Source organism: Ovis canadensis, chromosome 17 (genome assembly GCF_042477335.2).
Source record: "Ovis canadensis isolate MfBH-ARS-UI-01 breed Bighorn chromosome 17, ARS-UI_OviCan_v2, whole genome shotgun sequence".
NCBI lineage: Eukaryota > Metazoa > Chordata > Mammalia > Artiodactyla > Bovidae > Ovis > Ovis canadensis.
In genome coordinates, this window is record NC_091261.1 from 4,635,110 (window position 1) to 4,705,875 (window position 70,766).

The following is a 70,766-nucleotide window of genomic DNA, read 5'->3' on the forward strand; positions in this document are numbered from 1 at the left end:
CCCAAGATCCATGTCAGCACTGGAGAGGAATCCTCAGGTTCCGGCCCCGACTCCACACAAGGTCTTAGGCCCCGGCATCGACGGGAGAGGAATCCCGAGACGCCCCCGTGGAACTCGCATGGGGACTGGCCTTTCCTGAGGCCACCAGAGAGGGTCCCTGAGGTCCCCGTCGTTAGTCGAGAGCACCTGCCGGAACTCGAGAAAATCCAGAAGGTTTTGCCCTCCAGGCGAGATGAGGCCAATTTCCGCTGAGGCTTCTCGAGGCCAATCACATCTAACCACTGGAACTTCCAAAGGGTCCTTCACACCGTTGCTGCAACTCAAGAAGTTCCCCGACATACCCGTCTCCACTCGAAGGAAGCACGTGGTGTCCCGCAGACATCCAGGGGAGCCTCGTTTCCGCCTCCTACCTCGAGATGAGGGATCCTTTCCCTGTTTCGTAGGGAAAGAATTCCCGGCGTTCCCGTCGCATCTCAAGAGGAGGCGCTCTCCACAGGAAAGGCGAGAGGACCTCCAGGGTCGTGCCACCAGTCCAAGAGTCCCCCAGATGTGTCAGTCCATTCCAGAGGAACCTGTTTTCCCTGCACTGCCTTGACGTTCAAGCCGAGGATCGACTCCCACCACGTGTGCACGTGGGACAGCCCTGTGGGAAAGCCTCGTGGGAAAGACTCGTGGGAAAGACTCGAGGGAAAACCATAGATCCTTTGATCCACGCGGCAGACTGGGTGACACTGCTGCTACCGCTCTGGAGGAAAGCGCAAGTGCATGCCCGCATTCGAGACGAGGACTGACTCCCCTGGGGAGACTCCAGAAGTACACCAAGATTAATGTCAGCACTGGAGAGTAATCCTCAGGTTCCGGCCCCGACTCCACACAAGGTCTTAGGCCCCGGCATCGACGGGAGAGGAATCGCGAGAGGCCCCCGAGGAACTCGCATGGGGACTGGCCTTTCCTGAGGCCACCAGAGCGGGTCCCTGAGGTCCCCGTCGTAAGTCGACAGCACCTGCCGCAACTCGAGAAAATCCAGGAGGTTTTGCCCTCCAGGCGAGATGAGGCCCATTTCCGCTGAGGCTTCTCGAAGCCAATCACATCTAACAACTGGACATTCCAAAGGGTCCTTCACACCCTTGCTGCAACTCAAGAAGTTCCCCGACATACCCGTCTCCACTAGAGAGGAAGCACGTGGGGTCCCGCACACATCCAGGGGAGCCCCGTTTCCGCCTCCAAGCTCAAGATGAGGGATCCTTTCCCTGTTTCGTAGGGAAAGAATTCCCGGCGTTCCCCGCGCATCTCAAGAGGAGGCGCTCTCCACAGGAAAGGCGAGAGGAACTCCAGGGTCGTGCCACCATTCCAAGAGTCCCCCAGATGTGTCAGTCCATTCCAGAGGAACCTGTTTTCCCTGCACTGCCTTGACGTTGAAGCCGAGGATCGACTCCCACCACGTGTGCACGTGGGACAGCCCTGTGGGAAAGCCTCGTGGGAAAGCCTCGTGGGAAAGACTCGAGGGAAAACCATAGATCCTTTGATTCACGCGGCGGACTGCGTGACACTGCTGCTACCGCTCTGGAGGAAAGCGCAAGTGCATGCCCGCATTCGAGACGAGGACTGACTCCCCTGGGGAGACTCCAGAAGTACCCCAAGATCCATGTCAGCACTGGAGAGGAATCCTCAGGTTCCGGCCCCGACTCCACACAAGGTCTTAGGCCCCGGCATCCACGGGAGAGGAATCCCGAGAGGCCCCCGAGGAACTCGCATGGGGACTGGCCTTTCCTGAGGCCACCAGAGCGGGTCCCTGAGGTCCCCGTCGTAAGTCGAGAGCACCTGCCGCAACTCGAGAAAATCCAGAAGGTTTTGCCCTCCAGGCGAGATGAGGCCCATTTCCGATGAGGCTTCTCGAGGCCAATCACATCTAACCACTGGAACTTCCAAAGGGTCCTTCACACCGTTGCTGCAACTCAAGAAGTTCCCCGACATACCCGTCTCCACTCGAGAGGAAGCACGTGGTGTCCCACAGACATCCAGGGGAGCCTCGTTTCCGCCTCCTACCTCGAGATGAGGGATCCTTTCCCTGTTTCGTAGGGAAAGAATTCCCGGCGTTCCCGTCGCATCTCAAGAGGAGGCGCTCTCCACAGGAAAGGCGAGAGGAACTCCCGGGTCGTGCCACCATTCCAAGAGTCCCCCAGATGTGTCAGTCCATTCCAGAGGAACCTGTTTTCCCTGCACTGCCTTGACGTTCAAGCCGAGGATCGACTCCCACCACGTGTGCACGTGGGACAGCCCTGTGGGAAAGCCTCGTGGGAAAGCCTCGTGGGAAAGACTCGAGGGAAAACCATAGATCCTTTGATCCACGCGGCGGACTGCGTGAGACTGCTGCTACCGCTCTGGAGGAAAGCGCAAGTGCATGCCCGCATTCGAGACGAGGACTGACTCCCCTGGGGAGACTCCAGAAGTACCCCAAGATCCATGTCAGCACTGGAGAGGAATCCTCAGGTTCCGGCCCCGACTCCACATAAGGTCTTAGGCCCCGGCATCGACCGGAGAGGAATCCCGAGAGGCCCCCGAGGAACTCGCATGGGGACTGGCCTTTCCTGAGGCCACCAGAGCGGGTCCCTGAGGTCCCCGTCGTAAGTCGAGAGCACCTGCCGCAACTCGAGAAAATCCAGGCGGTTTTGCCCTCCAGGCGAGATGAGGCCCATTTCCGCTGAGGCTTCTCGAGGCTAATCACATCTAACCACTGGAACTTCCAAAGGGTCCTTCACACCCTTGCTGCAACTCAAGAAGGTCCCCGACATACCCGTCTCCACTCGAGAGGAAGCACGTGGGGTCCCGCACACATCCAGGGGAGCCCCGTTTCCGCCTCCTGGCTCGAGATGAGGGATCCTTTCCCTGTTTCGTAGGGAAAGAATTCCCGGCGTTCCCGTCGCATCTCAAGAGGAGGCGCTCTCCACAGGAAAGGCGAGAGGAACTCCAGGGTTGAGACACCATTCCAAGAGTCCCCCAGATGTGTCAGTCCATTCCAGAGGAACCTGTTTTCCCTGCACTGCCTTGACGTTCAAGCCGAGGATCGACTCCCACCACGTGTGCACGTGGGACAGCCCTGTGGGAAAGCCTCGTGGGAAAGCCTCGTGGGAAAGACTCGGGGGAAAACCATAGATCCTTTGATCCACGCGGCGGACTGCGTGACACTGCTGCTACCGCTCTGGAGGAAAGCGCAAGTGCATGCCCGCATTCGAGACGAGGACTGACTCCCCTGGGGAGACTCCAGAAGTACCCCAAGATCCATGTCAGCACTGGAGAGGAATCCTCAGGTTCCGGCCCCGACTCCACACAAGGTCTTAGGCCCCGGCATCCACGGGAGAGGAATCCCGAGACGCCCCCGAGGAACTCGCATGGGGACTGGCCTTTCCTGAGGCCACCAGAGCGGGTCCCTGAGGTCCCCGTCGTAAGTCGAGAGCACCTGCCGCAACTCGAGAAAATCCAGGAGGTTTTGCCCTCCAGGCGAGATGAGGCCCATTTCCGCTGAGGCTTCTCGAAGCCAATCACATCTAACCACTTGAACTTCCAAAGGGTCCTTCACACCGTTGCTGCAACTCAAGAAGTTCCCCGACATACCCGTCTCCACTCGAGAGGAAGCACGTGGTGTCCCGCAGACATCCAGGGGAGCCCCGTTTCCGCCTCCTAGCTCGAGATGAGGGATCCTTTCCCTGTTTCGTAGGGAAAGAATTCCCGGCGTTCCCGTCGCATCTCAAGAGGAGGCGCTCTCCACAGGAAAGGCGAGAGGAACTCCAGGGTCGTGACACCATTCCAAGAGTCCCCCAGATGTGTCAGTCCATTCCAGAGGAACCTGTTTTCCCTGCACTGCCTTGACGTTCAAGCCGAGGATCGACTCCCACCACGTGTGCACGTGGGACAGCCCTGTGGGAAAGCCTCGTGGGAAAGCCTCGTGGGAAAGACTCGAGGGAAAACCATAGATCCTTTGATCCACGCGGCAGACTGCGTGACACTGCTGCTACCGCTCTGGAGGAAAGCGCAAGTGCATGCCCGCATTCGAGACGAGGACTGACTCCCCTGGGGAGACTCCAGAAGTACACCAAGATTAATGTCAGCACTGGAGAGGAATCCTCAGGTTCCGGCCCCGACTCCACACAAGGTCTTAGGCCCCGGCATCGACGGGAGAGGAATCCCGAGAGGCCCCCGAGGAACTCGCATGGGGACTGGCCTTTCCTGAGGCCACCAGAGCGGGTCCCTGAGGTCCCCGTCGTAAGTCGAGAGCACCTGCCGCAACTCGAGAAAATCCAGGAGGTTTTGCCCTCCAGGCGAGATGAGGCCCATTTCCGCTGAGGCTTCTCGTGGCCAATCACATCTAACCACTGGAACTTCCAAAGGGTCCTTCACACCGTTGCTGCAACTCAAGAAGTTCCCAGACATACCCGTCTCCACTCGAGAGGAAGCACGTGTGGTCCCGCACACATCCAGGGGAGCCCCGTTTCCGCCTCCTAGCTCGAGATGAGGGATCCTTTCCCTGTTTCGTAGGGAAAGAATTCCCGGCGTTCCCGTCGCATCTCAAGAGGAGGCGCTCTCCACAGGAAAGGCGAGAGGAACTCCAGGGTCGTGCCACCATTCCAAGAGTCCCCCAGATGTGTCAGTCCATTCCAGAGGAACCTGTTTTCCCTGCACTGCCTTGACGTTCAAGCCGAGGATCGACTCCCACCACGTGTGCACGTGGGACAGCCCTGTGGGAAAGCCTCGTGGGAAAGCCTCATGGGAAAGACTCGAGGGAAAACCATAGATCCTTTGATCCACGCGGCGGACTGCGTGACACTGCTGCTACCGCTCTGGAGGAAAGCGCAAGTGCATGCCCGCATTCGAGACGAGGACTGACTCCCCTGGGGAGACTCCAGAAGTACCCCAAGATCCATGTCAGCACTGGAGAGGAATCCTCAGGTTCCGGCCCCGACTCCACACAAGGTCTTAGGCCCCGGCATCGACGGGAGAGGAATCCCGAGAGGCCCCCGAGGAACTCGCATGGGGACTGGCCTTTCCTGAGGCCACCAGAGCGGGTCCCTGAGGTCCCCGTCGTAAGTCGAGAGCACCTGCCGCAACTCGAGAAAATCCAGAAGGTTTTGCCCTCCAGGCGAGATGAGGCCCATTTCCGCTGAGGCTTCTCGAGGCCAATCACATCTAACCACTGGAACTTCCAAAGGGTCCTTCACACCGTTGCTGCAACTCAAGAAGTTCCCCGACATACCCGTCTCCACTCGAGAGGAAGCACGTGGTGTCCCACAGACATCCAGGGGAGCCTCGTTTCCGCCTCCTACCTCGAGATGAGGGATCCTTTCCCTGTTTCGTAGGGAAAGAATTCCCGGCGTTCCCGTCGCATCTCAAGAGGAGGCGCTCTCCACAGGAAAGGCGAGAGGAACTCCCGGGTCGTGCCACCATTCCAAGAGTCCCCCAGATGTGTCAGTCCATTCCAGAGGAACCTGTTTTCCCTGCACTGCCTTGACGTTCAAGCCGAGGATCGACTCCCACCACGTGTGCACGTGGGACAGCCCTGTGGGAAAGCCTCGTGGGAAAGCCTCGTGGGAAAGACTCGAGGGAAAACCATAGATCCTTTGATCCACGCGGCGGACTGCGTGAGACTGCTGCTACCGCTCTGGAGGAAAGCGCAAGTGCATGCCCGCATTCGAGACGAGGACTGACTCCCCTGGGGAGACTCCAGAAGTACCCCAAGATCCATGTCAGCACTGGAGAGGAATCCTCAGGTTCCGGCCCCGACTCCACACAAGGTCTTAGGCCCCGGCATCGACCGGAGAGGAATCCCGAGAGGCCCCCGAGGAACTCGCATGGGGACTGGCCTTTCCTGAGGCCACCAGAGCGGGTCCCTGAGGTCCCCGTCGTAAGTCGAGAGCACCTGCCGCAACTCGAGAAAATCCAGGCGGTTTTGCCCTCCAGGCGAGATGAGGCCCATTTCCGCTGAGGCTTCTCGAGGCTAATCACATCTAACCACTGGAACTTCCAAAGGGTCCTTCACACCCTTGCTGCAACTCAAGAAGGTCCCCGACATACCCGTCTCCACTCGAGAGGAAGCACGTGGGGTCCCGCACACATCCAGGGGAGCCCCGTTTCCGCCTCCTGGCTCGAGATGAGGGATCCTTTCCCTGTTTCGTAGGGAAAGAATTCCCGGCGTTCCCGTCGCATCTCAAGAGGAGGCGCTCTCCACAGGAAAGGCGAGAGGAACTCCAGGGTTGAGACACCATTCCAAGAGTCCCCCAGATGTGTCAGTCCATTCCAGAGGAACCTGTTTTCCCTGCACTGCCTTGACGTTCAAGCCGAGGATCGACTCCCACCACGTGTGCACGTGGGACAGCCCTTTGGGAAAGCCTCGTGGGAAAGCCTCGTGGGAAAGACTCGGGGGAAAACCATAGATCCTTTGATCCACGCGGCGGACTGCGTGACACTGCTGCTACCGCTCTGGAGGAAAGCGCAAGTGCATGCCCGCATTCGAGACGAGGACTGACTCCCCTGGGGAGACTCCAGAAGTACCCCAAGATCCATGTCAGCACTGGAGAGGAATCCTCAGGTTCCGGCCCCGACTCCACACAAGGTCTTAGGCCCCGGCATCCACGGGAGAGGAATCCCGAGACGCCCCCGAGGAACTCGCATGGGGACTGGCCTTTCCTGAGGCCACCAGAGCGGGTCCCTGAGGTCCCCGTCGTAAGTCGAGAGCACCTGCCGCAACTCGAGAAAATCCAGGAGGTTTTGCCCTCCAGGCGAGATGAGGCCCATTTCCGCTGAGGCTTCTCGAAGCCAATCACATCTAACCACTTGAACTTCCAAAGGGTCCTCACACCGTTGCTGCAACTCAAGAAGTTCCCCGACATACCCGTCTCCACTCGAGAGGAAGCACGTGGTGTCCCGCAGACATCCAGGGGAGCCCCGTTTCCGCCTCCTAGCTCGAGATGAGGGATCCTTTCCCTGTTTCGTAGGGAAAGAATTCCCGGCGTTCCCGTCGCATCTCAAGAGGAGGCGCTCTCCACAGTAAAGGCGAGAGGAACTCCAGGGTCGTGACACCATTCCAAGAGTCCCCCAGATGTGTCAGTCCATTCCAGAGGAACCTGTTTTCCCTGCACTGCCTTGACGTTCAAGCCGAGGATCGACTCCCACCACGTGTGCACGTGGGACAGCCCTGTGGGAAAGCCTCGTGGGAAAGCCTCGTGGGAAAGACTCGAGGGAAAACCATAGATCCTTTGATCCACGCGGCAGACTGCGTGACACTGCTGCTACCGCTCTGGAGGAAAGCGCAAGTGCATGCCCGCATTCGAGACGAGGACTGACTCCCCTGGGGAGACTCCAGAAGTACACCAAGATTAATGTCAGCACTGGAGAGGAATCCTCAGGTTCCGGCCCCGACTCCACACAAGGTCTTAGGCCCCGGCATCGACGGGAGAGGAATCCCGAGAGGCCCCCGAGGAACTCGCATGGGGACTGGCCTTTCCTGAGGCCACCAGAGCGGGTCCCTGAGGTCCCCGTCGTAAGTCGAGAGCACCTGCCGCAACTCGAGAAAATCCAGGAGGTTTTGCCCTCCAGGCGAGATGAGGCCCATTTCCGCTGAGGCTTCTCGTGGCCAATCACATCTAACCACTGGAACTTCCAAAGGGTCCTTCACACCGTTGCTGCAACTCAAGAAGTTCCCAGACATACCCGTCTCCACTCGAGAGGAAGCACGTGTGGTCCCGCACACATCCAGGGGAGCCCCGTTTCCGCCTCCTAGCTCGAGATGAGGGATCCTTTCCCTGTTTCGTAGGGAAAGAATTCCCGGCGTTCCCGTCGCATCTCAAGAGGAGGCGCTCTCCACAGGAAAGGCGAGAGGAACTCCAGGGTCGTGCCACCATTCCAAGAGTCCCCCAGATGTGTCAGTCCATTCCAGAGGAACCTGTTTTCCCTGCACTGCCTTGACGTTCAAGCCGAGGATCGACTCCCACCACGTGTGCACGTGGGACAGCCCTGTGGGAAAGCCTCGTGGGAAAGCCTCATGGGAAAGACTCGAGGGAAAACCATAGATCCTTTGATCCACGCGGCGGACTGCGTGACACTGCTGCTACCGCTCTGGAGGAAAGCGCAAGTGCATGCCCGCATTCGAGACGAGGACTGACTCCCCTGGGGAGACTCCAGAAGTACCCCAAGATCCATGTCAGCACTGGAGAGGAATCCTCAGGTTCCGGCCCCGACTCCACACAAGGTCTTAGGCCCCGGCATCGACGGGAGAGGAATCCCGAGAGGCCCCCGAGGAACTCGCATGGGGACTGGCCTTTCCTGAGGCCACCAGAGCGGGTCCCTGAGGTCCCCGTCGTAAGTCGACAGCACCTGCCGCAACTCGAGAAAATCCAGGAGGTTTTGCCCTCCAGGCGAGATGAGGCCCATTTCCGCCGAGGCTTCTCGAAGCCAATCACATCTAACCATTGGACATTCCAAAGGGTCCTTCACACCCTTGCTGCAACTCAAGAAGTTCCCCGACATACCCGTCTCCACTAGAGAGGAAGCACGTTGTGTCCCGCACACATCCAGGGGAGCCCCGTTTCCGCCTCCTAGCTCAAGATGAGGGATCCTTTCCCTGTTTCGTAGGGAAAGAATTCCCGGCGTTCCCGGCGCATCTCAAGAGGAGGCGCGCTCCACAGGAAAGGCGAGAGGAACTCCAGGGTCGTGCCACCATTCCAAGAGTCCCCCAGATGTGTCAGTCCATTCCAGAGGAACCTGTTTTCCCTGCACTGCCTTGACGTTGAAGCCGAGGATCGACTCCCACCACGTGTGCACGTGGGACAGCCCTGTGGGAAAGCCTCGTGGGAAAGCCTCGTGGGAAAAACTCGAGGGAAAACCATAGATCCGTTGATCCACACGGCGGACTGCGTGACACTGCTGCTACCGCTCTGGAGGAAAGCGCAAGTGCATGCCCGCATTCGAGACGAGGACTGACTCCCCTGGGGAGACTCCAGAAGTACCCCAAGATCCATGTCAGCACTGGAGAGGAATCCTCAGGTTCCGGCCCCGACTCCACACAAGGTCTTAGGCCCCGGCATCGACGGGAGAGGAATCCTGAGACGCCCCCGAGGAACTCGCATGGGGACTGGCCTTTCCTGAGGCCACCAGAGAGGGTCCCTGAGGTCCCCGTCGTTAGTCGAGAGCACCTGCCGGAACTCGAGAAAATCCAGGAGGTTTTGCCCTCCAGGCGAGATGAGGCCAATTTCCGCTGAGGCTTCTCGAGGCCAATCACATCTAACCACTGGAACTTCCAAAGGGTCCTTCACACCGTTGCTGCAACTCAAGAAGTTCCCCGACATACCCGTCTCCACTCGAAGGAAGCACGTGGTGTCCCGCAGACATCCAGGGGAGCCTCGTTTCCGCCTCCTACCTCGAGATGAGGGATCCTTTCCCTGTTTCGTAGGGAAAGAATTCCCGGCGTTCCCGTCGCATCTCAAGAGGAGGCGCTCTCCACAGGAAAGGCGAGAGGAACTCCAGGGTCGTGCCACCATTCCAAGAGTCCCCCAGATGTGTCAGTCCATTCCAGAGGAACCTGTTTTCCCTGCACTGCCTTGACGTTCAAGCCGAGGATCGACTCCCACCACGTGTGCACGTGGGACAGCCCTGTGGGAAAGCCTCGTGGGAAAGACTCGTGGGAAAGACTCGAGGGAAAACCATAGATCCTTTGATCCACGCGGCAGACTGGGTGACACTGCTGCTACCGCTCTGGAGGAAAGCGCAAGTGCATGCCCGCATTCGAGACGAGGACTGACTCCCCTGGGGAGACTCCAGAAGTACACCAAGATTAATGTCAGCACTGGAGAGTAATCCTCAGGTTCCGGCCCCGACTCCACACAAGGTCTTAGGCCCCGGCATCGACGGGAGAGGAATCGCGAGAGGCCCCCGAGGAACTCGCATGGGGACTGGCCTTTCCTGAGGCCACCAGAGCGGGTCCCTGAGGTCCCCGTCGTAAGTCGACAGCACCTGCCGCAACTCGAGAAAATCCAGGAGGTTTTGCCCTCCAGGCGAGATGAGGCCCATTTCCGCTGAGGCTTCTCGAAGCCAATCACATCTAACAACTGGATATTCCAAAGGGTCCTTCACACCCTTGCTGCAACTCAAGAAGTTCCCCGACATACCCGTCTCCACTAGAGAGGAAGCACGTGGGGTCCCGCACACATCCAGGGGAGCCCCGTTTCCGCCTCCAAGCTCAAGATGAGGGATCCTTTCCCTGTTTCGTAGGGAAAGAATTCCCGGCGTTCCCCGCGCATCTCAAGAGGAGGCGCTCTCCACAGGAAAGGCGAGAGGAACTCCAGGGTCGTGCCACCATTCCAAGAGTCCCCCAGATGTGTCAGTCCATTCCAGAGGAACCTGTTTTCCCTGCACTGCCTTGACGTTGAAGCCGAGGATCGACTCCCACCACGTGTGCACGTGGGACAGCCCTGTGGGAAAGCCTCGTGGGAAAGCCTCGTGGGAAAGACTCGAGGGAAAACCATAGATCCTTTGATTCACGCGGCGGACTGCGTGACACTGCTGCTACCGCTCTGGAGGAAAGCGCAAGTGCATGCCCGCATTCGAGACGAGGACTGACTCCCCTGGGGAGACTCCAGAAGTACCCCAAGATCCATGTCAGCACTGGAGAGGAATCCTCAGGTTCCGGCCCCGACTCCACACAAGGTCTTAGGCCCCGGCATCCACGGGAGAGGAATCCCGAGAGGCCCCCGAGGAACTCGCATGGGGACTGGCCTTTCCTGAGGCCACCAGAGCGGGTTCCTGAGGTCCCCGTCGTAAGTCGAGAGCACCTGCCGCAACTCGAGAAAATCCAGAAGGTTTTGCCCTCCAGGCGAGATGAGGCCCATTTCCGCTGAGGCTTCTCGAGGCCAATCACATCTAACCACTGGAACTTCCAAAGGGTCCTTCACACCGTTGCTGCAACTCAAGAAGTTCCCCGACATACCCGTCTCCACTCGAGAGGAAGCACGTGGTGTCCCACAGACATCCAGGGGAGCCTCGTTTCCGCCTCCTACCTCGAGATGAGGGATCCTTTCCCTGTTTCGTAGGGAAAGAATTCCCGGCGTTCCCGTCGCATCTCAAGAGGAGGCGCTCTCCACAGGAAAGGCGAGAGGAACTCCCGGGTCGTGCCACCATTCCAAGAGTCCCCCAGATGTGTCAGTCCATTCCAGAGGAACCTGTTTTCCCTGCACTGCCTTGACGTTCAAGCCGAGGATCGACTCCCACCACGTGTGCACGTGGGACAGCCCTGTGGGAAAGCCTCGTGGGAAAGCCTCGTGGGAAAGACTCGAGGGAAAACCATAGATCCTTTGATCCACGCGGCGGACTGCGTGAGACTGCTGCTACCGCTCTGGAGGAAAGCGCAAGTGCATGCCCGCATTCGAGACGAGGACTGACTCCCCTGGGGAGACTCCAGAAGTACCCCAAGATCCATGTCAGCACTGGAGAGGAATCCTCAGGTTCCGGCCCCGACTCCACACAAGGTCTTAGGCCCCGGCATCGACCGGAGAGGAATCCCGAGAGGCCCCCGAGGAACTCGCATGGGGACTGGCCTTTCCTGAGGCCACCAGAGCGGGTCCCTGAGGTCCCCGTCGTAAGTCGACAGCACCTGCCGCAACTCGAGAAAATCAAGGAGGTTTTGCCCTCCAGGCGAGATGAGGCCCATTTCCGCTGAGGCTTCTCGAGGCCAATCACATCTAACCACTGGACATTCCAAAGGGTCCTTCACACCCTTGCTGCAACTCAAGAAGTTCCCCGACATACCCGTCTGCAGTCGAGAGGAAGCACGTGGTGTCCCGCACACATCCAGGGGAGCCCCGTTTCCGCCTCCTAGCTCGAGATGAGGGATCCTTTCCCTGTTTCGTAGGGAAAGAATTCCCGGCGTTCCCGACGCATCTCAAGAGGAGGCGCTCTCCACAGGAAAGGCGAGAGGAACTCCAGGGTCGTGCCACCATTCCAAGAGTCCCCCAGATGTGTCAGTCCATTCCAGAGGAACCTGTTTTCCCTGCACTGCCTTGACGTTCAAGCCGAGGATCGACTCCCACCACGTGTGCACGTGGGACAGCCCTGTGGGAAAGCCTCGTGGGAAAGACTCGAGGGAAAACCATAGATCCTTTGATCCACGCCGCGGACTGCGTGACACTGCTGCTACCGCTCTGGAGGAAAGCGCAAGTGCATGCCCGCATTCGAGACGAGGACTGACTTCCCTGGGGAGACTCCAGAAGTACCCCAAGATCCATGTCAGCACTGGAGAGGAATCCTCAGGTTCCGGCCCCGACTCCACACAAGGTCTTAGGCCCCGGCATCGACGGGAGAGGAATCCCGAGACACCCCCGAGGAACTCGCATGGGGACTGGCCTTTCCTGAGGCCACCAGAGCGGGTCCCTGAGGTCCCCGTCGTAAGTCGAGAGCACCTGCCGCAACTCGAGAAAATCCAGGAGGTTTTGCCCTCCAGGCGAGATGAGGCCCATTTCCGCTGAGGCTTCTCGAGGCCAATCACATCTAACCACTGGAACTTCCAAAGGGTCCTTCACACCGTTGCTGCAACTCAAGAAGTTCCCAGACATACCCGTCTCCACTCGAGAGGAAGCACGTGGGGTCCCGCACACATCCAGGGGAGCCCCGTTTCCGCCTCCTAGCTCGAGATGAGGGATCCTTTCCCTGTTTCGTAGGGAAAGAATTCCCGGCGTTCCCGTCGCATCTCAAGAGGAGGCGCTCTCCACAGGAAAGGCGAGAGGAACTCCAGGGTCGTGCCACCATTCCAAGAGTCCCCCAGATGTGTCAGTCCATTCCAGAGGAACCTGTTTTCCCTGCACTGCCTTGACGTTCAAGCCGAGGATCGACTCCCACCACGTGTGCACGTGGGACAGCCCTGTGGGAAAGCCTCGTGGGAAAGACTCGAGGGAAAACCATAGATCCTTTGATCCACACCGCGGACTGAGTGACACTGCTGGTACCGCTCTGGAGGAAAGCGCAAGTGCATTCCCGCATTCGAGACGAGGACTGACTCCCCTGGGGAGACTCCAGAAGTACCCCAAGATCCATGTCAGCACTGGAGAGGAATCCTCAGGTTCCGGCCCCGACTCCACACAAGGTCTTAGGCCCCGGCATCGACGGGAGAGGAATCTGGAGACACCCCCGAGGAACTCGCATGGGGACTGGCCTTTCCTGAGGCCACCAGAGCGGGTCCCTGAGGTCCCCGTCGTAAGTCGAGAGCACCTGCCGCAACTCGAGAAAATCCAGGAGGTTTTGCCCTCCAGGCGAGATGAGGCCCATTTCCGCTGAGGCTTCTCGAGGCCAATCACATCTAACCACTGGAACTTCCAAAGGGTCCTTCACACCGTTGCTACAACTCAAGAAGTTCCCAGACATACCCGTCTCCACTCGAGAGGAAGCACGTGGGGTCCCGCACACATCCAGGGGAGCCCCGTTTCCGCCTCCTAGCTCGAGATGAGGGATCCTTTCCCTGTTTCGTAGGGAAAGAATTCCCGGCGTTCCCGTCGCATCTCAAGAGGAGGCGCTCTCCACAGGAAAGGCGAGAGGAACTCCAGGGTCGTGACACCATTCCAAGAGTCCCCCAGATGTGTCAGTCCATTCAAGAACAACCTGTTTTCCCTGCACTGCCTTGACGTTCAAGCCGAGGATCGACTCCCACCACGTGTGCACGTGGGACAGCCCTGTGGGAAAGCCTCGTGGGAAAGCCTCGTGGGAAAGACTCGAGGGAAAACCATAGATCCTTTGATCCACGCGGCGGACTGCGTGACACTGCTGCTACCGCTCTGGAGGAAGCGCAAGTGCATGCCAGCATTCGAGACGAGGACTGACTCCCCTGGGGAGACTCCAGAAGTACCCCAAGATCCATGTCAGCACTGGAGAGGAATCCTCAGGTTCCGGCCCCGACTCCACACAAGGTCTTAGGCCCCGGGATCGACGGGAGAGGAATCCCGAGAGGCCCCCGAGGAACTCGCATGGGGACTGGCCTTTCCTGAGGCCACCAGAGCGGGTCCCTGAGGTCCCCGTCGTAAGTCGAGAGCACCTGCCGCAACTCGAGAAAATCCAGGAGGTTTTGCCCTCCAGGCGAGATGAGGCCCATTTCCGCTGAGGCTTCTCGTGGCCAATCACATCTAACCACTGGAACTTCCAAAGGGTCCTTCACACCGTTGCTGCAACTCAAGAAGTTCCCCGACATACCCGTCTCCACTCGAGAGGAAGCACGTGGGGTCCCGCACACATCCAGGGGAGCCCCGTTTCCGCCTCCTGGCTCGAGATGAGGGATCCTTTCCCTGTTTCGTAGGGAAAGAATTCCCGGCGTTCCCGTCGCATCTCAAGAGGAGGCGCTCTCCACAGGAAAGGCGAGAGGAACTCCAGGGTTGAGACACCATTCCAAGAGTCCCCCAGATGTGTCAGTCCATTCCAGAGGAACCTGTTTTCCCTGCACTGCCTTGACGTTCAAGCCGAGGATCGACTCCCACCACGTGTGCACGTGGGACAGCCCTGTGGGAAAGCCTCGTGGGAAAGCCTCGTGGGAAAGACTCGGGGGAAAACCATAGATCCTTTGATCCACGCGGCGGACTGCGTGACACTGCTGCTACCGCTCTGGAGGAAAGCGCAAGTGCATGCCCGCATTCGAGACGAGGACTGACTCCCCTGGGGAGACTCCAGAAGTACCCCAAGATCCATGTCAGCACTGGAGAGGAATCCTCAGGTTCCGGCCCCGACTCCACACAAGGTCTTAGGCCCCGGCATCCACGGGAGAGGAATCCCGAGACGCCCCCGAGGAACTCGCATGGGGACTGGCCTTTCCTGAGGCCACCAGAGCGGGTCCCTGAGGTCCCCGTCGTAAGTCGAGAGCACCTGCCGCAACTCGAGAAAATCCAGGAGGTTTTGCCCTCCAGGCGAGATGAGGCCCATTTCCGCTGAGGCTTCTCGAAGCCAATCACATCTAACCACTTGAACTTCCAAAGGGTCCTCACACCGTTGCTGCAACTCAAGAAGTTCCCCGACATACCCGTCTCCACTCGAGAGGAAGCACGTGGTGTCCCGCAGACATCCAGGGGAGCCCCGTTTCCGCCTCCTAGCTCGAGATGAGGGATCCTTTCCCTGTTTCGTAGGGAAAGAATTCCCGGCGTTCCCGTCGCATCTCAAGAGGAGGCGCTCTCCACAGGAAAGGCGAGAGGAACTCCAGGGTCGTGACACCATTCCAAGAGTCCCCCAGATGTGTCAGTCCATTCCAGAGGAACCTGTTTTCCCTGCACTGCCTTGACGTTCAAGCCGAGGATCGACTCCCACCACGTGTGCACGTGGGACAGCCCTGTGGGAAAGCCTCGTGGGAAAGCCTCGTGGGAAAGACTCGAGGGAAAACCATAGATCCTTTGATCCACGCGGCAGACTGCGTGACACTGCTGCTACCGCTCTGGAGGAAAGCGCAAGTGCATGCCCGCATTCGAGACGAGGACTGACTCCCCTGGGGAGACTCCAGAAGTACACCAAGATTAATGTCAGCACTGGAGAGGAATCCTCAGGTTCCGGCCCCGACTCCACACAAGGTCTTAGGCCCCGGCATCGACGGGAGAGGAATCCCGAGAGGCCCCCGAGGAACTCGCATGGGGACTGGCCTTTCCTGAGGCCACCAGAGCGGGTCCCTGAGGTCCCCGTCGTAAGTCGAGAGCACCTGCCGCAACTCGAGAAAATCCAGGAGGTTTTGCCCTCCAGGCGAGATGAGGCCCATTTCCGCTGAGGCTTCTCGTGGCCAATCACATCTAACCACTGGAACTTCCAAAGGGTCCTTCACACCGTTGCTGCAACTCAAGAAGTTCCCAGACATACCCGTCTCCACTCGAGAGGAAGCACGTGTGGTCCCGCACACATCCAGGGGAGCCCCGTTTCCGCCTCCTAGCTCGAGATGAGGGATCCTTTCCCTGTTTCGTAGGGAAAGAATTCCCGGCGTTCCCGTCGCATCTCAAGAGGAGGCGCTCTCCACAGGAAAGGCGAGAGGAACTCCAGGGTCGTGCCACCATTCCAAGAGTCCCCCAGATGTGTCAGTCCATTCCAGAGGAACCTGTTTTCCCTGCACTGCCTTGACGTTCAAGCCGAGGATCGACTCCCACCACGTGTGCACGTGGGACAGCCCTGTGGGAAAGCCTCGTGGGAAAGCCTCATGGGAAAGACTCGAGGGAAAACCATAGATCCTTTGATCCACGCGGCGGACTGCGTGACACTGCTGCTACCGCTCTGGAGGAAAGCGCAAGTGCATGCCCGCATTCGAGACGAGGACTGACTCCCCTGGGGAGACTCCAGAAGTACCCCAAGATCCATGTCAGCACTGGAGAGGAATCCTCAGGTTCCGGCCCCGACTCCACACAAGGTCTTAGGCCCCGGCATCGACGGGAGAGGAATCCCGAGAGGCCCCCGAGGAACTCGCATGGGGACTGGCCTTTCCTGAGGCCACCAGAGCGGGTCCCTGAGGTCCCCGTCGTAAGTCGACAGCACCTGCCGCAACTCGAGAAAATCCAGGAGGTTTTGCCCTCCAGGCGAGATGAGGCCCATTTCCGCCGAGGCTTCTCGAAGCCAATCACATCTAACCATTGGACATTCCAAAGGGTCCTTCACACCCTTGCTGCAACTCAAGAAGTTCCCCGACATACCCGTCTCCACTAGAGAGGAAGCACGTTGTGTCCCGCACACATCCAGGGGAGCCCCGTTTCCGCCTCCTAGCTCAAGATGAGGGATCCTTTCCCTGTTTCGTAGGGAAAGAATTCCCGGCGTTCCCGGCGCATCTCAAGAGGAGGCGCTCTCCACAGGAAAGGCGAGAGGAACTCCAGGGTCGTGCCACCATTCCAAGAGTCCCCCAGATGTGTCAGTCCATTCCAGAGGAACCTGTTTTCCCTGCACTGCCTTGACGTTCAAGCCGAGGATCGACTCCCACCACGTGTGCACGTGGGACAGCCCTGTGGGAAAGCCTCGTGGGAAAGCCTCGTGGGAAAAACTCGAGGGAAAACCATAGATCCTTTGATCCACACGGCGGACTGCGTGACACTGCTGCTACCGCTCTGGAGGAAAGCGCAAGTGCATGCCCGCATTCGAGACGAGGACTGACTCCCCTGGGGAGACTCCAGAAGTACCCCAAGATCCATGTCAGCACTGGAGAGGAATCCTCAGGTTCCGGCCCCGACTCCACACAAGGTCTTAGGCCCCGGCATCGACGGGAGAGGAATCCCGAGACGCCCCCGAGGAACTCGCATGGGGACTGGCCTTTCCTGAGGCCACCAGAGAGGGTCCCTGAGGTCCCCGTCGTTAGTCGAGAGCACCTGCCGGAACTCGAGAAAATCCAGAAGGTTTTGCCCTCCAGGCGAGATGAGGCCAATTTCCGCTGAGGCTTCTCGAGGCCAATCACATCTAACCACTGGAACTTCCAAAGGGTCCTTCACACCGTTGCTGCAACTCAAGAAGTTCCCCGACATACCCGTCTCCACTCGAAGGAAGCACGTGGTGTCCCGCAGACATCCAGGGGAGCCTCGTTTCCGCCTCCTACCTCGAGATGAGGGATCCTTTCCCTGTTTCGTAGGGAAAGAATTCCCGGCGTTCCCGTCGCATCTCAAGAGGAGGCGCTCTCCACAGAAAAGGCGAGAGGAACTCCAGGGTCGTGCCACCATTCCAAGAGTCCCCCAGATGTGTCAGTCCATTCCAGAGGAACCTGTTTTCCCTGCACTGCCTTGACGTTCAAGCCGAGGATCGACTCCCACCACGTGTGCACGTGGGACAGCCCTGTGGGAAAGCCTCGTGGGAAAGACTCGTGGGAAAGACTCGAGGGAAAACCATAGATCCTTTGATCCACGCGGCAGACTGGGTGACACTGCTGCTACCGCTCTGGAGGAAAGCGCAAGTGGATGCACGCATTCGAGACGAGGACTGACTCCCCTGGGGAGACTCCAGAAGTACACCAAGATTAATGTCAGCACTGGAGAGTAATCCTCAGGTTCCGGCCCCGACTCCACACAAGGTCTTAGGCCCCGGCATCGACGGGAGAGGAATCGCGAGAGGCCCCCGAGGAACTCGCATGGGGACTGGCCTTTCCTGAGGCCACCAGAGCGGGTCCCTGAGGTCCCCGTCGTAAGTCGACAGCACCTGCCGCAACTCGAGAAAATCCAGGAGGTTTTGCCCTCCAGGCGAGATGAGGCCCATTTCCGCTGAGGCTTCTCGAAGCCAATCACATCTAACAACTGGACATTCCAAAGGGTCCTTCACACCCTTGCTGCAACTCAAGAAGTTCCCCGACATACCCGTCTCCACTAGAGAGGAAGCACGTGGGGTCCCGCACACATCCAGGGGAGCCCCGTTTCCGCCTCCAAGCTCAAGATGAGGGATCCTTTCCCTGTTTCGTAGGGAAAGAATTCCCGGCGTTCCCCGCGCATCTCAAGAGGAGGCGCTCTCCACAGGAAAGGCGAGAGGAACTCCAGGGTCGTGCCACCATTCCAAGAGTCCCCCAGATGTGTCAGTCCATTCCAGAGGAACCTGTTTTCCCTGCACTGCCTTGACGTTGAAGCCGAGGATCGACTCCCACCACGTGTGCACGTGGGACAGCCCTGTGGGAAAGCCTCGTGGGAAAGCCTCGTGGGAAAGACTCGAGGGAAAACCATAGATCCTTTGATTCACGCGGCGGACTGCGTGACACTGCTGCTACCGCTCTGGAGGAAAGCGCAAGTGCATGCCCGCATTCGAGACGAGGACTGACTCCCCTGGGGAGACTCCAGAAGTACCCCAAGATCCATGTCAGCACTGGAGAGGAATCCTCAGGTTCCGGCCCCGACTCCACACAAGGTCTTAGGCCCCGGCATCCACGGGAGAGGAATCCCGAGAGGCCCCCGAGGAACTCGCATGGGGACTGGCCTTTCCTGAGGCCACCAGAGCGGGTCCCTGAGGTCCCCGTCGTAAGTCGAGAGCACCTGCCGCAACTCGAGAAAATCCAGAAGGTTTTGCCCTCCAGGCGAGATGAGGCCCATTTCCGATGAGGCTTCTCGAGGCCAATCACATCTAACCACTGGAACTTCCAAAGGGTCCTTCACACCGTTGCTGCAACTCAAGAAGTTCCCCGACATACCCGTCTCCACTCGAGAGGAAGCACGTGGTGTCCCACAGACATCCAGGGGAGCCTCGTTTCCGCCTCCTACCTCGAGATGAGGGATCCTTTCCCTGTTTCGTAGGGAAAGAATTCCCGGCGTTCCCGTCGCATCTCAAGAGGAGGCGCTCTCCACAGGAAAGGCGAGAGGAACTCCCGGGTCGTGCCACCATTCCAAGAGTCCCCCAGATGTGTCAGTCCATTCCAGAGGAACCTGTTTTCCCTGCACTGCCTTGACGTTCAAGCCGAGGATCGACTCCCACCACGTGTGCACGTGGGACAGCCCTGTGGGAAAGCCTCGTGGGAAAGCCTCGTGGGAAAGACTCGAGGGAAAACCATAGATCCTTTGATCCACGCGGCGGACTGCGTGAGACTGCTGCTACCGCTCTGGAGGAAAGCGCAAGTGCATGCCCGCATTCGAGACGAGGACTGACTCCCCTGGGGAGACTCCAGAAGTACCCCAAGATCCATGTCAGCACTGGAGAGGAATCCTCAGGTTCCGGCCCCGACTCCACATAAGGTCTTAGGCCCCGGCATCGACCGGAGAGGAATCCCGAGAGGCCCCCGAGGAACTCGCATGGGGACTGGCCTTTCCTGAGGCCACCAGAGCGGGTCCCTGAGGTCCCCGTCGTAAGTCGAGAGCACCTGCCGCAACTCGAGAAAATCCAGGCGGTTTTGCCCTCCAGGCGAGATGAGGCCCATTTCCGCTGAGGCTTCTCGAGGCTAATCACATCTAACCACTGGAACTTCCAAAGGGTCCTTCACACCCTTGCTGCAACTCAAGAAGGTCCCCGACATACCCGTCTCCACTCGAGAGGAAGCACGTGGGGTCCCGCACACATCCAGGGGAGCCCCGTTTCCGCCTCCTGGCTCGAGATGAGGGATCCTTTCCCTGTTTCGTAGGGAAAGAATTCCCGGCGTTCCCGTCGCATCTCAAGAGGAGGCGCTCTCCACAGGAAAGGCGAGAGGAACTCCAGGGTTGAGACACCATTCCAAGAGTCCCCCAGATGTGTCAGTCCATTCCAGAGGAACCTGTTTTCCCTGCACTGCCTTGACGTTCAAGCCGAGGATCGACTCCCACCACGTGTGCACGTGGGACAGCCCTGTGGGAAAGCCTCGTGGGAAAGCCTCGTGGGAAAGACTCGGGGGAAAACCATAGATCCTTTGATCCACGCGGCGGACTGCGTGACACTGCTGCTACCGCTCTGGAGGAAAGCGCAAGTGCATGCCCGCATTCGAGACGAGGACTGACTCCCCTGGGGAGACTCCAGAAGTACCCCAAGATCCATGTCAGCACTGGAGAGGAATCCTCAGGTTCCGGCCCCGACTCCACATAAGGTCTTAGGCCCCGGCATCGACCGGAGAGGAATCCCGAGAGGCCCCCGAGGAACTCGCATGGGGACTGGCCTTTCCTGAGGCCACCAGAGCGGGTCCCTGAGGTCCCCGTCGTAAGTCGAGAGCACCTGCCGCAACTCGAGAAAATCCAGGCGGTTTTGCCCTCCAGGCGAGATGAGGCCCATTTCCGCTGAGGCTTCTCGAGGCTAATCACATCTAACCACTGGAACTTCCAAAGGGTCCTTCACACCCTTGCTGCAACTCAAGAAGGTCCCCGACATACCCGTCTCCACTCGAGAGGAAGCACGTGGGGTCCCGCACACATCCAGGGGAGCCCCGTTTCCGCCTCCTGGCTCGAGATGAGGGATCCTTTCCCTGTTTCGTAGGGAAAGAATTCCCGGCGTTCCCGTCGCATCTCAAGAGGAGGCGCTCTCCACAGGAAAGGCGAGAGGAACTCCAGGGTTGAGACACCATTCCAAGAGTCCCCCAGATGTGTCAGTCCATTCCAGAGGAACCTGTTTTCCCTGCACTGCCTTGACGTTCAAGCCGAGGATCGACTCCCACCACGTGTGCACGTGGGACAGCCCTGTGGGAAAGCCTCGTGGGAAAGCCTCGTGGGAAAGACTCGGGGGAAAACCATAGATCCTTTGATCCACGCGGCGGACTGCGTGACACTGCTGCTACCGCTCTGGAGGAAAGCGCAAGTGCATGCCCGCATTCGAGACGAGGACTGACTCCCCTGGGGAGACTCCAGAAGTACCCCAAGATCCATGTCAGCACTGGAGAGGAATCCTCAGGTTCCGGCCCCGACTCCACACAAGGTCTTAGGCCCCGGCATCCACGGGAGAGGAATCCCGAGACGCCCCCGAGGAACTCGCATGGGGACTGGCCTTTCCTGAGGCCACCAGAGCGGGTCCCTGAGGTCCCCGTCGTAAGTCGAGAGCACCTGCCGCAACTCGAGAAAATCCAGGAGGTTTTGCCCTCCAGGCGAGATGAGGCCCATTTCCGCTGAGGCTTCTCGAAGCCAATCACATCTAACCACTTGAACTTCCAAAGGGTCCTTCACACCGTTGCTGCAACTCAAGAAGTTCCCCGACATACCCGTCTCCACTCGAGAGGAAGCACGTGGTGTCCCGCAGACATCCAGGGGAGCCCCGTTTCCGCCTCCTAGCTCGAGATGAGGGATCCTTTCCCTGTTTCGTAGGGAAAGAATTCCCGGCGTTCCCGTCGCATCTCAAGAGGAGGCGCTCTCCACAGGAAAGGCGAGAGGAACTCCAGGGTCGTGACACCATTCCAAGAGTCCCCCAGATGTGTCAGTCCATTCCAGAGGAACCTGTTTTCCCTGCACTGCCTTGACGTTCAAGCCGAGGATCGACTCCCACCACGTGTGCACGTGGGACAGCCCTGTGGGAAAGCCTCGTGGGAAAGCCTCGTGGGAAAGACTCGGGGGAAAACCATAGATCCTTTGATCCACGCGGCGGACTGCGTGACACTGCTGCTACCGCTCTGGAGGAAAGCGCAAGTGCATGCCCGCATTCGAGACGAGGACTGACTCCCCTGGGGAGACTCCAGAAGTACCCCAAGATCCATGTCAGCACTGGAGAGGAATCCTCAGGTTCCGGCCCCGACTCCACACAAGGTCTTAGGCCCCGGCATCCACGGGAGAGGAATCCCGAGACGCCCCCGAGGAACTCGCATGGGGACTGGCCTTTCCTGAGGCCACCAGAGCGGGTCCCTGAGGTCCCCGTCGTAAGTCGAGAGCACCTGCCGCAACTCGAGAAAATCCAGGAGGTTTTGCCCTCCAGGCGAGATGAGGCCCATTTCCGCTGAGGCTTCTCGTGGCCAATCACATCTAACCACTGGAACTTCCAAAGGGTCCTTCACACCGTTGCTGCAACTCAAGAAGTTCCCAGACATACCCGTCTCCACTCGAGAGGAAGCACGTGTGGTCCCGCACACATCCAGGGGAGCCCCGTTTCCGCCTCCTAGCTCGAGATGAGGGATCCTTTCCCTGTTTCGTAGGGAAAGAATTCCCGGCGTTCCCGTCGCATCTCAAGAGGAGGCGCTCTCCACAGGAAAGGCGAGAGGAACTCCAGGGTCGTGCCACCATTCCAAGAGTCCCCCAGATGTGTCAGTCCATTCCAGAGGAACCTGTTTTCCCTGCACTGCCTTGACGTTCAAGCCGAGGATCGACTCCCACCACGTGTGCACGTGGGACAGCCCTGTGGGAAAGCCTCGTGGGAAAGCCTCATGGGAAAGACTCGAGGGAAAACCATAGATCCTTTGATCCACGCGGCGGACTGCGTGACACTGCTGCTACCGCTCTGGAGGAAAGCGCAAGTGCATGCCCGCATTCGAGACGAGGACTGACTCCCCTGGGGAGACTCCAGAAGTACCCCAAGATCCATGTCAGCACTGGAGAGGAATCCTCAGGTTCCGGCCCCGACTCCACACAAGGTCTTAGGCCCCGGCATCGACGGGAGAGGAATCCCGAGAGGCCCCCGAGGAACTCGCATGGGGACTGGCCTTTCCTGAGGCCACCAGAGCGGGTCCCTGAGGTCCCCGTCGTAAGTCGAGAGCACCTGCCGCAACTCGAGAAAATCCAGAAGGTTTTGCCCTCCAGGCGAGATGAGGCCCATTTCCGCTGAGGCTTCTCGAGGCCAATCACATCTAACCACTGGAACTTCCAAAGGGTCCTTCACACCGTTGCTGCAACTCAAGAAGTTCCCCGACATACCCGTCTCCACTCGAGAGGAAGCACGTGGTGTCCCACAGACATCCAGGGGAGCCTCGTTTCCGCCTCCTACCTCGAGATGAGGGATCCTTTCCCTGTTTCGTAGGGAAAGAATTCCCGGCGTTCCCGTCGCATCTCAAGAGGAGGCGCTCTCCACAGGAAAGGCGAGAGGAACTCCCGGGTCGTGCCACCATTCCAAGAGTCCCCCAGATGTGTCAGTCCATTCCAGAGGAACCTGTTTTCCCTGCACTGCCTTGACGTTCAAGCCGAGGATCGACTCCCACCACGTGTGCACGTGGGACAGCCCTGTGGGAAAGCCTCGTGGGAAAGCCTCGTGGGAAAGACTCGAGGGAAAACCATAGATCCTTTGATCCACGCGGCGGACTGCGTGAGACTGCTGCTACCGCTCTGGAGGAAAGCGCAAGTGCATGCCCGCATTCGAGACGAGGACTGACTCCCCTGGGGAGACTCCAGAAGTACCCCAAGATCCATGTCAGCACTGGAGAGGAATCCTCAGGTTCCGGCCCCGACTCCACACAAGGTCTTAGGCCCCGGCATCGACCGGAGAGGAATCCCGAGAGGCCCCCGAGGAACTCGCATGGGGACTGGCCTTTCCTGAGGCCACCAGAGCGGGTCCCTGAGGTCCCCGTCGTAAGTCGAGAGCACCTGCCGCAACTCGAGAAAATCCAGGCGGTTTTGCCCTCCAGGCGAGATGAGGCCCATTTCCGCTGAGGCTTCTCGAGGCTAATCACGTCTAACCACTGGAACTTCCAAAGGGTCCTTCACACCCTTGCTGCAACTCAAGAAGGTCCCCGACATACCCGTCTCCACTCGAGAGGAAGCACGTGGGGTCCCGCACACATCCAGGGGAGCCCCGTTTCCGCCTCCTGGCTCGAGATGAGGGATCCTTTCCCTGTTTCGTAGGGAAAGAATTCCCGGCGTTCCCGTCGCATCTCAAGAGGAGGCGCTCTCCACAGGAAAGGCGAGAGGAACTCCAGGGTTGAGACACCATTCCAAGAGTCCCCCAGATGTGTCAGTCCATTCCAGAGGAACCTGTTTTCCCTGCACTGCCTTGACGTTCAAGCCGAGGATCGACTCCCACCACGTGTGCACGTGGGACAGCCCTTTGGGAAAGCCTCGTGGGAAAGCCTCGTGGGAAAGACTCGGGGGAAAACCATAGATCCTTTGATCCACGCGGCGGACTGCGTGACACTGCTGCTACCGCTCTGGAGGAAAGCGCAAGTGCATGCCCGCATTCGAGACGAGGACTGACTCCCCTGGGGAGACTCCAGAAGTACCCCAAGATCCATGTCAGCACTGGAGAGGAATCCTCAGGTTCCGGCCCCGACTCCACACAAGGTCTTAGGCCCCGGCATCCACGGGAGAGGAATCCCGAGACGCCCCCGAGGAACTCGCATGGGGACTGGCCTTTCCTGAGGCCACCAGAGCGGGTCCCTGAGGTCCCCGTCGTAAGTCGAGAGCACCTGCCGCAACTCGAGAAAATCCAGGAGGTTTTGCCCTCCAGGCGAGATGAGGCCCATTTCCGCTGAGGCTTCTCGAAGCCAATCACATCTAACCACTTGAACTTCCAAAGGGTCCTCACACCGTTGCTGCAACTCAAGAAGTTCCCCGACATACCCGTCTCCACTCGAGAGGAAGCACGTGGTGTCCCGCAGACATCCAGGGGAGCCCCGTTTCCGCCTCCTAGCTCGAGATGAGGGATCCTTTCCCTGTTTCGTAGGGAAAGAATTCCCGGCGTTCCCGTCGCATCTCAAGAGGAGGCGCTCTCCACAGTAAAGGCGAGAGGAACTCCAGGGTCGTGACACCATTCCAAGAGTCCCCCAGATGTGTCAGTCCATTCCAGAGGAACCTGTTTTCCCTGCACTGCCTTGACGTTCAAGCCGAGGATCGACTCCCACCACGTGTGCACGTGGGACAGCCCTGTGGGAAAGCCTCGTGGGAAAGCCTCGTGGGAAAGACTCGAGGGAAAACCATAGATCCTTTGATCCACGCGGCAGACTGCGTGACACTGCTGCTACCGCTCTGGAGGAAAGCGCAAGTGCATGCCCGCATTCGAGACGAGGACTGACTCCCCTGGGGAGACTCCAGAAGTACACCAAGATTAATGTCAGCACTGGAGAGGAATCCTCAGGTTCCGGCCCCGACTCCACACAAGGTCTTAGGCCCCGGCATCGACGGGAGAGGAATCCCGAGAGGCCCCCGAGGAACTCGCATGGGGACTGGCCTTTCCTGAGGCCACCAGAGCGGGTCCCTGAGGTCCCCGTCGTAAGTCGAGAGCACCTGCCGCAACTCGAGAAAATCCAGGAGGTTTTGCCCTCCAGGCGAGATGAGGCCCATTTCCGCTGAGGCTTCTCGTGGCCAATCACATCTAACCACTGGAACTTCCAAAGGGTCCTTCACACCGTTGCTGCAACTCAAGAAGTTCCCAGACATACCCGTCTCCACTCGAGAGGAAGCACGTGTGGTCCCGCACACATCCAGGGGAGCCCCGTTTCCGCCTCCTAGCTCGAGATGAGGGATCCTTTCCCTGTTTCGTAGGGACAGAATTCCCGGCGTTCCCGTCGCATCTCAAGAGGAGGCGCTCTCCACAGGAAAGGCGAGAGGAACTCCAGGGTCGTGCCACCATTCCAAGAGTCCCCCAGATGTGTCAGTCCATTCCAGAGGAACCTGTTTTCCCTGCACTGCCTTGACGTTCAAGCCGAGGATCGACTCCCACCACGTGTGCACGTGGGACAGCCCTGTGGGAAAGCCTCGTGGGAAAGCCTCATGGGAAAGACTCGAGGGAAAACCATAGATCCTTTGATCCACGCGGCGGACTGCGTGACACTGCTGCTACCGCTCTGGAGGAAAGCGCAAGTGCATGCCCGCATTCGAGACGAGGACTGACTCCCCTGGGGAGACTCCAGAAGTACCCCAAGATCCATGTCAGCACTGGAGAGGAATCCTCAGGTTCCGGCCCCGACTCCACACAAGGTCTTAGGCCCCGGCATCGACGGGAGAGGAATCCCGAGAGGCCCCCGAGGAACTCGCATGGGGACTGGCCTTTCCTGAGGCCACCAGAGCGGGTCCCTGAGGTCCCCGTCGTAAGTCGACAGCACCTGCCGCAACTCGAGAAAATCCAGGAGGTTTTGCCCTCCAGGCGAGATGAGGCCCATTTCCGCCGAGGCTTCTCGAAGCCAATCACATCTAACCATTGGACATTCCAAAGGGTCCTTCACACCCTTGCTGCAACTCAAGAAGTTCCCCGACATACCCGTCTCCACTAGAGAGGAAGCACGTTGTGTCCCGCACACATCCAGGGGAGCCCCGTTTCCGCCTCCTAGCTCAAGATGAGGGATCCTTTCCCTGTTTCGTAGGGAAAGAATTCCCGGCGTTCCCGGCGCATCTCAAGAGGAGGCGCTCTCCACAGGAAAGGCGAGAGGAACTCCAGGGTCGTGCCACCATTCCAAGAGTCCCCCAGATGTGTCAGTCCATTCCAGAGGAACCTGTTTTCCCTGCACTGCCTTGACGTTGAAGCCGAGGATCGACTCCCACCACGTGTGCACGTGGGACAGCCCTGTGGGAAAGCCTCGTGGGAAAGCCTCGTGGGAAAAACTCGAGGGAAAACCATAGATCCGTTGATCCACACGGCGGACTGCGTGACACTGCTGCTACCGCTCTGGAGGAAAGCGCAAGTGCATGCCCGCATTCGAGACGAGGACTGACTCCCCTGGGGAGACTCCAGAAGTACCCCAAGATCCATGTCAGCACTGGAGAGGAATCCTCAGGTTCCGGCCCCGACTCCACACAAGGTCTTAGGCCCCGGCATCGACGGGAGAGGAATCCTGAGACGCCCCCGAGGAACTCGCATGGGGACTGGCCTTTCCTGAGGCCACCAGAGAGGGTCCCTGAGGTCCCCGTCGTTAGTCGAGAGCACCTGCCGGAACTCGAGAAAATCCAGGAGGTTTTGCCCTCCAGGCGAGATGAGGCCAATTTCCGCTGAGGCTTCTCGAGGCCAATCACATCTAACCACTGGAACTTCCAAAGGGTCCTTCACACCGTTGCTGCAACTCAAGAAGTTCCCCGACATACCCGTCTCCACTCGAAGGAAGCACGTGGTGTCCCGCAGACATCCAGGGGAGCCTCGTTTCCGCCTCCTACCTCGAGATGAGGGATCCTTTCCCTGTTTCGTAGGGAAAGAATTCCCGGCGTTCCCGTCGCATCTCAAGAGGAGGCGCTCTCCACAGAAAAGGCGAGAGGAACTCCAGGGTCGTGCCACCATTCCAAGAGTCCCCCAGATGTGTCAGTCCATTCCAGAGGAACCTGTTTTCCCTGCACTGCCTTGACGTTCAAGCCGAGGATCGACTCCCACCACGTGTGCACGTGGGACAGCCCTGTGGGAAAGCCTCGTGGGAAAGACTCGTGGGAAAGACTCGAGGGAAAACCATAGATCCTTTGATCCACGCGGCAGACTGGGTGACACTGCTGCTACCGCTCTGGAGGAAAGCGCAAGTGCATGCCCGCATTCGAGACGAGGACTGACTCCCCTGGGGAGACTCCAGAAGTACACCAAGATTAATGTCAGCACTGGAGAGTAATCCTCAGGTTCCGGCCCCGACTCCACACAAGGTCTTAGGCCCCGGCATCGACGGGAGAGGAATCGCGAGAGGCCCCCGAGGAACTCGCATGGGGACTGGCCTTTCCTGAGGCCACCAGAGCGGGTCCCTGAGGTCCCCGTCGTAAGTCGACAGCACCTGCCGCAACTCGAGAAAATCCAGGAGGTTTTGCCCTCCAGGCGAGATGAGGCCCATTTCCGCTGAGGCTTCTCGAAGCCAATCACATCTAACAACTGGATATTCCAAAGGGTCCTTCACACCCTTGCTGCAACTCAAGAAGTTCCCCGACATACCCGTCTCCACTAGAGAGGAAGCACGTGGGGTCCCGCACACATCCAGGGGAGCCCCGTTTCCGCCTCCAAGCTCAAGATGAGGGATCCTTTCCCTGTTTCGTAGGGAAAGAATTCCCGGCGTTCCCCGCGCATCTCAAGAGGAGGCGCTCTCCACAGGAAAGGCGAGAGGAACTCCAGGGTCGTGCCACCATTCCAAGAGTCCCCCAGATGTGTCAGTCCATTCCAGAGGAACCTGTTTTCCCTGCACTGCCTTGACGTTGAAGCCGAGGATCGACTCCCACCACGTGTGCACGTGGGACAGCCCTGTGGGAAAGCCTCGTGGGAAAGCCTCGTGGGAAAGACTCGAGGGAAAACCATAGATCCTTTGATTCACGCGGCGGACTGCGTGACACTGCTGCTACCGCTCTGGAGGAAAGCGCAAGTGCATGCCCGCATTCGAGACGAGGACTGACTCCCCTGGGGAGACTCCAGAAGTACCCCAAGATCCATGTCAGCACTGGAGAGGAATCCTCAGGTTCCGGCCCCGACTCCACACAAGGTCTTAGGCCCCGGCATCCACGGGAGAGGAATCCCGAGAGGCCCACGAGGAACTCGCATGGGGACTGGCCTTTCCTGAGGCCACCAGAGCGGGTTCCTGAGGTCCCCGTCGTAAGTCGAGAGCACCTGCCGCAACTCGAGAAAATCCAGAAGGTTTTGCCCTCCAGGCGAGATGAGGCCCATTTCCGCTGAGGCTTCTCGAGGCCAATCACATCTAACCACTGGAACTTCCAAAGGGTCCTTCACACCGTTGCTGCAACTCAAGAAGTTCCCCGACATACCCGTCTCCACTCGAGAGGAAGCACGTGGTGTCCCACAGACATCCAGGGGAGCCTCGTTTCCGCCTCCTACCTCGAGATGAGGGATCCTTTCCCTGTTTCGTAGGGAAAGAATTCCCGGCGTTCCCGTCGCATCTCAAGAGGAGGCGCTCTCCACAGGAAAGGCGAGAGGAACTCCCGGGTCGTGCCACCATTCCAAGAGTCCCCCAGATGTGTCAGTCCATTCCAGAGGAACCTGTTTTCCCTGCACTGCCTTGACGTTCAAGCCGAGGATCGACTCCCACCACGTGTGCACGTGGGACAGCCCTGTGGGAAAGCCTCGTGGGAAAGCCTCGTGGGAAAGACTCGAGGGAAAACCATAGATCCTTTGATCCACGCGGCGGACTGCGTGAGACTGCTGCTACCGCTCTGGAGGAAAGCGCAAGTGCATGCCCGCATTCGAGACGAGGACTGACTCCCCTGGGGAGACTCCAGAAGTACCCCAAGATCCATGTCAGCACTGGAGAGGAATCCTCAGGTTCCGGCCCCGACTCCACACAAGGTCTTAGGCCCCGGCATCGACCGGAGAGGAATCCCGAGAGGCCCCCGAGGAACTCGCATGGGGACTGGCCTTTCCTGAGGCCACCAGAGCGGGTCCCTGAGGTCCCCGTCGTAAGTCGACAGCACCTGCCGCAACTCGAGAAAATCAAGGAGGTTTTGCCCTCCAGGCGAGATGAGGCCCATTTCCGCTGAGGCTTCTCGAGGCCAATCACATCTAACCACTGGACATTCCAAAGGGTCCTTCACACCCTTGCTGCAACTCAAGAAGTTCCCCGACATACCCGTCTGCAGTCGAGAGGAAGCACGTGGTGTCCCGCACACATCCAGGGGAGCCCCGTTTCCGCCTCCTAGCTCGAGATGAGGGATCCTTTCCCTGTTTCGTAGGGAAAGAATTCCCGGCGTTCCCGTCGCATCTCAAGAGGAGGCGCTCTCCACAGGAAAGGCGAGAGGAACTCCAGGGTCGTGCCACCATTCCAAGAGTCCCCCAGATGTGTCAGTCCATTCCAGAGGAACCTGTTTTCCCTGCACTGCCTTGACGTTCAAGCCGAGGATCGACTCCCACCACGTGTGCACGTGGGACAGCCCTGTGGGAAAGCCTCGTGGGAAAGACTCGAGGGAAAACCATAGATCCTTTGATCCACGCCGCGGACTGCGTGACACTGCTGCTACCGCTCTGGAGGAAAGCGCAAGTGCATGCCCGCATTCGAGACGAGGACTGACTTCCCTGGGGAGACTCCAGAAGTACCCCAAGATCCATGTCAGCACTGGAGAGGAATCCTCAGGTTCCGGCCCCGACTCCACACAAGGTCTTAGGCCCCGGCATCGACGGGAGAGGAATCCCGAGACACCCCCGAGGAACTCGCATGGGGACTGGCCTTTCCTGAGGCCACCAGAGCGGGTCCCTGAGGTCCCCGTCGTAAGTCGAGAGCACCTGCCGCAACTCGAGAAAATCCAGGAGGTTTTGCCCTCCAGGCGAGATGAGGCCCATTTCCGCTGAGGCTTCTCGAGGCCAATCACATCTAACCACTGGAACTTCCAAAGGGTCCTTCACACCGTTGCTGCAACTCAAGAAGTTCCCAGACATACCCGTCTCCACTCGAGAGGAAGCACGTGGGGTCCCGCACACATCCAGGGGAGCCCCGTTTCCGCCTCCTAGCTCGAGATGAGGGATCCTTTCCCTGTTTCGTAGGGAAAGAATTCCCGGCGTTCCCGTCGCATCTCAAGAGGAGGCGCTCTCCACAGGAAAGGCGAGAGGAACTCCAGGGTCGTGCCACCATTCCAAGAGTCCCCCAGATGTGTCAGTCCATTCCAGAGGAACCTGTTTTCCCTGCACTGCCTTGACGTTCAAGCCGAGGATCGACTCCCACCACGTGTGCACGTGGGACAGCCCTGTGGGAAAGCCTCGTGGGAAAGCCTCGTGGGAAAGACTCGAGGGAAAACCATAGATCCATTGATCCACGCGGCGGACTGCGTGACACTGCTGCTACCGCTCTGGAGGAAAGCGCAAGTGCATGCCCGCATTCGAGACGAGGACTGACTCCCCTGGGGAGACTCCAGAAGTACACCAAGATTAATGTCAGCACTGGAGAGGAATCCTCAGGTTCCGGCCCCGACTCCACACAAGGTCTTAGGCCCCGGCATCGACGGGAGAGGAATCCCGAGAGGCCCCCGAGGAACTCGCATGGGGACTGGCCTTTCCTGAGGCCACCAGAGCGGTTCCCTGAGGTCCCCGTCGTAAGTCGAGAGCACCTGCCGCAACTCGAGAAAATCCAGGAGGTTATGCCCTCCAGGCGAGATGAGGCCCATTTCCGCTGAGGCTTCTCGAGGCCAATCACATCTAACCACTGGAACTTCCAAAGGGTCCTTCACACCGTTGCTGCAACTCAAGAAGTTCCCCGACATACCCGTCTCCACTCGAGAGGAAGCACGTGGGGTCCCGCACACATCCAGGGGTGCTCCGTTTCCGCCTCCTAGCTCGAGATGAGGGATCCTTTCCCTGTTTCGTAGGGAAAGAATTCCCGGCGTTCCCGTCGCATCTCAAGAGGAGGGGCTCTCCACAGGAAAGGCGAGAGGAACTCCAGGGTCATGCCACCATTCCAAGAGTACCCCAGATGTGTCAGTCCGTTCCAGAGGATCCTGTTTTCCCTGCACTGCCTTGACGTTCAAGCCGAGGATCGACTCCCACCACGTGTGCACGTGGGACAGCCCTGTGGGAAAGCCTCGTGGGAAAGCCTCGTGGGAAAGACTCGAGGGAAAACCATAGATCCTTTGATCCACGCGGCGGACTGCGTGACACTGCTGCTACCGCTCTGGAGGAAGCGCAAGTGCATGCCCGCATTCGAGACGAGGACTGACTCCCCTGGGGAGACTCCAGAATTACCCGAAGATCCATGTCAGCACTGGAGAGGAATCCTCAGGTTCCGGCCCCGACTCCACACAAGGTCTTAGGCCCCGGCATCGACGGGAGAGGAATCCCGAGAGGCCCCCGAGGAAATCGCATGGGGACTGGCCTTTCCTGAGGCCACCAGAGCGGGTCCCTGAGGTCCCCGTCGTAAGTCGAGAGCACCTGCCGCACCTCGAGAAAATCCAGGAGGTTTTCACCTCCAGGCGAGATGAGGCCCATTTCCGCTGAGGCTGCTAGAGGCCAATCACATCTAACCACTGGAACTTCCAAAGGGTCCTTCACACCCTTGCTGCAACTCAAGAAGTTCCCCGACATACCCGTCTCCACTCGAGAGGAAGCACGTGGGGTCCCGCACACATCCAGGGGAGCCCCGTTTCCGCCTCCTAGCTCGAGATGAGGGATCCTTTCCCTGTTTGGTAGGGAAAGAATTCCCGGCGTTCCCGTCGCATCTCAAGAGGAGGCGCTCTCCACAGGAAAGGCGAGAGGAACTCCAGGGTCGTGCCACCATTCCAAGAGTCCCTCAGATGTGTCAGTCCATTCCAGAGGAACCTGTTTTCCCTGCACTGCCTTGACGTTCAAGCCGAGGATCGACTCCCACCACGTGTGCACGTGGGACAGCCCTGTGGGAAAGCCTCGTGGGAAAGACTCGAGGGAAAACCATAGATCCTTTGATCCACGCGGCGGACTGTGTGACACTGCTGCTACCGCTCTGGAGGAAAGCGCAAGTGCATGCCCGCATTCGAGACGAGGACTGACTCCCCTGGGGAGACTCCAGAAGTACCCCAAGATCCATGTCAGCACTGGAGAGGAATCCTCAGGTTCCGGCCCCGACTCCACACAAGGTCTTAGGCCCCGGCATCCACGGGAGAGGAATCCCGAGAGGCCCCCGAGGAACTCGCATGGGGACTGGCCTTTCCTGAGGCCACCAGAGCGGGTCCCTGAGGTCCCCGTCGTAATTCGAGAGCACCTGCCGCAACTCGAGAAAATCCAGAAGGTTTTGCCCTCCAGGCGAGATGAGGCACATTTCCGCTGAGGCTTCTCGAGGCCAATCACATCTAACCACTGGAACTTCCAAAGGGTCCTTCACACCGTTGCTGCAACTCAAGAAGTTCCCCGACATACCCGTCTCCACTCGAGAGGAAGCACGTGGTGTCCCACAGACATCCAGGGGAGCCTCGTTTCCGCCTCCTACCTCGAGATGAGGGATCCTTTCCCTGTTTCGTAGGGAAAGAATTCCCGGCGTTCCCGTCGCATCTCAAGAGGAGGCGCTCTCCACAGGAAAGGCGAGAGGAACTCCCGGGTCGTGCCACCATTCCAAGAGTCCCCCAGATGTGTCAGTCCATTCCAGAGGAACCTGTTTTCCCTGCACTGCCTTGACGTTCAAGCCGAGGATCGACTCCCACCACGTGTGCACGTGGGACAGCCCTGTGGGAAAGCCTCGTGGGAAAGCCTCGTGGGAAAGACTCGAGGGAAAACCATAGATCCTTTGATCCACGCGGCGGACTGCGTGAGACTGCTGCTACCGCTCTGGAGGAAAGCGCAAGTGCATGCCCGCATTCGAGACGAGGACTGACTCCCCTGGGGAGACTCCAGAAGTACCCCAAGATCCATGTCAGCACTGGAGAGGAATCCTCAGGTTCCGGCCCCGACTCCACACAAGGTCTTAGGCCCCGGCATCGACCGGAGAGGAATCCCGAGAGGCCCCCGAGGAACTCGCATGGGGACTGGCCTTTCCTGAGGCCACCAGAGCGGGTCCCTGAGGTCCCCGTCGTAAGTCGACAGCACCTGCCGCAACTCGAGAAAATCCAGGAGGTTTTGCCCTCCAGGCGAGATGAGGCCCATTTCCGCTGAGGCTTCTCGAGGCCAATCACATCTAACCACTGGACATTCCAAAGGGTCCTTCACACCCTTGCTGCAACTCAAGAAGTTCCCCGACATACCCGTCTGCACTCGAGAGGAAGCACGTGGTGTCCCGCACACATCCAGGGGAGCCCCGTTTCCGCCTCCTAGCTCGAGATGAGGGATCCTTTCCCTGTTTCGTAGGGAAAGAATTCCCGGCGTTCCCGGCGCATCTCAAGAGGAGGCGCTCTCCACAGGAAAGGCGAGAGGAACTCCAGGGTCGTGCCACCATTCCAAGAGTCCCCCAGATGTGTCAGTCCATTCCAGAGGAACCTGTTTTCCCTGCACTGCCTTGACGTTGAAGCCGAGGATCGACTCCTACCACGTGTGCACGTGGGACAGCCCTGTGGGAAAGCCTCGTGGGAAAGCCTCGTGGGAAAGACTCGAGGTAAAACCATAGATCCTTTGATTCACGCGGCGGACTGCGTGACACTGCTGCTACCGCTCTGGAGGAAAGCGCAAGTGCATGCCCGCATTCGAGACGAGGACTGACTCCCCTGGGGAGACTCCAGAAGTACCCCAAGATCCATGTCAGCACTGGAGAGGAATCCTCAGGTTCCGGCCCCGACTCCACACAAGGTCTTAGGCCCCGGCATCCACGGGAGAGGAATCCCGAGAGGCCCCCGAGGAACTCGCATGGGGACTGGCCTTTCCTGAGGCCACCAGAGCGGGTCCCTGAGGTCCCCGTCGTAAGTCGAGAGCACCTGCCGCAACTCGAGATAATCCAGGAGGTTTTGCCCTCCAGGCGAGATGAGGCCCATTTCCGCTGAGGCTTCTCGAGGCCAATCACATCTAACCACTGGAACTTCCAAAGGGTCCTTCACACCGTTGCTGCAACTCAAGAAGTTCCCCGACATACCCGTCTCCACTCGAGAGGAAGCACGTGGTGTCCCGCAGACATCCAGGGGAGCCTCGTTTCCGCCTGCTACCTCGAGATGAGGGATCCTTTCCCTGTTTCGTAGGGAAAGAATTCCCGGCGTTCCCGTCGCATCTCAAGAGGAGGCGCTCTCCACAGGAAAGGCGAGAGGAACTCCAGGGTCGTGCCACCATTCCAAGAGTCCCCCAGATGTGTCAGTCCATTCCAGAGGAACCTGTTTTCCCTGCACTGCCTTGACGTTCAAGCCGAGGATCGACTCCCACCACGTGTGCACGTGGGACAGCCCTGTGGGAAAGCCTCGTGGGAAAGACTCGAGGGAAAACCATAGATCCTTTGATCCACGCCGCGGACTGCGTGACACTGCTGCTACCGCTCTGGAGGAAAGCGCAAGTGCATGCCCGCATTCGAGACGAGGACTGACTTCCCTGGGGAGACTCCAGAAGTACCCCAAGATCCATGTCAGCACTGGAGAGGAATCCTCAGGTTCCGGCCCCGACTCCACACAAGGTCTTAGGCCCCGGCATCGACGGGAGAGGAATCCCGAGACACCCCCGAGGAACTCGCATGGGGACTGGCCTTTCCTGAGGCCACCAGAGCGGGTCCCTGAGGTCCCCGTCGTAAGTCGAGAGCACCTGCCGCAACTCGAGAAAATCCAGGAGGTTTTGCCCTCCAGGCGAGATGAGGCCCATTTCCGCTGAGGCTTCTCGAGGCCAATCACATCTAACCACTGGAACTTCCAAAGGGTCCTTCACACCGTTGCTGCAACTCAAGAAGTTCCCAGACATACCCGTCTCCACTCGAGAGGAAGCACGTGGGGTCCCGCACACATCCAGGGGAGCCCCGTTTCCGCCTCCTAGCTCGAGATGAGGGATCCTTTCCCTGTTTCGTAGGGAAAGAATTCCCGGCGTTCCCGTCGCATCTCAAGAGGAGGCGCTCTCCACAGGAAAGGCGAGAGGAACTCCAGGGTCGTGCCACCATTCCAAGAGTCCCCCAGATGTGTCAGTCCATTCCAGAGGAACCTGTTTTCCCTGCACTGCCTTGACGTTCAAGCCGAGGATCGACTCCCACCACGTGTGCACGTGGGACAGCCCTGTGGGAAAGCCTCGTGGGAAAGCCTCGTGGGAAAGACTCGAGGGAAAACCATAGATCCATTGATCCACGCGGCGGACTGCGTGACACTGCTGCTACCGCTCTGGAGGAAAGCGCAAGTGCATGCCCGCATTCGAGACGAGGACTGACTCCCCTGGGGAGACTCCAGAAGTACACCAAGATTAATGTCAGCACTGGAGAGGAATCCTCAGGTTCCGGCCCCGACTCCACACAAGGTCTTAGGCCCCGGCATCGACGGGAGAGGAATCCCGAGAGGCCCCCGAGGAACTCGCATGGGGACTGGCCTTTCCTGAGGCCACCAGAGCGGTTCCCTGAGGTCCCCGTCGTAAGTCGAGAGCACCTGCCGCAACTCGAGAAAATCCAGGAGGTTATGCCCTCCAGGCGAGATGAGGCCCATTTCCGCTGAGGCTTCTCGAGGCCAATCACATCTAACCACTGGAACTTCCAAAGGGTCCTTCACACCGTTGCTGCAACTCAAGAAGTTCCCCGACATACCCGTCTCCACTCGAGAGGAAGCACGTGGGGTCCCGCACACATCCAGGGGTGTTCCGTTTCCGCCTCCTAGCTCGAGATGAGGGATCCTTTCCCTGTTTCGTAGGGAAAGAATTCCCGGCGTTCCCGTCGCATCTCAAGAGGAGGGGCTCTCCACAGGAAAGGCGAGAGGAACTCCAGGGTCGTGCCACCATTCCAAGAGTCCCCCAGATGTGTCAGTCCATTCCAGAGGAACCTGTTTTCCCTGCACTGCCTTGACGTTCAAGCCGAGGATCGACTCCCACCACGTGTGCACGTGGGACAGCCCTGTGGGAAAGCCTCGTGGGAAAGCCTCGTGGGAAAGACTCGAGGGAAAACCATAGATCCTTTGATCCACCCGGCGGACTGCGTGACACTGCTGCTACCGCTCTGGAGGAAAGCGCAAGTGCATGCCCGCATTCGAGACGAGGACTGACTCCCCTGGGGAGACTCCAGAAGTACCCCAAGATCCATGTCAGCACTGGAGAGGAATCCTCAGGTTCCGTCCCGACTCCACACAAGGTCTTAGGCCCCGGCATCGACGGGAGAGGAATCCCGAAGGCCCCCGAGGAACTCGCATGGGGACTGGCCTTTCCTGAGGCCACCAGAGCGGGTCCCTGAGGTCCCAGTCGTAAGTCGAGAGCACCTGCCGCAACTCGAGAAAATCCAGGAGGTTTTGCCCTCCAGGCGAGATGAGGCCCATTTCCGCTGAGGCTTCTCGAGGCCAATCACATCTAACCACTGGAACTTCCAAAGGGTCCTTTACACCCTTGCTGCAACTCAAGAAGTTCCCCGACATACCCGTCTCCACTCGAGAGGAAGCACGTGGTGTCCCGCACACATCCAGGGGAGCCCCGTTTCCGCCTCCTAGCTCGAGATGAGGGATCCTTTCCCTGTTTCGTAGGGAAAGAATTCCCGGCGTTCCCATCGCATCTCAAGAGGAGGCGCTCTCCACAGGAAAGGCGAGAGGAACTCCAGGGTCATGCCACCATTCCAAGAGTACCCCAGATGTGTCAGTCCGTTCCAGAGGAACCTGTTTTCCCTGCACTGCCTTGACGTTCAAGCCGAGGATCGACTCCCACCACGTGTGCACGTGGGACAGCCCTGTGGGAAAGCCTCGTGGGAAAGCCTCGTGGGAAAGACTCGAGGGAAAACCATAGATCCTTTGATCCACGCGGCGGACTGCGTGACACTGCTGCTACCGCTCTGGAGGAAGCGCAAGTGCATGCCCGCATTCGAGACGAGGACTGACTCCCCTGGGGAGACTCCAGAATTACCCGAAGATCCATGTCAGCACTGGAGAGGAATCCTCAGGTTCCGGCCCCGACTCCACACAAGGTCTTAGGCCCCGGCATCGACGGGAGAGGAATCCCGAGAGGCCCCCGAGGAAATCGCATGGGGACTGGCCTTTCCTGAGGCCACCAGAGCGCGTCCCTGAGGTCCCCGTCGTAAGTCGAGAGCACCTGCCGCACCTCGAGAAAATCCAGGAGGTTTTCACCTCCAGGCGAGATGAGGCCCATTTCCGCTGAGGCTGCTAGAGGCCAATCACATCTAACCACTGGAACTTCCAAAGGGTACTTCACACCCTTGCTGCAACTCAAGAAGTTCCCCGACATACCCGTCTCCACTCGAGAGGAAGCACGTGGGGTCCCGCACACATCCAGGGGAGCCCCGTTTCCGCCTCCTAGCTCGAGATGAGGGGTCCTTTCCCTGTTTGGTAGGGATAGAATTCCCGGCGTTCCCGTCGCATCTCAAGAGGAGGCGCTCTCCACAGGAAAGGCGAGAGGAACTCCAGGGTCGTGCCACCATTCCAAGAGTCCCTCAGATGTGTCAGTCCATTCCAGAGGAACCTGTTTTCCCTGCACTGCCTTGACGTTCAAGCCGAGGATCGACTCCCACCACGTGTGCACGTGGGACAGCCCTGTGGGAAAGCCTCGTGGGAAAGACTCGAGGGAAAACCATAGATCCTTTGATCCACGCGGCGGACTGCGTGACACTGCTGCTACCGCTCTGGAGGAAACCGCAAGTGCATGCCCGCATTCGAGACGAGGACTGACTCCCCTGGGGAGACTCCAGAAGTACCCCAAGATCCATGTCAGCACTGGAGAGGAATCCTCAGGTTCCGGCCCCGACTCCACACAAGGTCTTAGGCCCCGGCATCGACGGGAGAGGAATCCCGAGAGGCCCCCGAGGAACTCGCATGGGGACTGGCCTTTCCTGAGGCCACCAGAGCGGGTCCCTGAGGTCCCCGTCGTAAGTCGAGAGCACCTGCCACAACTCGAGAAAATCCAGGAGGTTTTGCCCTCCAGGCGAGATGAGGCCCATTTCCGCTGAGGCTTCTCGAGGCCAATCACATCTAACCACTGGAACTTCCAAAGGGTCCTTCACACCGTTCCTGCAACTCAAGAAGTTCCCCGACATACCGTCTCCACTCGAGAGGAAGCACGTGGGGTTCCGCACACATCCAGGGGAGCCCCGTTTCCACCTCCTAGCTCGAGATGAGGGATCCTTTCCCTGTTTCGTAGGGAAAGAATTCCCGGCGTTCCCGTCGCATCTCAAGAGGAGGCGCTCTCCACAGGAAAGGCGAGAGGAACTCCAGGGTCATGCCACCATTCCCAGTGTCCCCCAGATGTGTCAGTCCATTCCAGAGGAACCTGTTTTCCCTGCACTTCCTTGACGTTCAAGCCGAGGATCGACTCCCACCACGTGTGCACGTGGGACAGCCCTGTGGGAAAGCCTCGTGGGAAAGCCTCGTGGGAAAGACTCGAGGGAAAACCATAGATCCTTTGATCCACGCGGCGGACTGCGTGACACTGCTGCTACCGCTCTGGAGGAAACCGCAAGTGCATGCCCGCATTCGAGACGAGGACTGACTCCCCTGGGGAGACTCCAGAAGTACCCCCAAGATCCATGTCAGCACTGGAGAGGAATCCTCAGGTTCCGGCCCCGACTCCACACAAGGTCTTAGGCCCCGGCATCGACGGGAGAGGAATCCCGAGAGGCCCCCAAGGAACTCGCATGGGGACTGGCCTTTCCTGAGGCCACCAGAGCGGGTCCCTGAGGTCCCCATCGTAAGTCGAGAGCACCTGCAGCAACTCGAGAAAATCCAGGAGGTTTTGCCCTCCAGGCGAGATGAGGCCCATTTCCTCTGAGGCTTCTCGAGGCCAATCACATCTAAACACTGGAACTTCCAAAGGGTCCTTCACACCCTTGCTGCAACTCAAGAAGTTCCCTGACATACCCGTCTCCACTCGAGAGGAAGCACGTGGTGTCCCGCACACATCCAGGGGAGCCCCGTTTCCGCCTCCTAGCTCGAGATGAGGGATCCTTTCCCTGTTTCGTAGGGAAAGAATTCCCGGCGTTCCCGTCGCATCTCAAGAGGAGGCGCTCTCCACAGGAAAGGCGAGAGGAACTCCAGGGTCATGCCACCATTCCAAGAGTACCCCAGATGTGTCAGTCCGTTCCAGAGGAACCTGTTTTCCCTGCACTGCCTTGACGTTCAAGCCGAGGATCGACTCCCACCACGTGTGCACGTGGGACAGCCCTGTGGGAAAGCCTCGTGGGAAAGCCTCGTGGGAAAGACTCGAGGGAAAACCATAGATCCTTTGATCCACGCGGCGGACTGCGTGACACTGCTGCTACCGCTCTGGAGGAAGCGCAAGTGCATGCCCGCATTCGAGACGAGGACTGACTCCCCTGGGGAGACTCCAGGAGTACCCCAAGATCCATGTCAGCACTGGAGAGGAATCCTCAGGTTCCGGCCCCGACTCCACACAAGGTCTTAGGCCCCGGCATCGACGGGAGAGGAATCCCGAGAGGCCCCCGAGGAACTCGCATGGGGACTGGCCTTTCCTGAGGCCACCAGAGCGCGTCCCTGAGGTCCCCGTCGTAAGTCGAGAGCACCTGCCGAACCTCGAGAAAATCCAGGAGGTTTTCACCTCCAGGCGAGATGAGGCCCATTTCCGCTGAGGCTGCTAGAGGCCAATCACATCTAACCACTGGAACTTCCAAAGGGTCCTTCACACCCTTGCTGCAACTCAAGAAGTTCCCCGACATACCCGTCTCCACTCGAGAGGAAGCACGTGGGGTCCCGCACACATCCAGGGGAGCCCCGTTTCCGCCTCCTAGCTCGAGATGAGGGATCCTTTCCCTGTTTCGTAGGGAAAGAATTCCCGGCGTTCCCGTCGCATCTCAAGAGGAGGCGCTCTCCACAGGAAAGGCGAGAGGAACTCCAGGGTCGTGCCACCATTCCAAGAGTCCCCCAGATGTGTCAGTCCATTCCAGAGGAACCTGTTTTCCCTGCACTGCCTTGACGTTCAAGCCGAGGATCGACTCCCACCACGTGTGCACGTGGGACAGCCCTGTGGGAAAGCCTCGTGGGAAAGCCTCGTGGGAAAGACTCGAGGGAAAACCATAGATCATTTGATCCACGCGGCGGACTGCGTGACACTGCTGCTACCGCTCTGGAGGAAAGCGCAAGTGCATGCCCGCAATCGAGACGAGGACTGACTCCCCTGGGGAGACTCCAGAAGTACCCCAAGATCCATGTCAGCACTGGAGAGGAATCCTCAGGTTCCGGCCCCGACTCCACACAAGGTCTTAGGCCCCGGCATCGACGGGAGAGGAATCCCGAGAGGCCCCCGAGGAACTCGCATGGGGACTGGCCTTTCCTGAGGCCACCAGAGCGCGTCCCTGAGGTCCCCGTTGTAAGTCGAGAGCACCTGCCGCACCTCGAGAAAATCCAGGAGGTTTTCACCTCCAGGCGAGATGAGGCCCATTTCCGCTGAGGCTGCTAGAGGCCAATCACATCTAACCACTTGAACTTCCAAAGGGTCCTTCACACCTTTGCTGCAACTCAAGAAGTTCCCCGACATACCCGTCTGCACTCGAGAGGAAGCACGTGGTGTCCCGCACACATCCAGGGGAGCCCCGTTTCCGCCTCCTAGCTCGAGATGAGGGATCCTTTCCCTGTTTCGTAGGGAAAGAATTCCAGGCGTTCCCGTCGCATCTCAAGAGGAGGCGCTCTCCACAGGAAAGGCGAGAGGAACTCCAGGGTCATGCCACCATTCCAAGTGTCCCCCAGATGTGTCAGTCCATTCCAGAGGAACCTGTTTTCCCTGCACTGCCTTGACGTTCAAGCCGAGGATCGACTCCCACCACGTGTGCACGTGGGACAGCCCTGTGGGAAAGCCTCGTGGGAAAGCCTCTTGGGAAAGACTCGAGGGAAAACCATAGATCCTTTGATCCACGCAGCGGACTGCGTGACACTGCTGCTACCGCTCTGGAGGAAAGCGCAAGTGCATGCCCGCATTCGAGACGAGGACTGACTCCCCTGGGGAGACTCCAGAAGTACCCCAAGATCCATGTCAGCACTGGAGAGGAAACCTCAGGTTCCGGCCCCGACTCCACACAAGGTCTTAGGCCCCGGCATCGACGGGAGAGGAATCCCGAGAGGCCCCCGAGGAACTCGCATGGGGACTGGCCTTTCCTGAGGCCACCAGAGCGGGTCCCTGAGGTCCCCGTCGTAAGTCGAGAGCACCTGCCGCAACTCGAGAAAATCCAGGAGGTTTTGCCCTCCAGGCGAGATGAGGCCCATTTCCGCTGAGGCTTCTCGAGGCTAATCACGTCTAACCACTGGAACTTCCAAAGGGTCCTTCACACCCTTGCTGCAACTCAAGAAGTTCCCCGACATACCCGTCTCCACTCGAGAGGAAGCACGTGGGGTCCCGCACACATCCAGGGGAGCCCCGTTTCCGCCTCCTAGCTCGAGATGAGGGATCCGTTCCATGTTTCGTAGGGAAAGAATTCCCGGCGTTCCCGTCGCATCTCAAGAGGAGGCGCTCTCTACAGGAAAGGCGAGAGGAACTCCAGGGTCGTGCCACCATTCCAAGAGTCCCCCAGATGTGTCAGTCCATTCCAGAGGAACCTGTTTTCCCTGCACTGCCTTGACGTTCAAGCCGAGGATCGACTCCCACCACGTGTGCACGTGGGACAGCCCTGTGGGAAAGCCTCGTGGGAAAGCCTCGTGGGAAAGACTCGAGGGAAAACCATAGATCCTTTGATCCACGCGGCGGACTGCGTGACACTGCTGCTACCGCTCTGGAGGAAAGCGCAAGTGCATGCCCGCATTCGAGACGAGGACTGACTCCCCTGGGGAGACTCCAGAATTACCCGAAGATCCATGTCAGCACTGGAGAGGAATCCTCAGGTTCCGGCCCCGACTCCACACAAGGTCTTAGGCCCCGGCATCGACGGGAGAGGAATCCCGAGAGGCCCCCGAGGAACTCGCATGGGGACTGGCCTTTCCTGAGGCCACCAGAGCGGGTCCCTGAGGTCCCCGTCGTAAGTAGAGAGCACCTGCCGCAACTCGAGAAAATCCAGGAGGTTTTGCCCTCCAGGCGAGATGAGGCCCATTTCCGCTGAGGCTTCTCGAGGCTAATCACGTCTAACCACTGGAACTTCCAAAGGGTCCTTCACACCCTTGCTGCATCTCAAGAAGTTCCCCGACATACCCGTCTCCACTCGAGAGGAAGCACGTGGGGTCCCGCACACATCCAGGGGAGACCCGTTTCCGCCTCCTAGCTCGAGATGAGGGATCCTTTCCCTGTTTCGTAGGGAAAGAATTCCCGGCGTTCCCGTCGCATCTCAAGAGGAGGCGCTCTCCACAGGAAAGGCGAGAGGAACTCCAGGGTCGTGCCACCATTCCAAGAGTCCCCCAGATGTGTCAGTCCATTCCAGAGGAACATGTTTTCCCTGCACTGCCTTGACGTTCAAGCCGAGGATCGACTCCCACCACGTGTGCACGTGGGACAGCCCTGTGGGAAAGCCTCGTGGGAAAGCCTCGTGGGAAAGACTCGAGGGAAAACCATAGATCCTTTGTTCCACGCGGCGGACTGCGTGACACTGCTGCTACCGCTCTGGAGGAAAGCGCAAGTGCATGCCCGCATTCGAGACGAGGACTGACTCCCCTGGGGAGACTCCAGAAGTACCCCAAGATCCATGTCAGCACTGGAGAGGAATCCTCAGGTTCCGGCCCCGACTCCACACAAGGTCTTAGGCCTCGGCATCCACGGGAGAGGAATCCCGAGAGGCCGCGAGGAACTCGCATGGGACTGGCCTTTCCTGAGGCCACCAGAGCGGGTCCCTGAGGTCCCCGTCGTAAGTCGAGAGCACCTGCCGCAACTCGACAAAATCCAGGAGGTTTTGCCCTCCAGGCGAGATGAGGCCCATTTCCGATGAGGCTTCTCGAGGCTAATCACCTCTAACCCCTGGAACTTCCAAAGGGTGCTTCACACCCTTGCTGCAACTCAAGAAGTTCCCCGACATACCCGTCTCCACTCGAGAGGAAGCACGTGGGGTCCCGCACACATCCAGGGGAGCCACGTTTCCGCCTCCTAGCTCGAGATGAGGGATCCTTTCCCTGTTTCGTAGGGAAAGAATTCCCGGCGTTCCCGTCGCATCTCAAGAGGAGGCGCTCTCCACAGGAAAGGCGAGAGGAACTCCAGGGTCGTGCCACCATTCCAAGAGTCCCCCAGATGTGTCAGTCCATTCCAGAGGAACCTGTTTTCCCTGCACTGCCTTGACGTTCAAGCCGAGGATCGACTCCCACCACGTGTGCACGTGGGACAGCCCTGTGGGAAAGCCTCGTGGGAAAGCCTCGTGGGAAAGACTCGAGGGAAAACCATAGATCCTTTGATCCACGCGGCGGTCTGCGTGACACTGCTGCTACCGCTCTGGAGGAAAGCGCAAGTGCATGCCCGCATTCGAGACGAGGACTGACTCCCCTGGGGAGACTCCAGAAGGACCCCAAGATCCATGTCAGCACTGGAGAGGAATCCTCAGGTTCCGGCCCCGACTCCACACAAGGTCTTAGGCCTCGGCATCGACGGGAGAGGAATCCCGAGACGCCCCCGAGGAACTCGCATGGGGACTGGCCTTTCCTGAGGCCACCAGAGCGGGTCCCTGAGGTCCCCGTCGTAAGTCGAGAGCACCTGCCGCAACTCGAGAAAATCCAGGAGGTTTTGCCCTCCAGGCGAGATGAGGCCCATTTCCGCTGAGGCTTCTCGAGGCTAATCACGTCTAACCACTGGAACTTCCAAAGGGTCCTTCACACCCTTGCTGCATCTCAAGAAGTTCCCCGACATACCCGTCTCCACTCGAGAGGAAGCACGTGGGGTCCCGAACACATCCAGGGGAGACCCGTTTCCGCCTCCTAGCTCGAGATGAGGGATCCTTTCCCTGTTTCGTAGGGAAAGAATTCCCGGCGTTCCCGTCGCATCTCAAGAGGAGGCGCTCTACACAGGAAAGGCGAGAGGAACTCCAGGGTCGTGCCACCATTCCAAGAGTCCCCCAGATGTGTCAGTCCATTCCAGAGCAACCTGTTTTCCCTGCACTGCCTTGACGTTCAAGCAGAGGATCGACTACCACCACGTGTGCACGTGGGACAGCCCTGTGGGAAAGCCTCGTGGGAAAGCCTCGTGGGAAAGACTCGAGGGAAAACCATAGATCCTTTGATCCACGCGGCGGACTGCGTGACACTGCTGCTACCGCTCTGGAGGAAAGCGCAAGTGCATGCCCGCATTCGAGACGAGGACTGACTCCCCTGGGGAGACTCCAGAAGTACCCCAAGATCCATGTCAGCACTGGAGAGGAATCCTCAGGTTCCGGCCCCGACTCCACACAAGGTCTTAGGCCCCGGCATCGACGGGAGAGGAATCCCGAGAGGCCCCCGAGGAACTCGCATGTGGACTGGCCTTTCCTGAGGCCACCAGAGCGGGTCCCTGAGGTCCCTGTCGTAAGTCGAGAGCACCTGCCGCAACTCGAGAAAATCCAGGAGGTTTTCCCCTCCAGGCGAGATGAGGCCCATTTCCGCTGAGGCTTCTCGAGGCTAATCACGTCTAACCACTGGAACTTCCAAAGGGTCCTTCACACCCTTGCTGCAACTCAAGAAGTTCCCCGACATACCCGTCTCCACTCGAGAGGAAGCACGTGGGGTCCCGCACACATCCAGGGGAGCCCCGTTTCCGCCTCCTAGCTCGAGATGAGGGATCCTTTCCCTGTTTCGTAGGGAAAGAATTCCTGGCGTTCCCGTCGCATCTCAAGAGGAGGCGCTCTCCACAGGAAAGGCGAGAGGAACTCCAGGGTCGTGCCACCATTCCAAGAGTCCCCCAGATGTGTCAGTCCATTCCAGAGGAACCTGTTTTCCCTGCACTGCCTTGACGTTCAAGCCGAGGATCGACTCCCACCACGTGTGCACGTGGGACAGCCCTGTGGGAAAGCCTCGTGGGAAAGCCTCGTGGGAAAGACTCGAGGGAAAACCATAGATCCTTTGATCCACGCGGCGGACTGCGTGACACTGCTGCTACCGCTCTGGAGGAAAGCGCAAGTGCATGCCCGCATTCGAGACGAGGACTGACTCCCCTGGGGAGACTCCAGAATTACCCCAAGATCCATGTCAGCACTGGAGAGGAATCCTCAGGTTCCGGCCCCGACTCCACACAAGGTCTTAGGCCCCGGCATCGACGGGAGAGTAATCCCGAGAGGCCCCCGAGGAACTCGCATGGGGACTGGCCTTTCCTGAGGCCACCAGAGCGGGTCCCTGAGGTCCCCGTCGTAAGTCGAGAGCACCTGCCGCAACTCGAGAAAATCCAGGAGGTTTTTCCCTCCAGGCGAGATGAGGCCCATTTCCGCTGAGGCTTCTCAAGGCTAATCACGTCTAACCACTGGAACTTCCAAAGGGTCCTTCACACCCTTGCTGCATCTCAAGAAGTTCCCCGAAATACCCGTCTCCACTCGAGAGGAAGCACGTGGGGTCCCGCACACATCCAGGGGAGCCCCGTTTCCGCCTCCTAGCTCGAGATGAGGGATCCTTTCCCTGTTTCGTAGGGAAAGAATTCCCGGCGTTCCCGTCGCATCTCAAGAGGAGGCTCTCTCCACAGGAAAGGCGAGAGGAACTCCAGGGTCGTGCCACCATTCCAAGAGTCCCCCAGATGTGTCAGTCCATTCCAGAGGAACCTGTTTTCCCTGCACTGCCTTGACGTTCAAGCCGAGGATCCACTCCCACCACGTGTGCACGTGGGACAGCCCTGTGGGAAAGCCTCGTGGGAAAGCCTCGTGGGAAAGACTCGAGGGAAAACCATAGATCCTTTGATCCACGCGGCGGACTGCGTGACACTGCTGCTACCGCTCTGGAGGAAAGCGCAAGTGCATGCCCGCATTCGAGACGAGGACTGACTCCCCTGGGGAGACTCCAGAAGTACCCCAAGATCCATGTCAGCACTGGAGAGGAATCCTCAGGTTCCGGCCCCGACTCCACACAAGGTCTTAGGCCCCGGCATCGACGGGAGAGGAATGCCGAGAGGCCCCCGAGGAACTCGCATGGGGACTGGGCTTTCCTGAGGCCACCAGAGCGGGTCCCTGAGGTCCCCGTCGTAAGTCGAGAGCACCTGCCGCAACTCGAGAAAATCCAGGAGGTTTTGCCCTCCAGGCGAGATGAGGCCCATTTCCGCTGAGGCTTCTCGAGGCTAATCACCTCTAACCACTGGAACTTCCAAAGGGTCCTTCACACCCTTGCTGCAACTCAAGAAGTTCCCCGACATACCCGTCTCCACTCGAGAGGAAGCACGTGGGGTCCCGCACACATCCAAGGGAGCCCCGTTTCCGCCTCCTAGCTCGAGATGAGGGATCCTTTCCCTGTTTCGTAGGGAAAGAATTCCCGGCGTTCCCGTCGCATCTCAAGAGGAGGCGCTCTCCACAGGAAAGGCGAGAGGAACTCCAGGGTCGTGCCACCATTCCAAGAGTCCCCCAGATGTGTCAGTCCATTCCAGAGGAACCTGTTTTCCCTGCACTGCCTTGACGTTCAAGCCGAGGATCGACTCCCACCACGTGTGCACGTGGGACAGCCCTGTGGGAAAGCCTCGTGGGATAGCCTCGTGGGAAAGACTCGAGGGAAAACCATAGATCCTTTGATCCACGCGGCGGAATGCGTGACACTGCTGCTACCGCTCTGGAGGAAAGCGCAAGTGCATGCCCGCATTCGAGACGAGGACTGACTCCCCTGGGGAGACTCCAGAAGTACCCCAAGATCCATGTCAGCACTGGAGAGGAATCCTCAGGTTCCGGCCCCGACTCCACACAAGGTGTTAGGCCCCGGCATCGACGGGAGAGGAATGCCGAGAGGCCCCCGAGGAACTCGCATGGGGACTGGGCTTTCCTGAGGCCACCAGAGCGGGTCCCTGAGGTCCCCGTCGTAAGTCGAGAGCACCTGCCGCAACTCGAGAAAATCCAGGAGGTTTTGCCCTCCAGGCGAGATGAGGCCCATTTCCGCTGAGGCTTCTCGAGGATAATCACGTCTAACCACTGGAACTTCCAAAGGGTCCTTCACACCCTTGCTGCAACTCAAGAAGTTCTCCGACATACCCGTCTCCACTCGAGAGGAAGCACGTGGGGTCCCGCACACATCCAGGGGAGACCCGTTTCCGCCTCCTAGCTCGAGATGAGGGATCCTTTCCCTGTTTCGTAGGGAAAGAATTCCCGGCGTTCCCGTCGCAACTCAAGAGGAGGCGCTCTCCACAGGAAAGGCGTGAGGAACTCCAGGGTCGTGCCACCATTCCAAGAGTCCCCCAGATGTGTCAGTCCTTTCCAGAGGAACCTGTTTTCCCTGCACTGCCTTGACGTTCCAGCCGAGGATCGACTCCCAACACGTGTGCACGTGGGACAGCCCTGTGGGAAAGCCTCGTGGGAAAGCCTCGTGGGAAAGACTCGAGGGAAAACCATAGATCCTTTGATCCACGCGGCGGACTGCGTGACACTGCTGCTACCGCTCTGGAGGAAAGCGCAAGTGCATGCCCGCATTCGAGACGAGGACTGACTCCCCTGGGGAGACTCCAGGAGTACCCCAAGATCCATGTCAGCACTGGAGAGGAATCCTCAGTTTCCGGCCCCGACTCCACAGAAGTTCTTAGGCTTCGGCATCGACGGGAGAGGAATCCCGAGAGGCCCCCGAGGAACTCGCATGGGGACTGGCCTTTCCTGAGGCCACCAGAGCGGGTCCCTGAGGTCCCCGTCGTAAGTCGAGAGCACCTGCCGCAACTCGAGAAAATCCAGGAGGTTTTGCCCTCCAGGCGAGATGAGGCCCATTTCCGCTGAGGCTTCTCGAGGCTAATCACGTCTAACCACTGGAACTTCCAAAGGGTCCTTCACACCCTTGCTGCAACTCAAGAAGTTCCCCGACATACCCGTCTCCACTCGAGAGGAAGCACGTGGGGTCCCGCACACATCCAGGGGAGCCCCGTTTCCGCCTCCTTGCTCGACATGAGGGATCCTTTCCCTGTTTCGTAGGGAAAGAATTCCCGGCGTTCCCGTTGCATCTCAAGTGGAGGCGCTCTCCACAGGAAAGCCGAGAGGAACTCCAGGGTCGTGCCACCATTCCAAGAGTCCCCCAGATGTGTCAGTCCATTCCAGAGGAACCTGTTTTCCCTGCACTGCCTTGACGTTCAAGCCGAGGATCGACTCCCACCACGTGTGCACGTGGGACAGCCCTGTGGGAAAGCCTCGTGGGAAAGCCTCGTGGGAAAGACTCGAGGGAAAACCATAGATCCATTGATCCACGCGGCGGACTGCGGGCCACTGCTGCTACCGCTCTGGAGGAAAGCGCAAGTGCATGCCCGCATTCGAGACGAGGACTGACTCCCCTGGGGAGACTCCAGAAGTACCCCAAGATCCATGTCAGCACTGGAGAGGAATCCTCAGGTTCCAGCCCCGACTCCACACAAGGTCTTAGGCCCCGGCATCGACGGGAGAGGAATCCCGAGAGGCCCCCGAGGAACTCGCATGAGGACTGGCCTTTCCAGAGGCCACCAGAGCGGGTCCCTGAGGTCCCCGTCGTAAGTCGAGAGCACCTGCCGCAACTCGAGAAAATCCATGAGGTTTTGCCCTCCAGGCGAAATGAGGCCCATTTCCGCTGAGGCTTCTCGAGGCTAATCACGTCTAACCACTGGAACTTCCAAAGGGTCCTTCATACCCTTGCTGCATCTTAAGAAGTTCCCCGACATACCCGTCTCCACTCGAGAGGAAGCACGTGGGGTCCCGCACACATCCAGGGGAGACCCGTTTCCGCCTCCTAGCTCGAGATGAGGGATCCTTTCCCTGTTTCGTAGGGAAAGAATTCCCGGCGTTCCCGTCGCATCTCAAGAGGAGGCGCTCTCCACAGGAAAGGCGAGAGGAACTCCAGGGTCGTGCCACCATTCCAAGAGTCCCCCAGATGTGTCAGTCCATTCCAGAGGAACCTGTTTTCCCTGCTCTGCCTTGACGTTCAAGCCGAGGATCGACTCCCACCACGTGTGCACGTGGGACAGCCCTGTGGGAAAGCCTCGTGGGAAAGCCTCGTGGGAAAGACTCGAGGGAAAACCATAGATCCTTTGATCCACGCGGCGGACTGCGTGACACTGCTGCTACCGCTCTGGAGGAAAGCGCAAGTGCATGCCCGCATTCGAGACGAGGACTGACTCCCCTGGGGAGACTCCAGAGGTACCCCAAGATCCATGTCAGCACTGGAGAGGAATCCTCAGGTTCCGGCCCCGACTCCACACAAGGTCTTAGGCCCCGGCATCGACGGGAGAGGAATCCCGAGAGGCCCCCAAGGAACTCGCATGGGGACTGGCCTTTCCTGAGGCCACCAGAGCGGGTCCCTGAGGTCCCCGTCGTAAGTCGAGAGCACCTGCCGCAACTCAGGAAAATCCAGGAGGTTTTGCCCTCCAGGCGAGATGAGGCCCATTTCCGCTGAGGCTTCTCGAGGCTAATCACGTCTAACCACTGGAACTTCCAAAGGGTCCTTCACACCCTAGCTGCAACTCAAGAAGTTCCCCGACATACCCGTCTCCACTCGAGAGGAAGCACGTGGGGTCCCTCACACATCCAGGGGAGCCCCGTTTCCGCCTCCTAGCTCGAGATGAGGGATCCTTTCCCTGTTTCGTAGGGAAAGAATTCCCGGCGTTCCCGTCGCATCTCAAGAGGAGGCGCTCTCCACAGGAAAGGCGAGAGGAACTCCAGGGTCGTGCCACCATTCCAAGAGTCCCCCAGATGTGTCAGTCCATTCCAGAGGAACCTGTTTTCCCTGCACTGCCTTGACGTTCAAGCCGAGGATCGACTCCCACCACGTGTGCACGTGGGACAGCCCTGTGGGAAAGCCTCGTGGGAAAGCCTCGTGGGAAAGACTCGAGGGAAAACCATAGATCCTTTGATCCACGCGGCGGACTGCGTGACACTGCTGCTACCGCTCTGGAGGAAAGCGCAAGTGCATGCCCGCATTCGAGACGAGGACTGACTCCCCTGGGGAGACTCCAGAAGTACCCCAAGATCCATGTCAGCACTGGAGAGGAATCCTCAGGTTCGGGCCCCGACTCCACACAAGGTCTTAGGCCCCGGCATCGAAGGGAGAGGAATCCCCAGAGGCCCCCGAGGAACTCGCATGGGGACTGGCCTTTCCTGAGGCCACCAGAGCGGGTCCCTGAGGTCCCCGTCGTAAGTCGAGAGCACCTGCCGCAACTCGAGAAAATCCAGGAGGTTTTGCCCTCCAGGCGAGATGAGGCCCATTTCCGCTGAGGCTTCTCGAGGCTAATCACGTCTAACCACTGGAACTTCCAAAGGGTCCTTCACACCCTTGCTGCAACTCAAGAAGTTCCCCGACATACCCGTCTCCCCTCGAGAGGAAGCACGTGGGGTCCCGCACACATCCAGGGGAGCCCCGTTTCCGCCTCCTAGCTCGAGATGAGGGATCCTTTCCCTGTTTCGTAGGGAAAGAATTCCCGGCTTTCCCGTCGCATCTCAAGAGGAGGCGCTCTCCACAGGAAAGGCGAGAGGAACTCCAGGGTCGTGCCACCATTCCAAGAGTCCCCCTGATGTGTCAGTCCATTCCAGAGGAACCTGGTTTCCCTGCACTGCCTTGACGTTCAAGCCGAGGATCGACTCCCACCACGTGTGCATGTGGGACAGCCCTGTGGGAAAGCCTCGTGGGAAAGCCTCGTGGGAAAGACTCGAGGGAAAACCATAGATCCTTTGATCCACGCGGCGGACTGCGTGACACTGCTGCTACTGCTCTGGAGGAAAGCGCAAGTGCATGCCCGCATTCGAGACGAGGACTGACTCCCCTGGGGAGACTCCAGGAGTACCCCAAGATCCATGTCAGCACTGGAGAGGAATCCTCAGGTTCCGGCCCCGACTCCACACAATGTCTTAGGCCCCGGCATCGACGGGAGAGGAATCCCGAGAGGCCCCCGAGGAACTCGCATGGGGACTGGCCTTTCCTGAGGCCACCAGAGCGGGTCCCTGAGGTCCCCGTCGTAAGTCGAGAGCACCTGCCGCAACTCGAGAAAATCCAGGCGGTTTTGCCCTCCAGGCGAGATGAGGCCCATTTCGGCTGAGGCTTCTCGAGGCTAATCACTTCTAACCACTGGAACTTCCAAAGGGTCCTTCACACCCTTGCTGCATCTCAAGAAGTTCCCCGACATACCCGTCTCCACTCGAGAGGAAGCACGTGGGGTCCCGCACACATCCAGGGGAGCCCCGTTTCCGCCTCCTAGCTCGAGATGAGGGATCCTTTCCCTGTTTCGTAGGGAAAGAATTCCCGGCGTTCCCGTCGCATCTCAAGAGGAGGCGCTCTCCACAGGAAAGGCGAGAGGAACTCCAGGGTCGTGCCACCATTCCAAGAGTCCCCCAGATGTGTCAGTCCATTCCAGAGGAACCTGTTTTCCCTGCACTGCCTTGATGTTCAAGCCGAGGATCGACTTCCACCACGTGTGCACGTGGGACAGCCCTGTGGGAAAGCCTCGTGGGAAAGCCTCGTGGGAAAGAATCGAGGGAAAACCATAGATCCTTTGACCCACGCTGCGGACTGCGTGACACTGCTGCTACCGCTCTGGAGGAAAGCGCAAGTGCATGCCCGCATTCGAGACGAGGACTGACTCCCCTGGGGAGACTCCAGAAGTACCCCAAGATCCATGTCAGCACTGGAGAGGAATCCTCAGGTTCCGGCCCCGACTCCACACAAGGTCTTAGGCCCCGGCATCGACGGGAGAGGAATCCCGAGAGGCCCCCGAGGAACTCGCATGGGGACTGGCCTTTCCTGAGGCCACCAGAGCGGGTCCCTGAGGTCCCCGTCGTAAGTCGAGAGCACCTGCCGCAACTCGAGAAAATCCAGGAGGTTTTGCCCTCCAGGCGAGATGAGGCCCATTTCCGATGAGGCTTCTCGAGGCTAATCACGTCTAACCACTGGAACTTCCAAAGGGTCCTTCACACCCTTGCTGCAACTCAAGAAGTTCCCCGACATACCCGTCTCCACTCGAGAGGAAGCACGTGGGGTCCCGCACACATCCAGGGGAGCCCCGTTTCTGCCTCCTAGCTCGAGATGAGGGATCCTTTCCCTGTTTCGTAGGGAAAGAATTCCCGGCGTTCCCATCGCATCTCAAGAGGAGGCGCTCTCCACAGGAAATGCGAGAGGAACTCCAGGGTCGTGCCACCATTCCAAGAGTCCCCCGATGTGTCAGTCCATTCCAGAGGAACCTGTTTTCCCTGCACTGCCTTGACGTTCAAGCCGAGGATCGACTCCCACCACGTGTGCACGTGGGACAGCCCTGTGGGAAAGCCTCGTGGGAAAGCCTCGTGGGAAAGACTCGAGGGAAAACCATAGATCCTTTGATCCACGCGGCGGACTGCGTGACACTGCTGCTACCGCTCTGGAGGAAAGCGCAAGTGCATGGCCGCATTCGAGACGAGGACTGACTCCCCTGGGGAGACTCCAGAAGTACCCCAAGATCCATGTCAGCACTGGAGAGGAATCCTCAGGTTCCGGCCCCGAGTCCACACAAGGTCTTAGGCCCCGGCATCGACGGGAGAGGAATCCCGAGACGCCCCCGAGGAACTCGCATGGGACTGGCTTTTCCTGAGGCCACCAGAGCGGGTCCCTGAGGTCCCCGTCGTAAGTCGAGAGCACCTGCCGCAACTCGAGGAAATCCAGGAGGTTTTGCCCTCCAGGCGAGATGAGGCCCATTTCCGCTGAGGCTTCTCGAGGCTAATCACGTCTAACCACTGGAACTTCCAAAGGGTCCTTCACACCCTTGCTGCAACTCAAGAAGTTCCCCGACATACCCGTCTCCACTCGAGAGGAAGCACGTGGGGTCCCGCACACATCCAGGGGAGCCCCGTTTCCGCCTCCTAGCTCGAGATGAGGGATCCTTTCCCTGTTTCGTAGGGAAAGAATTCCCGGCGTTCCCGTCGCATCTCAAGAGGAGGCGCTCTCCACAGGAAAGGCGAGAGGAACTCCAGGGTCGTGCCACCATTCCAAGAGTCCCCCAGATGTGTCAGTCCATTCCAGAGGAACCTGTTTTCCCTGCACTGCCTTGACGTTCAAGCCGAGGATCGACTCCCACCACGTGTGCACGTGGGACAGCCCTGTGGGAAAGCCTCGTGGGAAAGCCTCGTGGGAAAGACTCGAGGGAAAACCATAGATCCTTTGATCCACGCGGCGGACTGCGTGACACTGCTGCTACCGCTCTGGAGGAAAGCGCAAGTGCATGCCCGCATTCGAGACGAGGACTGACTCCCCTGGGGAGACTCCAGAAGTACCCCAAGGTCCATGTCAGCATTGGAGAGGAATCCTCAGGTTCCGGCCCCGACTCCACACAAGGTCTTTGGCCCCGGCATCGACGGGAGAGGAATCCCGAGAGGCCCCCGAGGAACTCGCATGGGGACTGGCCTTTCCTGAGGCCACCAGAGAGGGTCCCTGAGGTCCCCGTCGTAAGTCGAGAGCACCTGCCGCAACTCGAGAAAATCCAGGAGGTTTTGCCCTCCAGGCGAGATGAGGCCCATTTCCGCTGAGGCTTCTCGAGGCTAATCACGTCTAACCACTGGAACTTCCAAAGGGTCCTTCACACCCTTGCTGCAACTCAAGAAGTTCCCCGACATACCCGTCTCCACTCGAGAGGAAGCACGTGGGGTCCCGCACACATCCAGGGGAGACCCGTTTCCGCCTCCTAGCTCGAGATGAGGGATCCTTTCCCTGTTTCGTAGGGAAAGAATTCCCGGCGTTCCCGTCGCATCTCAAGAGGAGGCACTCTCCACAGGAAAGGCGAGAGGAACTCCAGGGTCGTGCCACCATTCCAAGAGTCCCCCAGATGTGTCAGTCCATTCCAGAGGAACCTGTTTTCCCTACACTGCCTTGACGTTCAAGCCGAGGATCGACTCCCACCACTTGTGCACGTGGGACAGCCCTGTGGGAAAGCCTCGTGGGAAAGCCTCGTGGGAAAGACTCGAGGGAAAACCATAGATCCTTTGATCCACGCGGCGGACTGCGTGACACTGCTGCTACAGCTCTGGAGGAAAGCGCAAGTGCATGCCCGCATTCGAGACGAGGACTGACTCCCCTGGGGAGGCTCCAGAAGTACCCCAAGATCCATGTCAGCACTGGAGAGGAATCCTCAGGTTCCGGCCCCGACTCCACACAAGGTCTTAGGCCCCGGCATCGACGGGAGAGGAATGCCGAGAGGCCCCCGAGGAACTCGCATGGGGACTGGCCTTTCCTGAGGCCACCAGAGCGGGTCCCTGAGGTCCCCGTCGTAAGTCGAGAGCACCTGCCGCAACTCGAGAAAATCCAGGAGGTTTTGCCCTCCAGGCGAGATGAGGCCCATTTCCGCTGAGGCTTCTCGAGGCTAATCACGTCTAACCACTGGAACTTCGAAAGGGTCCTTCACACCCTTGCTGCAACTCAAGAAGTTCCCCGACATACCCGTCTCCACTCGAGAGGAAGCACGTGGGGTCCCGCACACATCCAGGGGAGCCCCGTTTCCGCCTCCTAGCTCGAGATGAGGGATCCTTTCCCTGTTTCGTAGGGAAAGAATTCCCGGCGTTCCCGTCGCATCTCAAGAGGAGGCGCTCTCCACAGGAAAGGCGAGAGGAACTCCAGGGTCGTGCCACCATTCCAAGAGTCCCCCAGATGTGTCAGTCCATTCCAGAGGAACCTGTTTTCCCTGCACTGCCTTGACGTTCAAGCCGAGGATCGACTCCCACCACGTGTGCACGTGGGACAGCCCTGTGGGAAAGCCTCGTGGGAAAGCCTCGTGGGAAAGACTCGAGGGAAAACCATAGATCCTTTGATCCACGCGGCGGACTGCGTGACATTGCTGCTACCGCTCTGAAGGAAAGCGCAAGTGCATGCCCGCATTCGAGACGAGGACTGACTCCCCTGGGGAGACTCCAGAAGTACCCCAAGATCCATGTCAGCACTGGAGAGGAATCCTCAGGTTCCGGCCCCGACTCCACACAAGGTCTTAGGCCCCGGCATCGAAGGGAGAGGAATCCCGAGAGGCCCCCGAGGAACTCGCATGGGGACTGGCCTTTCCTGAGGCCACCAGAGCGGGTCCCTGAGGTCCCCGTCGTAAGTCGAGAGCACCTGCCGCAACTCGAGAAAATCCAGGAGGTTTTGCCCTCCAGGCGAGATGAGGCCCATTTCCGCTGAGGCTTCTCAAGGCTAATCACGTCTAACCACTGGAACTTCCAAAGGGTCCTTCACACCCTTGCTGCAACTCAAGAAGTTCCCCGACATACCCGTCTCCACTCGAGAGGAAGCACGTGGGGTCCCGCACACATCCAGGGGAGCCCCGTTTCCGCCTCCTAGCTCGAGATGAGGGATCCGTTCCATGTTTCGTAGGGAAAGAATTCCCGGCGTTCCCGTCGCATCTCAAGAGGAGGCGCTCTCCACAGGAAAGGCGAGAGGAACTCCAGGGTCGTGCCACCATTCCAAGAGTCCCCCAGATGTGTCAGTCCATTCCAGAGGAACCTGTTTTCCCTGCACTGCCTTGACGTTCAAGCCGAGGATCGACTCCCACCACGTGTGCACGTGGGACAGCCCTGTGGGAAAGCCTCGTGGGAAAGCCTCGTGGGAAAGACTCGAGGGAAAACCATAGATCCTTTGATCCACGCGGCGGACTGCGTGACACTGCTGCTACAGCTCTGGAGGAAAGCGCAAGTGCATGCCCGCATTCGAGACGAGGACTGACTCCCCTGGGGAGGCTCCAGAAGTACCCCAAGATCCATGTCAGCACTGGAGAGGAATCCTCAGGTTCCGGCCCCGACTCCACACAAGGTCTTAGGCCCCGGCATCGACGGGAGAGGAATGCCGAGAGGCCCCCGAGGAACTCGCATGGGGACTGGCCTTTCCTGAGGCCACCAGAGCGGGTCCCTGAGGTCCCCGTCGTAAGTCGAGAGCACCTGCCGCAACTCGAGAAAATCCAGGAGGTTTTGCCCTCCAGGCGAGATGAGGCCCATTTCCGCTGAGGCTTCTCGAGGCTAATCACGTCTAACCACTGGAACTTCGAAAGGGTCCTTCACACCCTTGCTGCAACTCAAGAAGTTCCCCGACATACCCGTCTCCACTCGAGAGGAAGCACGTGGGGTCCCGCACACATCCAGGGGAGCCCCGTTTCCGCCTCCTAGCTCGAGATGAGGGATCCTTTCCCTGTTTCGTAGGGAAAGAATTCCCGGCGTTCCCGTCGCATCTCAAGAGGAGGCGCTCTCCACAGGAAAGGCGAGAGGAACTCCAGGGTCGTGCCACCATTCCAAGAGTCCCCCAGATGTGTCAGTCCATTCCAGAGGAACCTGTTTTCCCTGCACTGCCTTGACGTTCAAGCCGAGGATCGACTCCCACCACGTGTGCACGTGGGACAGCCCTGTGGGAAAGCCTCGTGGGAAAGCCTCGTGGGAAAGACTCGAGGGAAAACCATAGATCCTTTGATCCACGCGGCGGACTGCGTGACATTGCTGCTACCGCTCTGGAGGAAAGCGCAAGTGCATGCCCGCATTCGAGACGAGGACTGACTCCCCTGGGGAGACTCCAGAAGTACCCCAAGATCCATGTCAGCACTGGAGAGGAATCCTCAGGTTCCGGCCCCGACTCCACACAAGGTCTTAGGCCCCGGCATCGAAGGGAGAGGAATCCCGAGAGGCCCCCGAGGAACTCGCATGGGGACTGGCCTTTCCTGAGGCCACCAGAGCGGGTCCCTGAGGTCCCCGTCGTAAGTCGAGAGCACCTGCCGCAACTCGAGAAAATCCAGGAGGTTTTGCCCTCCAGGCGAGATGAGGCCCATTTCCGCTGAGGCTTCTCGAGGCTAATCACGTCTAACCACTGGAACTTCCAAAGGGTCCTTCACACCCTTGCTGCAACTCAAGAAGTTCCCCGACATACCCGTCTCCACTCGAGAGGAAGCACGTGGGGTCCCGCACACATCCAGGGGAGCCCCGTTTCCGCCTCCTAGCTCGAGATGAGGGATCCGTTCCATGTTTCGTAGGGAAAGAATTCCCGGCGTTCCCGTCGCATCTCAAGAGGAGGCGCTCTCCACAGGAAAGGCGAGAGGAACTCCAGGGTCGTGCCACCATTCCAAGAGTCCCCCAGATGTGTCAGTCCATTCCAGAGGAACCTGTTTTCCCTGCACTGCCTTGACGTTCAAGCCGAGGATCGACTCCCACCACGTGTGCACGTGGGACAGCCCTGTGGGAAAGCCTCGTGGGAAAGCCTCGTGGGAAAGACTCGAGGGAAAACCATAGATCCTTTGATCCACGCGGCGGACTGCGTGACACTGCTGCTACCGCTCTGGAGGAAAGCGCAAGTGCATGCCCGCATTCGAGACGAGGAGTGACTCCCCTGGGGAGACTCCAGAAGTACCCCAAGGTCCATGTCAGCATTGGAGAGGAATCCTCAGGTTCCGGCCCCGACTCCACACAAGGTCTTAGGCCCCGGCATCGACGGGAGAGGAATCCCGAGAGGCCCCCGAGGAACTCGCATGGGGACTGGCCTTTCCTGAGGCCACCAGAGCGGGTCCCTGAGGTCCCCGTCGTAAGTCGAGAGCACCTGCCGCAACTCGAGAAAATCCAGGAGGTTTTGCCCTCCAGGCGAGATGAGGCCCATTTCCGCTGAGGCTTCTCGAGGCTAATCACGTCTAACCACTGGAACTTCCAAAGGGTCCTTCACACCCTTGCTGCAACTCAAGAAGTTCCCCGACATACCCGTCTCCACTCGAGAGGAAGCACGTGGGGTCCCGCACACATCCAGGGGAGCCCCGTTTCCGCCTCCTAGCTCGAGATGAGGGATCCTTTCCCTGTTTCGTAGGGAAAGAATTCCCGGCGTTCCCGTCGCATCTCAAGAGGAGGCGCTCTCCACAGGAAAGGCGAGAGGAACTCCAGGGTCGTGCCACCATTCCAAGAGTCCCCCAGATGTGTCAGTCCATTCCAGAGGAACCTGTTTTCCCTGCACTGCCTTGACGTTCAAGCCGAGGATCGACTCCCACCACGTGTGCACGTGGGACAGCCCTGTGGGAAAGCCTCGTGGGAAAGCCTCGTGGGAAAGACTCGAGGGAAAACCATAGATCCTTTGATCCACGCGGCGGACTGCGTGACACTGCTGCTACCGCTCTGGAGGAAAGCGCAAGTGCATGCCCGCATTCGAGACGAGGACTGACTCCCCTGGGGAGACTCCAGAAGTACCCCAAGATCCATGTCAGCACTGGAGAGGAATCCTCAGGTTCCGGCTCCGACTGCACACAAGGTCTTAGGCCCCGGCATCGACGGGAGAGGAATCCCGAGAGGCCCCCGAGGAACTCGCATGGGGACTGGCCTTTCCTGAGGCCACCAGAGCGGGTCCCTGAGGTCCCCGTCGTAAGTCGAGAGCACCTGCCGCAACTCGAGAAAATCCAGGAGGTTTTGCCCTCCAGGCGAGATGAGGCCCATTTCCGCTGAGGCTTCTCGAGGCTAATCACGTCTAACCACTGGAACTTCGAAAGGGTCCTTCACACCCTTGCTGCAACTCAAGAAGTTCCCCGACATACCCGTCTCCACTCGAGAGGAAGCACGTGGGGTCCCGCACACATCCAGGGGAGCCCCGTTTCCGCCTCCTAGCTCGAGATGAGGGATCCTTTCCCTGTTTCGTAGGGAAAGAATTCCCGGCGTTCCCGTCGCATCTCAAGAGGAGGCGCTCTCCACAGGAAAGGCGAGAGGAACTCCAGGGTCGTGCCACCATTCCAAGAGTCCCCCAGATGTGTCAGTCCATTCCAGAGGAACCTGTTTTCCCTGCACTGCCTTGACGTTCAAGCCGAGGATCGACTCCCACCACGTGTGCACGTGGGACAGCCCTGTGGGAAAGCCTCGTGGGAAAGCCTCGTGGGAAAGACTCGAGGGAAAACCATAGATCCTTTGATCCACGCGGCGGACTGCGTGACACTGCTGCTACCGCTCTGGAGGAAAGCGCAAGTGCATGCCCGCATTCGAGACGAGGACTGACTCCCCTGGGGAGACTCCAGAAGTACCCCAAGATCCATGTCAGCACTGGAGAGGAATCCTCAGGTTCCGGCTCCGACTGCACACAAGGTCTTAGGCCCCGGCATCGACGGGAGAGGAATCCCGAGAGGCCCCCGAGGAACTCGCATGGGGACTGGCCTTTCCTGAGGCCACCAGAGCGGGTCCCTGAGGTCCCCGTCGTAAGTCGAGAGCACCTGCCGCAACTCGAGAAAATCCAGGAGGTTTTGCCCTCCAGGCGAGATGAGGCCCATTTCCGCTGAGGCTTCTCGAGGCTAATCACGTCTAACCACTGGAACTTCGAAAGGGTCCTTCACACCCTTGCTGCAACTCAAGAAGTTCCCCGACATACCCGTCTCCACTCGAGAGGAAGCACGTGGGGTCCCGCACACATCCAGGGGAGCCCCGTTTCCGCCTCCTAGCTCGAGATGAGGGATCCTTTCCCTGTTTCGTAGGGAAAGAATTCCCGGCGTTCCCGTCGCATCTCAAGAGGAGGCGCTCTCCACAGGAAAGGCGAGAGGAACTCCAGGGTCGTGCCAACATTCCAAGAGTCCCCCAGATGTGTCAGTCCATTCCAGAGGAACCTGTTTTCCCTGCACTGCCTTGACGTTCAAGCCGAGGATCGACTCCCACCACGTGTGCACGTGGGACAGCCCTGTGGGAAAGCCTCGTGGGAAAGCCTCGTGGGAAAGACTCGAGGGAAAACCATAGATCCTTTGATCCACGCGGCGGACTGCGTGACACTGCTGCTACCGCTCTGGAGGAAAGCGCAAGTGCATGCCCGCATTCGAGACGAGGACTGACTCCCCTGGGGAGACTCCAGAAGTACCCCAAGATCCATGTCAGCACTGGAGAGGAATCCTCAGGTTCCGTCCCCGAGTCCACACAAGGTCTTAGGCCCCGGCATCGACGGGAGAGGAATCCCGAGACGCCCCCGAGGAACTCGCATGGGACTGGCCTTTCCTGAGGCCACCAGAGCGGGTCCCTGAGGTCCCCGTCGTAAGTCGAGAGCACCTGCCGCAACTCGAGGAAATCCAGGAGGTTTTGCCCTCCAGGCGAGATGAGGCCCATTTGCGCTGAGGCTTCTCGAGGCTAATCACGTCTAACCACTGGAACTTCCAAAGGGTCCTTCACACCCTTGCTGCAACTCAAGAAGTTCCCCGACATACCCGTCTCCACTCGAGAGGAAGCACGTGGGGTCCCGCACACATCCAGGGGAGCCCCGTTTCCGCCTCCTAGCTCGAGATGAGGGATCCTTTCCCTGTTTCGTAGGGAAAGAATTCCCGGCGTTCCCGTCGCATCTCAAGAGGAGGCGCTCTCCACAGGAAAGGCGAGAGGAACTCCAGGGTCGTGCCACCATTCCAAGAGTCCCCCAGATGTGTCAGTCCATTCCAGAGGAACCTGTTTTCCCTGCACTGCCTTGACGTTCAAGCCGAGGATCGACTCCCACCACGTGTGCACGTGGGACAGCCCTGTGGGAAAGCCTCGTGGGAAAGCCTCGTGGGAAAGACTCGAGGGAAAACCATAGATCCTTTGATCCACGCGGCGGACTGCGTGACACTGCTGCTACCGCTCTGGAGGAAAGCGCAAGTGCATGCCCGCATTCGAGACGAGGACTGACTCCCCTGGGGAGACTCCAGAAGTACCCCAAGGTCCATGTCAGCATTGGAGAGGAATCCTCAGGTTCCGGCCCCGACTCCACACAAGGTCTTAGGCCCCGGCATCGACGGGAGAGGAATGCCGAGAGGCCCCCGAGGAACTCGCATGGGGACTGGCCTTTCCTGAGGCCACCAGAGAGGGTCCCTGAGGTCCCCGTCGTAAGTCGAGAGCACCTGCCGCAACTCGAGAAAATCCAGGAGGTTTTGCCCTCCAGGCGAGATGAGGCCCATTTCCGCTGAGGCTTCTCGAGGCTAATCACGTCTAACCACTGGAACTTCCAAAGGGTCCTTCACACCCTTGCTGCAACTCAAGAAGTTCCCCGACATACCCGTCTCCACTCGAGAGGAAGCACGTGGGGTCCCGCACACATCCAGGGGAGCCCCGTTTCCGCCTCCTAGCTCGAGATGAGGGATCCTTTCCCTGTTTCGTAGGGAAAGAATTCCCGGCGTTCCCGTCGCATCTCAAGAGGAGGCGCTCTCCACAGGAAAGGCGAGAGGAACTCCAGGGTCGTGCCACCATTCCAAGAGTCCCCCAGATGTGTCAGTCCATTCCAGAGGAACCTGTTTTCCCTGCACTGCCTTGACGTTCAAGCCGAGGATCGACTCCCACCACGTGTGCACGTGGGACAGCCCTGTGGGAAAGCCTCGTGGGAAAGCCTCGTGGGAAAGACTCGAGGGAAAACCATAGATCCTTTGATCCACGCGGCGGACTGCGTGACACTGCTGCTACCGCTCTGGAGGAAAGCGCAAGTGCATGCCCGCATTCGAGACGAGGACTGACTCCCCTGGGGAGACTCCAGAAGTACCCCAAGATCCATGTCAGCACTGGAGAGGAATCCTCAGGTTCCGGCCCCGAGTCCACACAAGGTCTTAGGCCCCGGCATCGACGGGAGAGGAATCCCGAGACGCCCCCGAGGAACTCGCATGGGACTGGCCTTTCCTGAGGCCTCCAGAGCGGGTCCCTGAGGTCCCCGTCGTAAGTCGAGAGCACCTGCCGCAACTCGAGAAAATCCAGGAGGTTTTGCCCTCCAGGCGAGATGAGGCCCATTTCCGCTGAGGCTTCTCGAGGCCAATCACGTCTAACCACTGGAACTTCCAAAGGGTCCTTCACACCCTTGCTGCAACTCAAGCAGTTCCCCGACATACCCGTCTCCACTCGAGAGGAAGCACGTGGGGTCCCGCACACATCCAGGGGAGCCCCGTTTCCGCCTCCTAGCTCGAAATGAGGGATCCTTTCCCTGTTTCGTAGGGAAAGAATTCCCGGCGTTCCCGTCGCATCTCAAGAGGAGGCGCTCTCCACAGGAAAGGCGAGAGGAACTCCAGGGTCGTGCCACCATTCCAAGAGTCCCCCAGATGTGTCAGTCCATTCCAGAGGAACCTGTTTTCCCTGCACTGCCTTGACGTTCAAGCCGAGGATCGACTCCCACCACGTGTGCACGTGGGACAGCCCTGTGGGAAAGCCTCGTGGGAAAGCCTCGTGGGAAAGACTCGAGGGAAAACCATAGATCCTTTGATCCACGCGGCGGACTGCGTGACACTGCTGCTACCGCTCTGGAGGAAAGCGCAAGTGCATGCCCGCATTCGAGACGAGGACTGACTCCCCTGGGGAGACTCCAGAATTACCCCAAGGTCCATGTCAGCATTGGAGAGGAATCCTCAGGTTCCGGCCCCGACTCCACACAAGGTCTTAGGCCCCGGCATCGACGGGAGAGGAATCCCGAGAGGCCCCCGAGGAACTCGCATGGGGACTGGCCTTTCCTGAGGCCACCAGAGCGGGTCCCTGAGGTCCCCGTCGTAAGTCGAGAGCACCTGCCGCAACTCGAGAAAATCCAGGAGGTTTTCACCTCCAGGCGAGATGAGGCCCATTTCCGATGAGGCTTCTCGAGGCTAATCACGTCTAACCACTGGAACTTCCAAAGGGTCCTTCACACCCTTGCTGCAACTCAAGAAGTTCCCCGACATACCCGTCTCCACTCGAGAGGAAGCACGTGGGGTCCCGCACACATCCAGGGGAGCCCCGTTTCTGCCTCCTAGCTCGAGATGAGGGATCCTTTCCCTGTTTCGTAGGGAAAGAATTCCCGGCGTTCCCATCGCATCTCAAGAGGAGGCGCTCTCCACAGGAAATGCGAGAGGAACTCCAGGGTCGTGCCACCATTCCAAGAGTCCCCCGATGTGTCAGTCCATTCCAGAGGAACCTGTTTTCCCTGCACTGCCTTGACGTTCAAGCCGAGGATCGACTCCCACCACGTGTGCACGTGGGACAGCCCTGTGGGAAAGCCTCGTGGGAAAGCCTCGTGGGAAAGACTCGAGGGAAAACCATAGATCCTTTGATCCACGCGGCGGACTGCGTGACACTGCTGCTACCGCTCTGGAGGAAAGCGCAAGTGCATGGCCGCATTCGAGACGAGGACTGACTCCCCTGGGGAGACTCCAGAAGTACCCCAAGATCCATGTCAGCACTGGAGAGGAATCCTCAGGTTCCGTCCCCGAGTCCACACAAGGTCTTAGGCCCCGGCATCGACGGGAGAGGAATCCCGAGACGCCCCCGAGGAACTCGCATGGGACTGGCTTTTCCTGAGGCCACCAGAGCGGGTCCCTGAGGTCCCCGTCGTAAGTCGAGAGCACCTGCCGCAACTCGAGGAAATCCAGGAGGTTTTGCCCTCCAGGCGAGATGAGGCCCATTTCCGCTGAGGCTTCTCGAGGCTAATCACGTCTAACCACTGGAACTTCCAAAGGGTCCTTCACACCCTTGCTGCAACTCAAGAAGTTCCCCGACATACCCGTCTCCACTCGAGAGGAAGCACGTGGGGTCCCGCACACATCCAGGGGAGCCCCGTTTCCGCCTCCTAGCTCGAGATGAGGGATCCTTTCCCTGTTTCGTAGGGAAAGAATTCCCGGCGTTCCCGTCGCATCTCAAGAGGAGGCGCTCTCCACAGGAAAGGCGAGAGGAACTCCAGGGTCGTGCCACCATTCCAAGAGTCCCCCAGATGTGTCAGTCCATTCCAGAGGAACCTGTTTTCCCTGCACTGCCTTGACGTTCAAGCCGAGGATCGACTCCCACCACGTGTGCACGTGGGACAGCCCTGTGGGAAAGCCTCGTGGGAAAGCCTCGTGGGAAAGACTCGAGGGAAAACCATAGATCCTTTGATCCACGCGGCGGACTGCGTGACACTGCTGCTACCGCTCTGGAGGAAAGCGCAAGTGCATGCCCGCATTCGAGACGAGGACTGACTCCCCTGGGGAGACTCCAGAAGTACCCCAAGGTCCATGTCAGCATTGGAGAGGAATCCTCAGGTTCCGGCCCCGACTCCACACAAGGTCTTAGGCCCCGGCATCGACGGGAGAGGAATCCCGAGAGGCCCCCGAGGAACTCGCATGGGGACTGGCCTTTCCTGAGGCCACCAGAGAGGGTCCCTGAGGTCCCCGTCGTAAGTCGAGAGCACCTGCCGCAACTCGAGAAAATCCAGGAGGTTTTGCCCTCCAGGCGAGATGAGGCCCATTTCCGCTGAGGCTTCTCGAGGCTAATCACGTCTAACCACTGGAACTTCCAAAGGGTCCTTCACACCCTTGCTGCAACTCAAGAAGTTCCCCGACATACCCGTCTCCACTCGAGAGGAAGCACGTGGGGTCCCGCACACATCCAGGGGAGCCCCGTTTCCGCCTCCTAGCTCGAGATGAGGGATCCTTTCCCTGTTTCGTAGGGAAAGAATTCCCGGCGTTCCCGTCGCATCTCAAGAGGAGGCGCTCTCCACAGGAAAGGCGAGAGGAACTCCAGGGTCGTGCCACCATTCCAAGAGTCCCCCAGATGTGTCAGTCCATTCCAGAGGAACCTGTTTTCCCTGCACTGCCTTGACGTTCAAGCCGAGGATCGACTCCCACCACGTGTGCACGTGGGACAGCCCTGTGGGAAAGCCTCGTGGGAAAGCCTCGTGGGAAAGACTCGAGGGAAAACCATAGATCCTTTGATCCACGCGGCGGACTGCGTGACACTGCTGCTACCGCTCTGGAGGAAAGCGTAAGTGCATGCCCGCATTCGAGACGAGGACTGACTCCCCTGGGGAGACTCCAGAAGTACCCCAAGATCCATGTCAGCACTGGAGAGGAATCCTCAGGTTCCGGCCCCGAGTCCACACAAGGTCTTAGGCCCCGGCATCGAAGGGAGAGGAATCCCGAGACGCCCCCGAGGAACTCGCATGGGACTGGCCTTTCCTGAGGCCTCCAGAGCGGGTCCCTGAGGTCCCCGTCGTAAGTCGAGAGCACCTGCCGCAACTCGAGAAAATCCAGGAGGTTTTGCCCTCCAGGCGAGATGAGGCCCATTTCCGCTGAGGCTTCTCGAGGCCAATCACGTCTAACCACTGGAACTTCCAAAGGGTCCTTCACACCCTTGCTGCAACTCAAGCAGTTCCCCGACATACCCGTCTCCACTCGAGAGGAAGCACGTGGGGTCCCGCACACATCCAGGGGAGCCCCGTTTCCGCCTCCTAGCTCGAAATGAGGGATCCTTTCCCTGTTTCGTAGGGAAAGAATTCCCGGCGTTCCCGTCGCATCTCAAGAGGAGGCGCTCTCCACAGGAAAGGCGAGAGGAACTCCAGGGTCGTGCCACCATTCCAAGAGTCCCCCAGATGTGTCAGTCCATTCCAGAGGAACCTGTTTTCCCTGCACTGCCTTGACGTTCAAGCCGAGGATCGACTCCCACCACGTGTGCACGTGGGACAGCCCTGTGGGAAAGCCTCGTGGGAAAGCCTCGTGGGAAAGACTCGAGGGAAAACCATAGATCCTTTGATCCACGCGGCGGACTGCGTGACACTGCTGCTACCGCTCTGGAGGAAAGCGCAAGTGCATGCCCGCATTCGAGACGAGGACTGACTCCCCTGGGGAGACTCCAGAATTACCCCAAGGTCCATGTCAGCATTGGAGAGGAATCCTCAGGTTCCGGCCCCGACTCCACACAAGGTCTTAGGCCCCGGCATCGACGGGAGAGGAATCCCGAGAGGCCCCCGAGGAACTCGCATGGGGACTGGCCTTTCCTGAGGCCACCAGAGCGGGTCCCTGAGGTCCCCGTCGTAAGTCGAGAGCACCTGCCGCAACTCGAGAAAATCCAGGAGGTTTTCACCTCCAGGCGAGATGAGGCCCATTTCCGATGAGGCTTCTCGAGGCTAATCACGTCTAACCACTGGAACTTCCAAAGGGTCCTTCACACCCTTGCTGCAACTCAAGAAGTTCCCCGACATACCCGTCTCCACTCGAGAGGAAGCACGTGGGGTCCCGCACACATCCAGGGGAGCCCCGTTTCTGCCTCCTAGCTCGAGATGAGGGATCCTTTCCCTGTTTCGTAGGGAAAGAATTCCCGGCGTTCCCATCGCATCTCAAGAGGAGGCGCTCTCCACAGGAAATGCGAGAGGAACTCCAGGGTCGTGCCACCATTCCAAGAGTCCCCCGATGTGTCAGTCCATTCCAGAGGAACCTGTTTTCCCTGCACTGCCTTGACGTTCAAGCCGAGGATCGACTCCCACCACGTGTGCACGTGGGACAGCCCTGTGGGAAAGCCTCGTGGGAAAGCCTCGTGGGAAAGACTCGAGGGAAAACCATAGATCCTTTGATCCACGCGGCGGACTGCGTGACACTGCTGCTACCGCTCTGGAGGAAAGCGCAAGTGCATGGCCGCATTCGAGACGAGGACTGACTCCCCTGGGGAGACTCCAGAAGTACCCCAAGATCCATGTCAGCACTGGAGAGGAATCCTCAGGTTCCGTCCCCGAGTCCACACAAGGTCTTAGGCCCCGGCATCGACGGGAGAGGAATCCCGAGACGCCCCCGAGGAACTCGCATGGGACTGGCTTTTCCTGAGGCCACCAGAGCGGGTCCCTGAGGTCCCCGTCGTAAGTCGAGAGCACCTGCCGCAACTCGAGGAAATCCAGGAGGTTTTGCCCTCCAGGCGAGATGAGGCCCATTTCCGCTGAGGCTTCTCGAGGCTAATCACGTCTAACCACTGGAACTTCCAAAGGGTCCTTCACACCCTTGCTGCAACTCAAGAAGTTCCCCGACATACCCGTCTCCACTCGAGAGGAAGCACGTGGGGTCCCGCACACATCCAGGGGAGCCCCGTTTCCGCCTCCTAGCTCGAGATGAGGGATCCTTTCCCTGTTTCGTAGGGAAAGAATTCCCGGCGTTCCCGTCGCATCTCAAGAGGAGGCGCTCTCCACAGGAAAGGCGAGAGGAACTCCAGGGTCGTGCCACCATTCCAAGAGTCCCCCAGATGTGTCAGTCCATTCCAGAGGAACCTGTTTTCCCTGCACTGCCTTGACGTTCAAGCCGAGGATCGACTCCCACCACGTGTGCACGTGGGACAGCCCTGTGGGAAAGCCTCGTGGGAAAGCCTCGTGGGAAAGACTCGAGGGAAAACCATAGATCCTTTGATCCACGCGGCGGACTGCGTGACACTGCTGCTACCGCTCTGGAGGAAAGCGCAAGTGCATGCCCGCATTCGAGACGAGGACTGACTCCCCTGGGGAGACTCCAGAAGTACCCCAAGGTCCATGTCAGCATTGGAGAGGAATCCTCAGGTTCCGGCCCCGACTCCACACAAGGTCTTAGGCCCCGGCATCGACGGGAGAGGAATCCCGAGAGGCCCCCGAGGAACTCGCATGGGGACTGGCCTTTCCTGAGGCCACCAGAGAGGGTCCCTGAGGTCCCCGTCGTAAGTCGAGAGCACCTGCCGCAACTCGAGAAAATCCAGGAGGTTTTGCCCTCCAGGCGAGATGAGGCCCATTTCCGCTGAGGCTTCTCGAGGCTAATCACGTCTAACCACTGGAACTTCCAAAGGGTCCTTCACACCCTTGCTGCAACTCAAGAAGTTCCCCGACATACCCGTCTCCACTCGAGAGGAAGCACGTGGGGTCCCGCACACATCCAGGGGAGCCCCGTTTCCGCCTCCTAGCTCGAGATGAGGGATCCTTTCCCTGTTTCGTAGGGAAAGAATTCCCGGCGTTCCCGTCGCATCTCAAGAGGAGGCGCTCTCCACAGGAAAGGCGAGAGGAACTCCAGGGTCGTGCCACCATTCCAAGAGTCCCCCAGATGTGTCAGTCCATTCCAGAGGAACCTGTTTTCCCTGCACTGCCTTGACGTTCAAGCCGAGGATCGACTCCCACCACGTGTGCACGTGGGACAGCCCTGTGGGAAAGCCTCGTGGGAAAGCCTCGTGGGAAAGACTCGAGGGAAAACCATAGATCCTTTGATCCACGCGGCGGACTGCGTGACACTGCTGCTACCGCTCTGGAGGAAAGCGTAAGTGCATGCCCGCATTCGAGACGAGGACTGACTCCCCTGGGGAGACTCCAGAAGTACCCCAAGATCCATGTCAGCACTGGAGAGGAATCCTCAGGTTCCGGCCCCGAGTCCACACAAGGTCTTAGGCCCCGGCATCGACGGGAGAGGAATCCCGAGACGCCCCCGAGGAACTCGCATGGGACTGGCCTTTCCTGAGGCCTCCAGAGCGGGTCCCTGAGGTCCCCGTCGTAAGTCGAGAGCACCTGCCGCAACTCGAGAAAATCCAGGAGGTTTTGCCCTCCAGGCGAGATGAGGCCCATTTCCGCTGAGGCTTCTCGAGGCCAATCACGTCTAACCACTGGAACTTCCAAAGGGTCCTTCACACCCTTGCTGCAACTCAAGCAGTTCCCCGACATACCCGTCTCCACTCGAGAGGAAGCACGTGGGGTCCCGCACACATCCAGGGGAGCCCCGTTTCCGCCTCCTAGCTCGAAATGAGGGATCCTTTCCCTGTTTCGTAGGGAAAGAATTCCCGGCGTTCCCGTCGCATCTCAAGAGGAGGCGCTCTCCACAGGAAAGGCGAGAGGAACTCCAGGGTCGTGCCACCATTCCAAGAGTCCCCCAGATGTGTCAGTCCATTCCAGAGGAACCTGTTTTCCCTGCACTGCCTTGACGTTCAAGCCGAGGATCGACTCCCACCACGTGTGCACGTGGGACAGCCCTGTGGGAAAGCCTCGTGGGAAAGCCTCGTGGGAAAGACTCGAGGGAAAACCATAGATCCTTTGATCCACGCGGCGGACTGCGTGACACTGCTGCTACCGCTCTGGAGGAAAGCGCAAGTGCATGCCCGCATTCGAGACGAGGACTGACTCCCCTGGGGAGACTCCAGAATTACCCCAAGGTCCATGTCAGCATTGGAGAGGAATCCTCAGGTTCCGGCCCCGACTCCACACAAGGTCTTAGGCCCCGGCATCGACGGGAGAGGAATCCCGAGAGGCCCCCGAGGAACTCGCATGGGGACTGGCCTTTCCTGAGGCCACCAGAGCGGGTCCCTGAGGTCCCCGTCGTAAGTCGAGAGCACCTGCCGCAACTCGAGAAAATCCAGGAGGTTTTCACCTCCAGGCGAGATGAGGCCCATTTCCGATGAGGCTTCTCGAGGCTAATCACGTCTAACCACTGGAACTTCCAAAGGGTCCTTCACACCCTTGCTGCAACTCAAGAAGTTCCCCGACATACCCGTCTCCACTCGAGAGGAAGCACGTGGGGTCCCGCACACATCCAGGGGAGCCCCGTTTCTGCCTCCTAGCTCGAGATGAGGGATCCTTTCCCTGTTTCGTAGGGAAAGAATTCCCGGCGTTCCCATCGCATCTCAAGAGGAGGCGCTCTCCACAGGAAATGCGAGAGGAACTCCAGGGTCGTGCCACCATTCCAAGAGTCCCCCGATGTGTCAATCCATTCCAGAGGAACCTGTTTTCCCTGCACTGCCTTGACGTTCAAGCCGAGGATCGACTCCCACCACGTGTGCACGTGGGACAGCCCTGTGGGAAAGCCTCGTGGGAAAGCCTCGTGGGAAAGACTCGAGGGAAAACCATAGATCCTTTGATCCACGCGGCGGACTGCGTGACACTGCTGCTACCGCTCTGGAGGAAAGCGCAAGTGCATGGCCGCATTCGAGACGAGGACTGACTCCCCTGGGGAGACTCCAGAAGTACCCCAAGATCCATGTCAGCACTGGAGAGGAATCCTCAGGTTCCGTCCCCGAGTCCACACAAGGTCTTAGGCCCCGGCATCGACGGGAGAGGAATCCCGAGACGCCCCCGAGGAACTCGCATGGGACTGGCTTTTCCTGAGGCCACCAGAGCGGGTCCCTGAGGTCCCCGTCGTAAGTCGAGAGCACCTGCCGCAACTCGAGGAAATCCAGGAGGTTTTGCCCTCCAGGCGAGATGAGGCCCATTTCCGCTGAGGCTTCTCGAGGCTAATCACGTCTAACCACTGGAACTTCCAAAGGGTCCTTCACACCCTTGCTGCAACTCAAGAAGTTCCCCGACATACCCGTCTCCACTCGAGAGGAAGCACGTGGGGTCCCGCACACATCCAGGGGAGCCCCGTTTCCGCCTCCTAGCTCGAGATGAGGGATCCTTTCCCTGTTTCGTAGGGAAAGAATTCCCGGCGTTCCCGTCGCATCTCAAGAGGAGGCGCTCTCCACAGGAAAGGCGAGAGGAACTCCAGGGTCG